The sequence below is a fragment of the Mus caroli genome, unplaced genomic scaffold (assembly GCF_978045245.1).
Source record: "Mus caroli unplaced genomic scaffold, Mus_caroli_1 scaffold_20, whole genome shotgun sequence".
NCBI classification, from domain to species: Eukaryota; Metazoa; Chordata; class Mammalia; order Rodentia; family Muridae; genus Mus; species Mus caroli.
This window is the reverse complement of record NW_028227275.1, coordinates 9,602,688-9,674,776: the sequence shown is the minus strand read 5'-3', so window position 1 is coordinate 9,674,776 and position 72,089 is coordinate 9,602,688.

Here is a 72,089-nt window from a genome sequence, read left to right as displayed (position 1 = left end):
ACCGTCTATACGCATGAGCAGATGTGAGAAATGCAGTTATTACCTAGAAAGAATAAGACAATATTAAAAATCAAGAGTACTCACTAAAATTAAGGCATTTCAGAGACATCAAAATTTCCTCACAATCTATCATCAGGCCATACAAGTTTTATTAATTTTATTTTGTTTCATTTTATTTTATTCTATTGTATTTCTTTTTAAATCTGTTTTACTACCCTAGCAGAGAAACTAGCTAGAAATTCAAACTTCCTTTAGAGCTTGAATACTGTGAAGTTGTGTGTGTGTGTGTGTGTGTGTGTGTGTGTGTGTGTATTTGTTTTTTTCTTGTTTCTGGCTACAGGAAATGATGCCCTGTTTGGAAGGGAGTTTCTGTCATTCACACCACCTTCTGATTGCTAGTAAATGGTCTCAGCTTTTTATTTTATTTTATTTTTCAATCACCAAACCCCTTGTTTTGTAGATAACTACACTGAGAAATCTAACAAACTTTTCTTTAGAATTCTGTGCTCAGTTTTCTCCTAAACTACCTATAAAGACAGACTACTGTTCTCATGGCAAATGGAATGCGTTCCAGATGTGAAAGCAGAGAGTTAGAGTTAGTATTATTATGTAATTTCATATAGTATGTGGCAAATATTTTTTATACTTCTCGGGACTCTTACTTCCAAAATAATGGTGATTGGGTTTTTTTTTTTGGATTATGATAAAAAAAAGAATTTTTCATCAATTCTGTATTTTCAAGCCCATCTGATACCATATACTTATTCTGAATGGCACATGCCCTATGCTACCCAAAATGTCACACTTTTTCCTTATATAGTATACACTTTTGCTAGAAATATACTTGGATTTCATTGGTATAATTATTGATTGATTTATATATGTAATCATATCATAATAATGCAAATACATTTAAAGATATAACTATATGTTTATTGATATATTTCACTGATATATTTTTATCAATCTCCAGCTATTATCCTTACCAATAAATAAATTACTAATTAACCTTGTATAAAGCTCACCATCACAAAGTATGTTTAATAATGAAGGTATTTCTGTTTTCTATCTAATCAGTCATTAGCAATGGGGCTGTGTATACCTGTTTTCACGAAGAGGATGAGTCTCTTTTATTTTGATTTTTCAGTCACCCTGAGCTATGGTTAGAAATACCATTTTATAAAGCACAGGATATATTGATGGACTATTATTGTGTGCAGACCTGTAGCTGGGAGCAGCTGGAGATCAAGGAGACATAGCACAGACTCAGCCTTGAGTGTCCTCCTCCAAGGCTGGTAGAAGTGACAGACATAAATGAGCAAAATTCAGCACTTGAGAGGATTGGGAGAAGATGCTGGCATGAGACTGAGACAAAGAGCCTGAAATGTTCATCATAAGGTGAAGATGGATATATATCAAAAGCTCTGTCATGCCATGACTTAAGCAACAATCAGTCTCTGTGACTCTGACATATTTTGATAAAACAAATGACTTTATCCTTGTGCATCAAAGTAGGTAGTCTCCAGGTGTCTTTAAAATATTTTTCTTATATAGGTTCTAAATATTGTTTTTCATAATGAAGATGCCTTTAACTTAATCGTTAGAAAACTTAAGTGTGTCACATAGAGTACAATTCGTAGACTTTAAGAACAAAATCTTGGAATGACAAGAGAGTTCAGTAGTTTTGATCATGTATTACTCTGTGAATGACTTGAGTTCATTTCCAAATAACCATGTTAGGCAGTTCAAGGTTATCTAATGGCCCTTTTCTGGCCTCTGTGGGCACCTGCTTTCTTTTGCATCTGTACATACACAGACATGCATGCAGACCAGACATAAGTCAATAATAAAGAGAAAACCTTAAGAAGAATCAAGTCTATAGAATCAATATGGCAAGCACAATACTTTTTGAAATATGTGCCAATGAATTTAGCCCTAACCATTTATGCAAATGAACAGTGGCAAGCATATACAGCAAGAAAAACCAGATAACCAAAATACTAAAGTATTGCACACTTTTTATGTTTGTCTTAATTACTTGTACAGAGAGAGGGGGAGGGGTAGAGAGAGGAGAGGGAGGAGAGGGGAAGAGGAGAGGGAAGAGAAGGAGAGGGAGGGGGAGGAGAGAGAGAGGGAGAGAGGGGTTGGTTGGTGGGAGAACGTTTCAGGAGAGTACCAATCAATGAAATATGATAGTAATGTTTTAAAATTCAGTCTACCCTATGAATTGATGGTTTTATCAATTAAATTGGTTAATGCTAGATTATTAAGAGTCAGGAGAAAAACAAAGGTAAAATTCTTAATTTTCAGACAAGAAAATTGGTATAAAATAATGGAATAAATCCTCTATCATTCTGTAGTAATCCTATGGGACCCGAATGTCTCAAAGACCTGACATTTGCACTTATCTAAAGAAATACTATGTTATTTCCCCTTCTGTGTAAGACTCAAGCACCCTCCCTTCAGCCTCCTTGTTATTTGGATTCTTTGGGTCTGTGGATTATAGAGTGGATATCCTGTATTTTATGGCTAACATCTACTTATAAGTGAGTACATACCTTGCATGTCCCTTTGGGTCTGGGTTACCTAACTCAGGATGATATTCTCAAGTTTCATTCATTTGCCTTTGACTTGCTATTCATGATGTTCTTGTTTTTAATAGCTGAGTAGTATTCCAATGGGTAAATGAACCACATGTTCTTTATCCATTCTGCAGTTGAAGGACATTTGGGTTGTTTCGAGTTTCTGGCTATTACTAATAAAGCTGCTATTTACATAGTGGAGCATGCATCCTTGTGGTATGGTGGAGCATCTATTGGGTATATACATAGGTCTTAAGATAGAACTATTTCCAGTTTTCTAAGAACCATCAGATTGATTTCCAGAGTGGTTGTACAAGTGCCCGATCCTACCAGCAGTAGAAGAGTGTTCCCCTTTATCCACATTCTTGCCAGTACATACTGTCACTTGAGTTTTTGATCTTAGCCATTCTGATGGGTATAAGGTGTAATCTCAGAGTTGCTTTGATTTGTATTCCCCTGATGACTAAGGACTTTGAACATTTAAATGTTTCTAGATGATTAGAGTCCTCTGTTGAAAATTCTCTGTTTAGCTCTGTATCCCATTTTTTAATTGGACTATTTACATTATTAGTATCCAATTTCTTGGGTTCTTTTTATATTTTGGTTATTAACCCTCTGTCAGATGTGGAGTTGTTGAAGATTATTTTGCATTTCTAAAGCTGTCATTTTATGGAGCGGATGAATTGGATGGGAGAGGCAATGGGGAGGAAATCGAGGCATGGTATCAGAAAAGCAGGGGAGAGAGAACATAATCTTATAGTGGGTGGGACATGGGGTATCTCTAGTATGTGGCAGAAACCTTGGATGTGGGGAGGCCACAGTGAATCTCTGAGGTGACTCTAGATGAGATTTCTATCAGTAGGGTATACAGACCCTGAAAGTGGCCACCTTCTATAACCATCCAGGACTCCCAGTGTACAGAGAAGAACACCAGTCTACCCATAAAAATCTTTTACCCCAAATGTCTCCTGTTTACATAGTTGTGTTGGGAAAATAATGGAACAGAGACTGAAAGAATGGCTAACAAATGACTAGACCAACTTAAAACTCATCCCATTGAAAAGAACCAATCCCTGACACTATAAACAATACTATGCTATGCTTGCAGAGAGGGCCTTACCATAACTGTCCTCTGAGAGGTCCACCTAGCAGTCCAAGGAAAATAGAAGTAGATACCCACAGCCAAACATTAGACAGATATCAGGAGTCTTGTGAAAATGGTGGAGGAAGAATTGAGGGACCCAAAGGGGATAGGGATGCCACCAGAAGACCAAGAAACTCAAGTACCCTGGACACTTGGGGTCTCCCATAGACTGAACCTTCTACCAAAGAACTGCATAGGCTCGACCTAAGCCTATCTATCAGATGTGCAGTTTTGCCTTTATGTTGCCTCCAACCACTGAAGCAGGGACTCTCCTGGAATCTGATGTCCATCCATGGAGCCCTTTACCTTAACTGAGCCATCTTTTCTGGGTGTAATGGGAAAGATGCATCTAATCCTGCAATGACTCCATGTACCAGGGTGCAGTGATACCCAGAGGGGAAATAGGGAGAGAAATGAAAGAGGGCCTTGTGAGGGGGAACCAGAGGAACCTGAGGCTATGACTGTGATGTAGAGTGTATAAATAAATTAATTAATAAAAAAGAAAGAAGTACTTTATATAAAGTTATGCTCTATAACTATTCTATCTGGCCTGGTCTACAAAGTGAGTTCCAGGACAGCCAGGGCTATACAGAGAAACCCTGTCTCGAAAAACAACAACAACAACAACAACAACAACAACCCCCCCCCAAAAAAAAACTATTCTATCTGTAAAATACAACACATACTTGGTAGGGATTTGGCTATGAACTCTGCAGCTCAATATTCTCTACTGTATATAGGAAAAAACTCAATTAAGTAGCATTTATTTCCCCCCTTCTTGTACTTGTGAGTTACTTAATCAGTATTCAAAGATGAGTTTGTGTTGAATTATTCACCCTTTCAACCAATGAACTAGATGGACAGATAGATGTTTCAGGAGTGTCTACAGTTCTGTAGCTGGGTTGTTTCTATTTTTCACCCACTTTATTGAGTAGCAAGTACACCGTCCCCTATGACCCTCCACATCTGAAGGTCTAGAACATGGAAATACATTGGGCTTCTTAAATTGCTAAATAATTCATGTATGGAGAATGGGGAAGAGCTGAAAGTCTGGCTTAATTTTGCTTCCTCACCAGTTTTTCAAGTAAAGCCAACTGTTTTCTGCCCAGGTCATGTTGGTTAATTAGAATTGAAAAGAATCTTTAGATGGTCACAACAGAATTGAATAGCTATATATAAATGATCCAAAAGGGCTTAATGATGTTATACCAAACAGATAGGAACATAATCTAGCAATAAGACTGAAAGCACAATAACAGGTTAATGACCTTGTATTTAACAATTTAATGGGGGTACAAACAGACATCAGATTGGAAGTAAATGAATGATAAAATATAAATGTATATCTTAGCCTTTTATAAATAAATTATTCTAATATTTAGTGCAATTAAATAGCTGTTTTTAATGTGATGCAATTGAACACACTACCTTGTTCAATGACTGGTTCATTCTTAAATGGGATACAAACAAAACCCATTAACTTAGATAATCTGGTAATGAATAAACTTCCACATGCAGCCACTGCCTCCCAGTGTGAGTGCCAATGGTTGAGTGTACTAAAAACTAATGAAAGAATGAGTTTTGTTGTTTCTTTGTTCTTGCTACCCACTAAGTAAGTGGAAAATGTAATATAAAACTATGATGGGAAAGGAAACTCAAGAATAGCATTTTGACTTGGTTTTCACTCTATAATGGTAATTTTGGCCATTTTTCAAGGAAAATGGTCTATCATCCAGGTTCTCATTCTGTCTTTGCCTTATTAGATGTCTGCTAACAGGAAATGCCATCCAGGAGTGCTTAGCTCTATTTGCTATATACTACTCCCAGGTTTAACTGGGACAGATGTTTCTTACTCAGGCTCCCATGTATCCTGCACATACTTGTCTCTCTTGTAACACAGCTTATAGCACATCTGTTACTTGCCCTTTGTTTGTGAGTGTCTGAGACCATGCAAATTACAGCATATATGTTCTCATATCTGGAATATTCTGAGTTTCATAAAACTAAATAGAGAACTTAAAATATGGAGGAAAGGATGTCAATTCACCTATTTTTTTTATCAATCATATAATGCTTTTATATATTATTCCCTGAATGAACTAGTTATGCTAGAATTACTAACAACAGAAATAATACAATTAACAGAATTCCTGATTACAAACCTTTACGGGATTACACCAGTCATGATGACGCACTCATATTCCAGCATGAGGATCACCTCATGGGCCATGCCAGTCTGGACTACATCGTAAGGTCCTGGAGAACCTATGGTACAAAGAGAGACTCAAAATCAATAATAATAATAGTAACATTAATGATAATAATAATAGCAAAAACTTAGTAAATAAGGAATGTAATGTTTAAAAAAAAATTAAAAAGAAAATGACTTGCCAGGTATTGCAGTGAGTTAAATTACTCTGTACTAGAATGTAAGAGACAATATCCATCAAATTCACTGATTTTACTCTCACTTATGCAAAAATTAAGAAAAACATCTCTATCTCTCTATAGTCAAATAATGGACCAATTTTGAGTATATGTCAATCAAGAGCATATTCTTATCATAGTCTTTCAAAAGAATAAATGTTGGGAATACAAATTCAAGAATGAAAGCAATCACAAGATGTATTATAGGAAGAGAAGCTCTTTTTTTTTCAAGACTGGGATGACTTTCTGAGACCAAGAACAGAAGCTGGGAACAGAATGAGAAAGGTAAGCACTGTTATACACATGCATATAACCGAGCAAGAAGCAGGAACTTCATAAACCGAGATTTAAATGGATGAAAACCTGGAAAAAAAAAGAGTAGAGAGCTTTAACACTAGGTTCTTGATACCTGAGAATCCTAGATGGACAATAATTTATACCAGATTATCCCATATCTCAGCTTCAAAGAACAGACCCTGGTTCTTCAAGGAAGGAAAAGACAGGCTGCCACTTCCCCTGTATCATCATCTCTGGACTTGTTTTTAAGGGTTACAACAGATTTTCAGGGAGGTTTTGCATTTGTTTACGAAGAAAAAAAAAAAGCATTCTCTCCATATGGGCCTTGTTGAACAGATGGTACTTTGTGCTAATAACATAAAATGTATCCTAGACATAATAGCTTCACACATTCATTTTAAAACAATGGTTACTGTCCAGCCTCTCTTCTTCCTCTCCAGAACCTACAGTAGTTGCATTTTTAAACAACTTAGTGACAATGCAAAGTTTGCTTGTTTTTAAGTTTTATGTGTTTATTTACCTCCAAAATGGCTTATACGTGAATATATTCGATCACATGATGAATATCTTCTCATTCTGTGCTTGAAAAAAATGAGAAAAGAAGTACTATTTATATTTACCAGAAGATTATATGTTATATAGTGATCCCTGACTCAGTATTAATATTTACAGCAATACAGTTTAAGTAACTTTAAAAATAAACTTTATTAAGAAAGAAAGGAATGAAGAAAAAAGAAAGAAATTAAGGAACAGAACACACAAACAAAAAACAAAACAAAGGAAGAAGAAAAGAAACAAAGAAAAGCAACTTCAAAAATCTATTCATAAATATATTCACTATATTCAAGTAACATTGGTAGTAATAAGGTGGTCATTGCATTCCTATATTGATGATAATATAGCTGTTAAAATGATTATATTTTTGTGTTTAATTCCACAGGGTTCATATTAAATTAACATTTTAGTATATATTAAATTGTATATATCACTTGATAATTACCATTAACTCTAATGATTTACTTTTATTCTTAATTGTATGTGTGGGTATGTGAACATGGTTTCAAATGACTTGAAGGGGTCATAAGACAAGGTAATATTCCCAGGAGCTGAAATTACAAATCATGAGCCACCTGATACAGGTGTTAGTAGCAGAACTCAGGACCTCTGGGAGAATAGTGCATGCTCTTAACCATTGAGCCATCTCTTCAGCACCTATTTTTAAAACATAAACTGAAATTAAATCTACTTTGAGCATTCATCTTACCCTCATTACAATATATAAAATGAAAAAGCAAAGAACAACAAATACTGGGGAGGATGTATGGATGGGGTGTGAACTGGTACAGACATTCTGGGGATCTATTCACTATAGTCATAAAATAAAAACCTCAATGTTCATCAACTGATAAATAAAGGAAACATGGTGTGATACATATATACAATGGAATTTAATTTAGGTAAAAGAAAACTGATATTGCAAGGCAAATGGGTAGAGCTGGAAAATATTATACAAACAAATTAACACATATTACAGGAAACAAATACTCCATGTTTTCTGTCCAAATTAGATCTTCAAATCTTCAGATTCATATGCTCCATTTGGGGTCCTGGTAGAAGCTAGGGAATAAAAGGACTATATGGGAAGGGACTAAGAGCTTAAGACCTTAAGTAGGGATAGTGTCAGGTATTATGATAGAATAAAAGAGAATAATGTATTTTTTTAATTAGGGATGGTTAAGAGGGAGTAGTTTTGAAAGAAAAGTAAAAGATAACAACAATTCAGATGTTTGGAAAAACGATATGGATACCTACTCTTTATAACTTTCCTAAATATAGGTATGACAAAAAATCAGAGTTTAATTACTTATGGGGCAGTCTCTCCAAGTAGCCATGATATCAAACAAAAGACCATCACAAGTCTTGGGAAATCCGACTTTTAGTCCTTGACTATAAGGGCCACAGATATCTATCAAACAATACTGGCTATCATCACTGCTCTTGGTTGCCCACCAAGACTTGATTAAAGAGCCAACTTCTGTAGACAATACACACTTTGTTCACAAGACATGGAGCAACCACAATGGTTCTTGTAGGCTTCCTTCTGTCTACCTAATTTCCATAGAGTTAGAGTGTGCTTTGAAGGCTGCTAGGGGGAGAAAAGCCATCAACACTCTTACCCAATTATGAACCCAGTGGTCAACAAGAATTACCAACTGAGTAGGACATATCCATTGAAGCAATAGTGGCATAAATGTTATGAGACTGAATAATAGCTCTTTAATTAGACTTCAAGCACACTCTACAGAAGGGCAATTCCTGTCTTGGTACTTTGAACTTCACTAATCACCAGTAGCTTAAGGACTAGAGTTCCTAGAAGATAACCTACTGCTATTATTTTGCTAAATGGGCACTGTCTACAACTGCCATCTAAGTACGTATGCTTATGTCCATAGCATAGAGTTGTTCAGTTCTCCCAAATCTCCTCATCAGAGACACTTCCTTTTTGCAGCTAATATAGAGACTCACAACTAGTCAAAATACAGAGAATAAATGGCTGTGGATTGCTCAGCCTTAAATGAGAGATCTATACTACATCCTCTCCCCTTCATAGCTCAGGCAACTTCTTGGAGGAGGGGATAGAGAGATACTAAGAGCCAAGAATCAGGGAGGTCCACTGGAAAAATGTATGAGGTACCATTTCCAGCTGAGAGACTATTGTTCATTAATGGTTTGGGGGCAGGGGAACGAGGGACAGTTGCCTTCAGAGGTGTAGTGCAAGGTTGGTTACCTGCCTATGCTTCAGTGGATGCCATTATACTTATGTATGAGTAGAAAGCATCAATTGTACTCAGTGGGTTCAAAAAAATATAAAATGAGCAATAAAGAAAGCATAAAGTTAGGAGGGCTAGGATGTAGATATAATCTAAATATGATACATGAAATGACAAAGTAGTATATTTTAATACTAATGGAGAAAGAGGTCATGGGTATGGGAAGAAGAGGAAAAATGGAAGCAGTTGAGGAGGGAAAGAATGGGAATGACCTAGATGCAGTACCCATTGTACGAAGTTCTACCTCTCCTCCCCTCAAAATAAACAAGAACCTAAAATTGAGATAATATTCAAAAATATGGAAAATTTAAAAATTATAAGTTTAGAGGATTTGAAACTTTTTCTAAATCTTCTTCTCTCATATATTACATCCTGAAAGAAATTTCTTCTCACTTTACTTGTTCCAGTCCCTTTCCCTTTCCCTGAGATCCATTCTTCATCCATTTACCTTTAGCAAAAAAATAGGCCTTCTAGGGATATCATCTAAACATGGCATACCAAGTTACAACAAGTCCAGGCACATAATCTCATATCGAGGCTGGAAGATAAAACTCAGTATATATATATATATATATATATATATATATATATATATATATATATATAATTATATAATACATACATATCCATACATATATCTAGAGGACCTAGCTTAAACCCATTCAGGCTCCCTGATTTTTGCTTCAGTCTCAGTGAGCCACATTGAGCCTTGCTTAGTAGATTATGTGAGATGCATTCTTTTGGTATCTTCCATCCTTCTGGCTCCTACAATTCTTCCTCCCCCTGATCCCTAATATTTGGCTGTGGTTTTCCTCACCATTTCCCATCATTTTCTGGATGAAGCCTCTGTGATAATGATTGGGCTAGACTCGGGTCTATTAGTCTAACAGAATATCATTAGAAATCATTTCATTGACTTTGGAGGTGGTTCTTAGATCTCTGGGCTATCTAGCCTATGGTTTTTGTCCATGGACCATTTCTTGTTTAAAAAAAATATATCAAAAAGGTTTAATTATATATCTAATAGTACTTTTTTTTACCATAACTCTCCACATTTCCAGAATTTTTAATAATATATACTATACATTAAAAATTGTCCCAGTATTACATTAATATATGCATATCATGACTACAGTAGACTCTATCTTGAACACAGCAGTTTCCAAGCATACACTTCCTACTTTAGAAAAATTCCATATTTATCAACTTTCAAACAAGCAAACAAACAAAACCAACTCCTTCTGTAAGATTGAAGAAAACTACTGTCAATCAACTTATGAGTTAACAAGTTATGGAGACCAAAGAGAGGAAACAAATTCTTCAGCTGGCTAACAGGAGGAGACAACTTTTGTAGAAATCATAAGTAGATCTACTCAACCTTCACTAAGACCCTCCTCTTTTCTTCAGGGGTGCACAGTAAGATGAGGCTCTCCTGAGCAGCTAGGGAGTGAAGCTCATTTGTGTTCATTGATCAATCTCACTGGAGAGAGAGAGAGAGAGAGAGAGAGAGAGAGAGAGAGAGAGAGAGAGAGCAGTTTGCATACTGATACCACAGAAGTAAATAGCAAACAAACACCTCAAATTATCCCATACATGAACAAGAGTTCTCTGAATAAGATTCAGTATTACCAAACAAATTGAGTTGAAGCAGGCAAACAGATCCTAAGAAACAGTGCCCACTATCTATTTTTTTTTCAAGAAAACTGGTATGACTCTGACATATGAAAGCTTCTAATATATGCTAAAAATCCACTTGAAATTTCTGATCTGTGATTTGCACTTACAGAAATGATGTGCCGCTTTAATCTATTGTCATTATTCTTTAAATTATTATAATTTTCATATTCTATCTGCCATTTAATTATATGATTATGAGGAAACACCTTTGTCTTTATTAGGTCTTTGCAAAGTCAGTTGAACCTATTCAGTGTAATGGCTGTCTTCTGAATCCTCATAATGAGATCGGAGTTCTCTCCTTCAAATGTAAGTTAATGTACTAACTCCTGATACATAAGGCAGTAACCTTATTTCAAAACAGGACATTGGTAAACACTATGAGATTAATGTGACATTATTAGGATGCACCAGTATGAATAGAGTTTGAAGTTAAGTTTGGTGTTCACAGACACAGGGAGAAAACCCTGTGGATATGGAGGCAAAAGCTGAAAGAGCAACTTTGCTTGCCAAGGAGAACCAAGAATTAACTCCATGAAAGCTATGTGGATATCCAGCTACTTTCCAGTTGGGTTTAAAGCTGGTTTCACAAGCAGAACAGGCATGGTACTATTACAGGGCCAAAACTTCACAGGTGGCTGAGTCCAGGGCCAAGGGTAACAACTTACCTGATTATTCTGCTAAAGGAACATAGCAATGAATGGCACATTAGTTCTTATACCAATAGGTTAGTTTAACCAATAGGTTAAAGCATCTATGAACCCTCAGCAGGAAAAGTGCATTTTTGTACTAGATGATGATATACCAAAAACAACCTATGTGTGGAAAATAAGAAACCATGGAGTGCTCAACTCTCAGTATATCACAGCTTCTCTTCCAAGAACTTGCAGAAAGATAGAAAGAGCTGGAGCTAGCTGGGCATGGTGGCGCAGGCCTTTAATCCCAGCACTCGGCAGGCAGATTTCTGAGTTCGAGGCCAGCCTGGTCTACAAAGAGTTCCAGGACAGCCAGGGCTATACAGAGAAACCCTGTCTTGAACCCCCCCCCCAAAAAAAAAAGAGCTGAAGCTAGCACACTTGTATTCATGAGCCTGCAGAAGCTGTGACTATCTGTACAAGATGTGTACAAGATCAAGGCACCAAAGGACCCGCATGGACTAAGGAGAGGCTCATGAAATATAACCCCTATCTAAAATACTATTGGCAATGATGGCTACTAGAGAAAATAGTCCATTTTCTTCAGTGGTTTGCAAGGATAGCTTCCTTACATATTCTAGTAGATGAGCCCATAGTCATGTGCACTTTAAGTCAACTAAGTGGTTTTCAGAGAAATAAAGACACAAAAAGAGACAGAAAAATACAATTGGGATGGAATTGGAAAAGAATATCAAAGCACATTACTATATGTTTATGAATATTAAACAAAGTATCTTTTTAAGAGAAAGGGATCAGGAGAGTCTTGGGACAATTTCTTCCTCACTTACCTCAACATGATTCCATCTACAACAATGATGATCAAGTTCCTTTCTCCTAATGCTATATAAACCCATTAGTTACTGACTCATTATTAAGTCCACCATTGAAACCTGATCCACTCCTTAGATAATCAGAAAAAAAAAAACTTATTTAAAATAGTTCTCCGAGTTGAAGTCATTGGAAACATACAATACAAATCAGCAGATGATATTTTTGAGAGCAATCTCTACTAAAGCTTATATGACATCTCCACTCAGGAGTCTTCCTATAAGCTCCATCCAGGTGAAGTGGATAAATACACTGGATATAATGCCCAGTCTACTCTCTCTTATAGCATTGTAAATGTGTAAAGAATGCAAATATCTCTTACTATTTAATTTTCATATGCAAAAATACATACTAATTTTGTTAGAGGATATATGTTTTGTTTTTCTTTGATTTTCTTTTTTTCCAGGACCCATAGGCTCTGGGAGCTCTCCAGTTGTCTCTTATACAAAGATTTTACAGCATCTGTTTACTTGCTTGCTAATACCTGTGATGTCAATGACTGGCTGATTTGAGTAATGGGAGCATCTGGCTTTGGGAAGGATCAGTAGAGTTAGTGCTTGAGAATATATCTCAATTTGTCAGTCTCATTCTAACCCCTTCCTCATCCTTGGCCATAGGAAATGAGCTTGCCTCTAAGTGAATGATGAAATCAATAGCTATTTCAGGCACCACTGTTTTAGTTAACAAGATATTTCATTAAATTGAGGTGGTAGATGGAGATGTTTTCCGTTCCAATGAATTATAAATGACCTCCTTAAAGACAACAAGATGCACCTTCTGAAGCCACAGATCAGCTAGCCAAAGCTGCTTTGTCTGCAGCCACAGACATTCTGATATAGCAGACAGCCAAATATGGTTTTCTTAATCCAGGCTGTAATCTAATTCAATTAAAAATTTACCATGCTGAGCTTAAATGATGAAGGCAGCTCTCTGCAGGTGGTAGAGCCTGTCCTTGGAACTACTGCAGAAGAATCTCAACTCCATTTCATCATCCAGGGAAAATTCAAAGTAGGACACGAATTAAACAAAGCCAACTAAAATATGGGGCTTACCATATGTCTTAGATGAAGGCATTGAAATCAACACTACTGATTCAAATAAATTATTTGGCAATACCTCCAGTTTGGAACGTCATTCTGTATCTAGCTCTGATATGAGCATACATATTACTGAAACCTCAGCGCCATTATCTGGTGGAATTGGAAGTTGTAAACATCTACCTTCTGGATTTTTGTGTCAATGAATCTATCCAAGTTGCAGAGTGATAACCTGGTGCCAAACGACTCCTCAATATGAATTCCAGAATTTAAGTCCAATTGTGTCTGAATCAAAACTTACAGTCTCATCCATGGTCTAGTAGGTCTTTCATCAGAATGGTTTAAGGTAAAGAGGGGATATTGCCCAAGGATCTCCTTTCCTTCATTAGCAGTGACAAACTTGACATGGGCACAAACAGAATTAGCATCTAACTTCAGTGATATATACAGTAAAAAAATCTTCTTGAGGGTGTACTTTTAGATTATATATATTTATAAGATAGATTATATCTATCTATAAGATTATATACATACTGTTACAGGCCAGGCCAAGACAGAACATTACTGAGTGACCCATTGGCGGGTAAGATATGTAGAATGGGAAAAAGTTCAGCTTTCATGGCATTTAATAATTTGTCACACAGGAGAATATATTTGTAGACGCGCTAATTTTTTTTCCTAGAAAGGAAAAATGAACACAATGAATCTTATAATAAGTTAAGATCTGATATAGATATACTAGTGGGGTACATACATAGCATTTTGTTGAGAAAAGCATGGTTTAAGAAGAGAATCAGCATTCCAACTCAATTTTTCACAGAGTTAGAAAGAGCAATTTGAAAATTTATCTGAAATAACAAAAAAACAAGGATAGCAAAAACTCTTCTCAACAATAAAAGTACCTCGGGGGAAATCAACATCACTGGCCTCAAGCTGTACTACAGAGCAATTGTGAAAAAAACTGCATGGTACTGGTACAGTGACAGACAGTAGGTAAATGGAATAGAATTGAAGACCCAGAAATGAACCCACACACCTATGGTCACTTGATCTTTGACAAAGGAGCTAAAACCATCCAGTGGGGGGAAAAAAGACAGCATTTTCAACAAATGGTGCTGGCACAACTGGCAGTTATCATGTAGAAGAATGTAAACTGGTCCATTCTTATCTCCTTGTACAAAGCTCAAGTCTAAGTGAATCAAAGAACTCCACATAAAACCAGAGGCACTGAAACTTATAGAGGAGAAAGTGGGAAAGAGTCTTGAAGTTATGGGCATAGGAGAAAAATTCCTGAGCAGAACAGCAATGGCTTGTGCTGTAAGATAAAGAATCAATAAATGAGACCTCATAAAATTGAAAAGCTTCTGTAAAGCAAGGACACTGTCAAAAAGACAAAAAGGCAAACAACAGATAGGGAAAAAATCTTTACCAAACCTAAATCTGATAGTGGGCTAATATTCAATATGTACAAAGAACTCCAGAATTTAGACTCCAAAAACTAAATAACTCTGTTTAAAAATGGGGTGCAAAGCTAAACAAAGAATTCTCAACTGAGGAATACCAAAAGGCTGGGAAGCACCTAATAAAAGGTTCAACATCCTTAATCATCAGGGAAATGCAAATCAAAATAACCCTGAGATTCTACCTCACACCAATCAAAATGGCTAAGATCAAAAACTCAAGTGACAGCAGATGCTGGTGAGAATGTGAAGAAAGAGGAACACTCCTCCATTGCTAGTGGGATTGCAAGTTGGTAAAACCACTCTGGAAATCAGTTTGGATGTTCTTCAGAAAATTGGACATAACGCAATCAAGGATCCTGCAATACCATTTCTGGGTATCTACCCAGAAGATGCTCCAACATGTAATAAAGACACATGCTCCACTATGTTCATAGCAGCCTTATTTATAATAGCCAGAAGCTGGAAAGAACCCAGATATCCCTCAACAGAGGAATGGATAAAGAAAACGTGGTACATTTACACAATGAATTACTATTCAGCTATTAAAAACAATGAATTTATGAAATTCTTAGGCAAATGCATGGATCTGGAGGCTATCATCCTGAGTGAGGTAACCCAATCACAAAAGAACACACATGACATGCACTCACTGATAAATGGATATTAGCTCAGAAGCTCAGAATATCCAAAAAACAATTTGCAAAACACATGAAACTCAAGAAGAAGGAAGACCAAATTGTGGATACATCAGTCCTTCTTAGAAGAGGAACAAAATCCCCTTGGAAGGAGTTACAGAGACAAAGTGTGCAGCAGAGATTATAGGAACAACCATCCAGAGACGACCCCACCTGTGGACTCATCCCATAATCAACCACCAAATCCAGACACTACTGAGGATGTCAACAAGTGCTGACAGGAGCCTGATAAAGCTGTGTCCTGAGAGGCTCTGCCAGTGCCTGACAAGTACAGAAGTGGATGCTCACAGCCACCCATTGGACAGAGCACAGGGTCCCCAAAGAAGGAGCTAGAGAAAGTACCCAAGGAACTGAAGGGGTTTTTTGCCCCATAGGAGGATCAGTACTATGAACTAACCAGTACCCCCTAGAGCTCCCTGGGATTAAACCACCAATCAAAGAAAACACATGTGACTCATGGCTGTAGCTGCATATGTAGCAGAGAATGGCCTAGTCGGTCATCAATGGGAGTAGAAACCCTTGGTCCTGTGAAGGTTCTATGCCCCAGTACAGGGGACTGCCAGGGCCTGGAAGTCAGAGTGGGTGGGTTGGAGAGCAGTGGGAGGAGAGAGAGGATAGGGGATTTTCAGAGGGGAAACTAGGAAAGGGGATAACATTTGAAATGTAAAGAAAGGAAATATCTAATATAAAATGAAAGAGAGAGAGAGAGAGAGAGAGAGAGAGAGAGAGAGAGAGAATACAACAGATACATTTTGTTCTGCTTAACCAATCATGAAGATTTGCTCTCCAATTGTGCATTAAACAGATTGTGAATAAATTCAACTGAATGTGTGCCCAGTTTTATCCTTAGTTCATGTTTTCTGGGAGCAGATTAGAGTGTTGTTTGTTCTTATAGAGATGCCTTTGAATAGGGGTTTATTTGTGTTTACCACATAAATAAGAATGGTACAAATAACTAAAAATCAAAATCACAGGTCACATAGTCCTGTCTTCTGATTTTAGCAATGTTATTTGTTTCATAATCAACTCATAAATATCATATATTTCTCCCATTGTCACTACTAAATTGTTCACAGGGCCTGTCCTTGTTACCTGTGAAAGGTTCTCCTTGATATAAGCAGAAGACAATAGAAAGGTATTGTGGAAGAAAATTCAAGTAACTCCTGTTCATATAACTTTACAATTTAAGAAAATTACAATTACAATGGAAGAAAAGCTTTTCCTATGTAGAGAAGTTGGAGAAATGGGATTTTTGTTTACTGGGAAATGTAATCAGTGTTGCAAATTAAGCGTCTGCCTTTTGTCCCTAGCAAGAATATTTCTTGCTTAAGAATATTGTCTGCAGGCTGCAGAGATGGCTCAGAGGTTAAGAGCACCTACTGCTTTACCAAAGGTCCTGAGTGTAAGGAGCCGTCCTCACATTCGCCATTATAAGATGGCACTGACACCTGTGTTCTAAGTAGTAAACAAACCATCTGCACATGCGCTGGGGTAGTTTCCCACCCCATGTGCTCTGCCTTTCCCGTGATGACAACTCTGGCTGATGGGCTGCAGCCAATCAGGGAGTGACACTCCGAGGCGGAGGACAGTCCTCCATAAAAGGGAGGGGGCTCCGCCATCTGTCGCTCTCTCTCTGGCTCCTTTCTCCACTGGCTCCTGATGGGGTAAGCAATAAAGTTTGTACTGCAGAAGATTCTTGTTGCCCTGAGCGTGTTCTTACCAGGGGGACACACAAAAGCGCGGGCAATAAATGGTGCCGGAACCCGCGAGCTACTGCATCACGGAGAAGGAGCGGTTAATGAAGTGTTCCCGGAAACAGACTGTTGAGAAGGACCCGGTGTAGGTTCAGAACTCATCAGCTGGGGAACTGTGGTTAATGAAGTTTTCCCGGAAACAGACTGTTGAGAAGGACCCGGTGTAGGTTCAGAACTCTTCAGCTGTGGGACGGCGTGTTACAGCTTTACAAGGTATGTCTGGTCTTGAACTTTCTCTAGTGTTAAAAGCCTTTTTGTTTCTTTTCATATGTCAACAAGTAGTTAAGATGGGGTGGAGAATTCTGAACGAAATTCAAGACAGTCTATCAGAAGTAAAGCGGGGAGAGAGAGCAGAAAAAAAGAGGAAACATGGTGCGCCAAATAAGTATACAGGCCTTTCCACGGGTCTTGAACCCGAGGAAAAGTTAATGTCAGGGAAGAATACCTGGGGAGAGATTGGAAGGAAAGAGGAGAAAAGAGATGAGTTTAAGGAGCCAGTTCTTAATAGCTGTGAATCAGATGAAGAAATTAGCCCTTCTGAGGAAACAGACTTGGAGGAGGAAGCAGCTTGTTATGAGAGAGAAATGCGAGCTTATAGGTCAAGAAAAAAGCCAAAAGCGACTGGCAAAGGCCAGCTTGCTGCTTGGCCTCAGGGCAGTCAGCTTCAGGGTCTTAGTGCACCTCCGCCCTATGCGGAGCCCCCGCCCTGCGTAGTGCGTCAGCCCTGCGCAGAGAGGCAGTGCGCAGACTCGTTCATTCCAAGAGAGGAACAAAGGAAGATGCAACAGGCATTTCCGGTCTTTGAAGGAGCCGAGGGTGGGCGTGTTCACGCTCCGGTAGACTATACACAGATTAAAGAGCTTGCCGAATCGGTCCGTAAATATGGAGCCAATGCTAATTTTACCTTGGTGCAGTTAGACAGGCTTGCTGGCATGGCACTAACTCCTGCCGACTGGCAAATGATTGCAAAAGCCGCTCTCCCCAGTATGGGCAAATATATGGAATGGAGAGCACTATGGCAAGAGGCTGCACAAACTCAGGCCCGAGCAAATGCTGCCGCTTTGACTCCAGAGCAGAGAGATTGGACCTTTGACCTGTTAACGGGTCAGGGAGCTTATACCGCTGATCAAACAAATTATCACTGGGGAGCTTATGCCCAAATTTCCTCCGCGGCTATTAAGGCCTGGAAGGCGCTCTCCCGAACAGGTGAAGCCACTGGACAATTAACCAAGATCATCCAGGGACCCCAGGAGTCCTTCTCAGACTTTGTGGCCAGAATGACAGAGGCAGCAGAGCGTATTTTTGGAGATTCAGAGCAAGCCGCACCTCTGATAGAACAGCTCATTTATGAGCAAGCCACACAGGAGTGTCGAACGGCCATAGCCCCAAGAAAGAATAAAGGCTTACAGGATTGGCTCAGGGTTTGTCGAGAGCTCGGGGGACCTCTCACCAATGCAGGCTTAGCGGCTGCCATCCTCCAATCCCAAAAACGCTTCATAGGCAGAAATGATTGGAGGACATGTTTTAACTGTGGGAGGCCTGGGCATTTTAAGAAAGATTGTAGAGCTCCAGACAAAAAAGGGGGGACCCTCACTCTTTGCTCTAAGTGTGGCAAGGGCTATCATAGAGCCAACCAGTGTCGCTCTGTGAGGGATATAAAGGGCAGATTCCTTCCCCCACCTGATAATCAATCAGCTGATGTGTCAAAAAAACGGGCTATCGGGCCCTCGGTCCCAGGGCCCTCAAAGATATGGGAACCGGTTTGTCAGGACCCAGGAAGCAGTCAGAGAGGCGACCCAGGAAGACCCACAAGGGTGGACCTGCGCGCCACCTCCGATTTCCTACTAATGCCTCAAATGAGTATTCAGCCGGTGCCGGTGGAGCCTATACCATCTTTGCCCCCTGGAACCATGGGCCTTATTCTCGGCCGGGGTTCACTCACCTTGCAGGGCTTAGTAGTCCACCCTGGAGTTATGGATTGTCAACATTCCCCTGAAATACAGGTCCTGTGTTCAAGCCCTAAGGGCGTTTTTTCTATTAGTAAAGGAGATAGGATAGCTCAGCTGCTACTCCTCCCTGATAATACCAGGGAGAAATCTGCAGGACCTGAGACAAAGAAAATGGGCTCCTCTGAAAATGATTCTGCCTATTTGGCTGTATCTTTGAATGATAGACCTAAGCCCCGCCTTAAGATCAGCGGAAAAGAGTTTGAAGGCATCCTTGATACCGGAGCAGATAAAAGTATAATCTCTACACATTGGTGGCCCAAAGCATGGCCCACCACAGAGTCATCTCATTCATTACAGGGCCTAGGATATCAATCATGTCCCACTATAAGCTCTGTTGCCTTGACATGGGAATCTTCCGAGGGGCAGCGAGGGAAATTCATACCTTATGTGCTCCCACTCCCGGTTAACCTCTGGGGGAGGGATATTATGCAGCATTTGGGCCTTGTTTTGTCCAATGAGAATGCCCCGTCGGGAGGGTGTTCGGTTAAAGTAAGAAATATCATGGCAAAGATGGGTTATAAAGAGGGAAAAGGGTTAGGAAATGAACAATTAAAACTGGGCCATATTGAACCATCTACCTCACCTTGGAATACTCCAATTTTTGTAATTAAGAAAAAGTCAGGAAAGTGGAGACTGCTCCATGACCTCAGAGCCATTAATGAGCAAATGAACTTATTTGGCCCCGTACAGAGAGGTCTCCCTGTACTTTCCGCCTTACCACGTGGCTGGAATCTAATTATTATAGATATTAAAGATTGTTTCTTTTCTATACCTTTGTGTCCAAGGGATAGGCCCAGATTTGCCTTTACCATCCCCTCTATTAATCACATGGAACCTGATAAGAGGTATCAATGGAAGGTCTTACCACAGGGAATGTCCAATAGTCCTACAATGTGCCAACTTTATGTGCAGGAAGCTCTTTTGCCAGTGAGGGAACAATTCCCCTCTTTAATTTTGCTTCTTTACATGGATGACATCCTTCTATGCCATAAAAACCTTACCATACTACAAAAGGCATATCCTTTTCTACTTAAGACTTTAAGTCAGTGGGGTTTACAGATAGCCACAGAAAAGGTCCAAATTTCTGATACAGGACAATTTTTGGGCTCTGTGGTGTCCCCAAATAAAATTGTGCCCCAAAAGGTAGAGATAAGAAGAGATCACCTCCATACCTTAAATGATTTTCAAAAGCTGTTAGGGGATATTAACTGGCTCAGACCTTTTTTGAAGATTCCTTCCGCTGAGTTAAGGCCTTTGTTTGATATTTTAGAAGGAGATTCTCATATCTCCTCCCCTAGGGCTCTTACTCTAGCTGCTAGCCAGGCCTTACAAAAGGTGGAAGATGCCTTACAGAATGCACAATTACAACGTATTGAGGATTCGCAGCCTTTTAGTTTATGTGTCTTTAAGACAGCACAATTGCCAACCGCAGTTTTGTGGCAGAATGGGCCATTGTTGTGGATCCATCCAAATGTATCTCCAACTAAAATAATAAATTGGTATCCTGATGCAATTGCACAGCTCGCCCTTAAAGGCCTAAAAGCAGCGATCACCCATTTTGGACGAAATCCCTATCTTTTAATTGTACCTTATACCGCTGCACGGGTTCAGACCTTGGCAGCCACATCTAATGATTGGGCAGTTTTAGTTACCTCCTTTTCAGGACAAATAGATAACCATTATCCAAAACATCCAATTTTACAGTTCGCCCAAAATCAATCTGTTGTGTTTCCACAAATAACAGTAAGAAACCCACTTAAAAATGGGGTTGTGGTATATACTGATGGATCAAAAACTGGCATAGGTGCCTATGTGGCTAATGGTAAAGTAGTATCCAAACAATATAATGAAAATTCACCTCAAGTGGTAAAATGTTTAGTGGTTTTAGAAGTTTTAAAAACCTTTTTAGAACCCCTCAATTTTTTAGAAGTGGCTGGAGTGATTAAGCCTTCCAGTAAAGTTGCCAATATTTTTCAGCAGATACAATTAGTTTTGTTATCTAGAAGATTTCCTGTTTATATTACTCATGTTAGAGCCCATTCAGGCCTACCTGGCCCCATGGCTCTGGGGAATGATTTGGCAGATAAAGCCACTAAAGTGGTGGCTGCTGCCCTAACATCCCCGATAGAGGCTGCAAGAAATTTTCATAACAATTTTCATGTGACGGCTGAAACATTACGCCGCCGTTTCTCCTTGACGAGAAAAGAAGCCCGTGACATTGTTACTCAATGTCAAAGCTGCTGTGAGTTCTTGCCAGTTCCTCATGTGGGAATTAACCCACGCGGTATTCGACCTCTACAGGTCTGGCAAATGGATGTTACACATGTTTCTTCCTTTGGAAAACTTCAATATCTCCATGTGTCCATTGACACATGCTCTGGCATCATGTTTGCCTCTCCTTTAACCGGAGAAAAGGCCTCACATGTGATTCAACATTGCCTTGAGGCATGGAGTGCTTGGGGAAAACCCAAACTCCTTAAGACTGATAATGGACCAGCTTATACATCTCAAAAATTCCAACAGTTCTGCCGTCAGATGGATGTGACCCACCTGACTGGACTTCCATCTAATAAAACAGAAAGGGGGAGTCGAGGAGGCTCTACCCCGAGTACCAAGAGTGTCTGTGTCTACAGCACTCTTTACACTCAATTTTTTAAAAATCTTGATTCTCATGGCCATACCGCGGCTGAACGACATTGTTCAGAGCCAGATAGGCCCAAAGAGATGGTTAAATGGAAAGATGTTTTAAATAACAAATGGAAAGGCCCGGATCCTATTTTGATAAGATCCAGGGAAGCTGTTTGTGTTTTTCCACAGAATGAAGACAACCCATTTTGGATACCAGAAAGACTCACCCGAAAAATCCAGACTGACCAAGGGAATACTGATGTCCCTCGTCTTGGTGATGTCCAGTGCGATAACAACAAAGGGAGAGCAGCGTTGGGAGATACAGAATTGGACGGCTAAATTTGAACAGACCCTTCAAAAATTGAGACTTGCCCCACGCACTTGGACCTGTCCCTGACCTAAGGACTATCTTTTCAACATTTTCTTTCTTTAAAGAATGGGTGGGGGTGGAATTATTTGGAGCTGTTCTTTGCTGTGGATTAGTGTTGCTTCTTTGATTGGTCTGTAAGCTTAAGGCCCAAATTAGGAGAGACATGGTGGTTATTTCCCAGGCGCTTGCAGCACTAGAACATGGTGCTTCCCCTGATATATGGTTATCTATGCTTAAGCAATAGGTCGCTGGCCACTCAGCTCTTGCACCCCACGAGGCTAGTCTCATTGCACGGGATAGAGTGAGTGTGCTTCAGCAGCCCGAGAGAGTTGCACGGCTAAGCACTGCAGTAGAAGGGCTCTGTGGCATTTATGAGCCTATTCTAGGGAGACATGTCATCTTTCAAGAAGGTTGAGTGCCCAAATGTCCTTCCCCCAGGAAAAACGACACGGGACCAGACCAGGACCCCTCCGGGTGATGAGCCTGGGAGGAGGTTTTGTGTACGGCTCCTTTACCTGCACACTGGGGATTTGACCTCTATCTCCACTCTCATTATTATGGGTGGCCTATTGCTCTTAAATAAAAGAAAAGGGGGAGATGTAAGGAGCCGTCCTCACATTCGCCATTATAAGATGGCACTGACACCTGTGTTCTAAGTAGTAAACAAACCATCTGCACATGCGCTGGGGTAGTTTCCCACCCCATGTGCTCTGCCTTTCCCGTGATGACAACTCTGGCTGATGGGCTGCAGCCAATCAGGGAGTGACACTCCGAGGCGGAGGACAGTCCTCCATAAAAGGGAGGGGGCTCCGCCATCTGTCGCTCTCTCTCTGGCTCCTTTCTCCACTGGCTCCTGATGGGGTAAGCAATAAAGTTTGTACTGCAGAAGATTCTTGTTGCCCTGAGCGTGTTCTTACCAGGGGGACACACAAAAGCGCGGGCAATACCTGAGTTCAGTTCCAAGCAACCACATGGCAGCTCACAACCATCTGTATTGTGATCCAATGCCCTCCTCTGGTGTGTCTGAGAACAGCTGCAGTGTAATCATATATCTAAAATAAATAAATCTTAAAATCTATATCTATAGATAGATAGATAGATAGATAGATAGATAGATCATCTGTAGAAACACATGTAAAAGTGTCTGCATGGCATCATGTTTTGGTTCCTTGTGCTGGCTTTTATTCAGTATTTATAACTATGGATATTGATAATAAAATAAAGACATCTGAACTAAAATACAATGTTAGTAATTAAATGACTTTGTGCTAGTGAGATGGCTGAGCAGGTAAATGTGCTTGCCATCAAATGTGACAACCTGAGTTCAACACCAGAAGCCACATGGCAGCATGAGAAAACCTGTGCCTGCATGCTGTCCTTTGGTCACAACACACATGCAATGTATGTACTAATCACAATCAACACTTGCGAGCATAAACACACAAAAAAAATGATCTCAAAATAATAATTGGAAATACTGTTTATAATTATGAATTTTGAAATGACCTTGAATATTTCAGGTCATTTTCAGGTTAAAAAAATTTTTGGTCAAGGTAATTTTTGTGTGGTAAAACTTGGGTACTTATAAGGAATATGTAACTGGCTTATATTTATTTAAGGGTTTATCTTACACCTGCCATCTTCCTTCTGAGCCCAGCGGAGGCTGGTAAGGGCTCCAGAGTGCTCTCCATGCTGCAGGACCTCGGGATCACCTTAGGATCACGGGTGAGTGGAATGGTACATCAGCTCCAAAGAATCTTGGAGGGTCTTGTGCCATCAGGAACAGGGACAAAGTACCCCACCTGACCAGAGGCTGGGATCCATTCAGGTCGGGGCCTGCCCCACCATCTTCTGTGTGAACATGGCCGAGGGAATCTAGAACACCAGAGGACTCTGCAGCCACAGGACCCCTAGCACACCCGAGACTTCCTGATCACCTGAGAGTACATGGGCAATAGAAACAATAGAGCTTCTTGGTCAGGGTCCTGTCAGGCCTTCATCCTCAGTCAGGAGACAGAGCTGAGACCCAGACAATTGGGCACATTCCTTGCCAGAGGAGAGTCAGCCTACAGGAATGGTTCTAACCCCAGAACTCAGGAGGTGGATCAGAGCTCCCAACTGCTGGACACCTGCCCTGCAAGAGGAGAGCTTGCCTTCAGAGAGTACTCTGACCACTGGAACTCGGGTGAGAGTTGAACTCCAGGAGTACTGACAGAGGCTAACAGAATCACAGGAGGATCAAGCTCCAACCATGAGACAGCTTGAACATTAACACCAGAGATTTCCAGATTGGGAAAGGCAAACATAAGAATCTTAATAACAGAAACCAAGAAAACTGGGCATCATCAGAACCCAGTACAGCCAGCACAACAACTCCTGGATACCACAATACACCAGAAAAGCAAGACTCAGATTTAAAATCATATCTCATGAAGGTGGTAGAAGATTTTAAGAAGGGCATTAATAACTCACTTAAAGAAATACAGAACACTGCTAAACAAGTAGAAGCCCTTAAAGAGGAAGCACAAAAATCCCTCAAGGGATTACAGGAGAGTACTGCTAAACAAGTAGAAGCCCTTAAAGAGGAAACAAAAAAATCACTCAAGGAATTACAGAAAAACACAGCTAAACAGGTAGAAGTCCTTAAGGAACTACAGTCAAACACTGCTAAACAGGTAGAAGAAACAGAAAAATCCCTTAAAGAATTACAGGAAAACACAACCAAACAGGCAATGGAATTGAACAAAACCATCCAAGATCTAAAAATGGAAGTAGAAACAATGAAGAAAACCCAAAGGGAGACAACTCTGGAGATAGGAACTCTAGGAAGGAAATCAGGAACCATAGATGTGAGCATTAGCAACAGAATACAAGAGATGGAAGAGAGAATCTCAGCTGCAGAAGGTTCCATAGGGAACATGGACACAACAATCAAAGAAATGCAAAATGCAAAAAGATCCTAACTGAAAGCATCCAGGAAATCCAGGACACAATGAGAAGACCAAGTCTACGGATAATAGGAGTAGATGAGAATGAAGATTTTTCAACTCAAAGGGCCAGCAAATATCTTCAACAAAATTATAGAAGAAAACTTCCCAAACCTAAAGAAAGAGATGTCCATGAACATACAAAAAGCCTACAGAACTCCAAATAGACTGGACCAGAAAAGAAATTCCTCCCAACACATAATAATCAGAACCAAAAAACATGCACTAAATATAGACAGAATATTAAAAGCAGAAAGGGAAAAGGGTCAAGTAACATATAAAGGCAGGCCTATTAGAATTACTCCACCAGAGACTATGGAAGCTAGAAGATCCTGGACAGATGTTATGCAGACCCTAAGAGAACACAAATGCCAGCCCAGGCTACTATACACAACAAAACTCTCAATTACCATAGATGGAGAAAACAAAGTATTCCATGATAAAACCAAATTAACACAATATCTTTCCACGAATCCAGCCCTTCAAAGGATAATAAAGGGAAAACACCAACACAAAGATGGAAACTACACCTTAGAAAAAGCAAGAAAGTAATCCTTCAACAAAACTAAAAGATGTCAGCCACAGGAACAGATTCTCAACATTAACAACAAAAATGACAAGAAGCAACAATTACTTTTCTTTAATTTCTCTTAACATCAATGGATTCAATTCCCCAATAAAAAGAGGTAGACTAATAGACTGGCTACACAAGCAGGACCCATCATTTTGTTGCTTACAGGAAACCCACCTCAGGGATAAAGAAAGACAGCACCTCAGAGTAAAAGTCTGGAAAAGAATTTTCCAAGCAAATTGTCCAAAGAAACAAGCTGAAGTAGCCATTCTAATATCGAATAAAATTGACTTCCAACCCAAAATTTTCAAAAAAGATAAGGATGGACACTTCATACTCATCAAAGGTAAAATCTAACAAGTTGAATTCTCAGTTCTAAGTATCTATGCTCCAAATGCAAGGACAGCCACATTCATTAAAGAAACTTTAGTAAAGTTCAAAGCACACATTGCACCTCACACAATAACAGTGGGAGACTTCAGCATCCCACTTTCACCAATGGACAGATCCTGAAAACAGAAACTAAACAGAGACACATGTACACTAACAGAAGTTATGAAACAAATGGATCTAACAGATACCTACAGAACATTTTATCCTAAAACAAAAGGATATACCTTCTTCTCAGCACTTCATGGTACCTCCTCCAAATTTGACCATACAATTGGTCACAAAACAGTGCTCATAAGATACAAAATATTGAAATTATCCCATGCATCCTATCAGATCACCACGGACTAAGGCTGATCTTCAATAACAGAATAAATAATAGAAAGCCAACATTCATGTGGAAACTGAACAACACTCTACTCATGATACCTTGGTCAAGGAAGAAATAAAGAAAGAAATTAAAGACTTTTTAGAGTTTAATGAAAATTAAGTCACAACATACCCAAACTTATGGGACACAATGAAAGCAATCCTAAGAGGACAACTCAGCCTTGAGTGCCTCCAAAAAGAAACTAGAGAGAGCATACACTAGCAGTCTGACAGCACAATTAGAAGCTCGAGAACCAAAGGAAGCAAATTCACCCAAAAGGAGTAGACGGCAGGAAATAATAAAACTTAGGGCTGAAATCAATCAAGTAGAAACAAAAAGAACTATTTAAAGAATCAACCAAACCAGAAGCAGGTTCTTTGAGAAAATGAACAAGATAGATAAACCCTTAGCCAGACTCACTAGAGGGCACAGGGACAGTATCCTAATTAACAAAATCAGAAATGAAAAGGAGACATAACTCCTGAACCTGAGGAAATTCAAAACACCATCAGATCCTTCTACAAAAGGCTATACTCAACGAAACTGGAAAACCTGGATGAAATGGACAACTTCCTAGACAGATTTCAGGTACCAAAATTAAATCAGGATCAGATTAACGATATATACAGTCCCATTTCCCCTAAAGTAATAGAAGCAGTCATTAATAGTCTCCCAACCAATAAAAAGCCCAGAACCAGATGGGTTTAGTGCAGAGTTCTATCAGACCTTCAAAGAAGACCTAATTCCAACTCTCCTAAAACTATTCCAGAAAATAGAAACAGAAGTTACTCTACCCAATTCATTCTATGACACCACAATTTTTCTGATACCTAAACTACACAAAGATCCAACAAAGAAAGAGAATTTCAGACCAATTTCCCTTACGAATATTGATGCAAAAATACTCAATAAAATCCTTCAAAAGGATCATCCATCATGATCAAGTAGGCTACATCCCAGGGATGCAGGGATGTTTTAATATATGGAAATCCCTCAACATAATCCACTATATAAACAAACTCAAAGACAAGATCATCTCATTAGATGCTGAGAAAGCATTTGACAAAATTCAACACCCATTCATAATAAAAGCCATGGAAAGATCAGGAATTCAAGGCCCATAACAAAACATAATAAAAGCAATGTACAGCAAACCAATAGCCAACATCAAAGTAAATGGAGAGAAGTGGGAAGTAATCCCACTAAAATCAGAGACTAGACAAGGATGCGCACTTTCTCCCTACCTATACAATATAGTACTTGAATTCCTAGCCAGAGCAATTCGACGACAAAAGGAGATCAAGGTGATAAAAATTGGAAAGGAAGAAGTCAAAATATCACTTTTTGCAGATGATATCATAGTATAAGTGACCCTAAAAATTCCACCAGAGAACTCCTAAGCCTGATAAACAGCTTCAGCGCAGTAGCTGGATATAAAATTAACTCAAAAAAATCAGTGGCCTTTCTCTACACAAAGGATGAACAGGATGAGAAAGAAATTAGTGAAACAACATCCTTCACAATAGTCACAATAAATATAAAATACCTTGGTGTGACTCTAACTAAGAAAGTGAAAGATCTGTATGACAAGAACTTCAAGTCTCTGAAGAAAGAATTTGAAGAAGATCTCTGAAGATGGAAAGATCACCCATGCTCGTGGATTGGCAGGATTAATATAGTAAAAATGGCTATCCTGCTGAAATTAATCTACAGATTCAATGCTATCTCCATCAAAATTACAACTCAATTCTTCACTGAGTTAGAAAGGGCAATTTGCAAATTCATCTGGAATAACAAAAAAACTAGGATAGCAAAAACTACTCTCAACAATAAAAGAACCTCTGGGAGAATGACGATGCCTGAACTCATGCTCTACTACAGAGCAATTGTGATAAAAACTGCGTGGTACTGGTACAGCGACAGACAGATAGATCAATGGAATAGAATTGAAGTCCCAGAAATGAACCCACACACCTAAGGTATCTTGATCTTTGACAAGGCAGCTAAAACCATCCAGGGGAAAAAAAGACCTGGTTTTCAACAAATGGTGCTGGCACAACTGGCAGTTATCATGTAGAAGAATGTGAATTGATCCATTCTTATCTCCTTGTACAAAGCTCAAGTCTAAGTGGATCAAAGAACTCCATATAAAACCAGAGACACTGAAATTTATAGAGGAGAAAGTGGGGGGAACCCTCGAAGATATGGGCACAGAGGAAAAATTCCTAAACAGAACAGCAATGGCCTGTGCTGTAAGATCAAGAATCGACAGATGGGACTTCATATAATTGCAAGGCTTCTGTGGGGCAAAAGACACTGTCAATAAGACAAAAATGCCACCAACAGATTGGGAAAGAATTATTACCAATCCTAAATCTGACAGGGGACTAATATCCAATATATACAAAGAGCTCAAGAAACTGAATTCCAGAAATTCAAATAACCCCATTTAAAAATGGGGATAGAGCTAAACAAAGAATTCTCACCTGAGGAATACCGAATGGCTGAGAAGCACCTGAAAAAATGTTCAGCATCCTTAATCATCAGGGAAATGCAAATCAAAACAACCCTGAGATTCCATCTCACACCAGTCAGAATGGCTAAGATAAAAAAATCAGGTGACAGCGGATGCTGGCGAGGCTGTGGAGAAAGAGGAACACTCCTCCATTGTTGGTGGGATTGCAAGCTTGTACAAGCACTCTGGAAATCAGTCTGGCGGTTCCTCAGAAAATTGGACATAGTACTACAGGTAGATGCAGCAATACCTCTCTTGGGCATATACCCAGAAGATGTACCAACTTGTAATAAGAACACATGCTCCACTATGTTCATAGCAGCCTTATTTATAATAGCCAGAAGCTGAAAAGAACCCAGATGTCCCTCAATAGAGGAATGGATACAGAAAATGTGGTATATTTACACAATGGAATACTACTCAGCTATTAAAAACAATGAATTTATGAAATTCTTGGGCAAATGGATGTATCTGGAGGATATCATACTGAGTAAGGTAACCCAATCACAAAAGAAGCCACTTGATATGCACTCAATGATAAGTGGATATTAGCCCAGAAACCTAGAACACCCAAGATACAACTTCCAAAACACAAGAAAATCAAGAAGGAAGACCAATGCATGGATACTTCATTCCTCTCTAGAATAGGGAATAAAATACCCATGGAAGGAATTGCAGAGACAAAGTTTGGAGCTAAGATGAAAGGATGAACCAGCCAGAGACATCCCCACCTGGGGTCCATCCCATAATCAGCCACCATAAGCAGACACTATTGCATATGCCAGCAAGATTTTGCTGAAAGGATGCTAATATAGCTGTCTCGTTTGAGGCTTTGCCAGTGCCTGGCAAATACAGAAGTGGATGCTCACAGTCATCTATTGGATGGAACACAGGGCTTCCAATGGAGAAGGTAGAGAAAGTACTCAAGAGCTGAAAAGGCCTGCAACCCTACAAGTGGAACAACAATATGAACTAATCAGTACCCCCAGAGCTCATGTCTCTAGCTGCATATGCAGCAGAAGATGGCCTAATCGGCCATCATTGGGAAGAGAGGCCCCTTGGTCTAGCAAACTTTATATGCCCAAGTACAGGGGATGCCAGGTCCAAGAAGTGGGTGTGAATGAGTAGAGGATCAGGGTGTGGGGAGGGTATAGGGGAGTTTTGGGATAGAAATTGAAATGTAAATGAAGAAAATATCTAATAAAAAAATTTAAAAGAGTTTATCTTACTATACACAATAGACCTGAAGTGAGGGAAAACATGTTACAGATTTTTGTTAAAGAAAAAAATTCTATTTAATATAAAATGTCAATAGGACCAATTACATCTCCTTGTGTATAATGGAAGATAGTTTGCACTTCGGGTTTATATTTAACATAATGGCTGGTAATATGTCACCCTATGACTGAAACAGAAGCACAGAGGCAGATTGACACAAAAATGTAGTCCATGCTCGTCATCCAAATGGTTGGCTAGCAAATGAGGAAATGTTGATGTATCTACATTGCAGAGTACATAATTCAAAATGGCATTAAAAGCCTTGGCTGATTTCATGTACACCAGAGTAAAGTTTCCTAATAAGTTTATGTGTCTGAGCCTGTTAAGCACTCCTGCTGAAACCTTTCTCCTTACTTCCCTCAGAGCACAGTTAATCCTCAGGCTTGGCAGATGCTCTGTCCCCCGGTCTTTTTGGATGTTAAATCTTTCAGGTAGAGACATTAAATTTGACTTACTGTGCAATCAGTGGAAGACTGAAGCTCTGAGTTGCAGTTGTACAGAAGGTGACATACTAACCTCTTTGTGGAATTTTACAGTAGAAAATGTTTAGCCACAGGGTCTTACATATGGATTAGAAATGGCTGAGAAATTTTCTGCACCTGCTTTAACTTCAGGAATTCAACTTCTACAACAGCAAATTGACACAAACCTTGTCACAAATTTAGAACACTTCTGGGACACTTTGTTTCTTTACCTCACTTTGTGGTAGGAGTAGAAACAACACATTCTCACAATCAGCTCAACCCACTTACAAGGCAAGTGGACAACTGCCCTAAAAGGTACAAACTTTGTGTTTGGACATCTCAGGAGACTGGATTTAAAGCCATCAGCAAGGGTGCCTTGTGCAACCTTATATAAGGGAATGTGCTAGTCTTATTGTAACTGGGTATGCCATTGTGCTGTGAAGAGACGCCATGACCACAACCACTCTTATAAAGGAAAACAGTAATTGTGTCTGGATTACAGTTCAGAGTATAGTGGCATCTAGTCAGACAAAGAACTGGGGGAGCTGAGAGTTCTACATCTTTATCTGCAGGCAGCAGAAGGAGACTGTGTGTCACATTGGGTATAGCTTGAGGTAGGAAATCTCAATGCCTACCCCTATAGTGACATGCTTTCTCCAACAAGGCCACACCTACTCCAACAAGGCTACACCTAAGAATGCCACTCCCTATGTGCCAAGCATTCAAACACGTGAGTCTATGGGGCTATACTTATTCAAACCACTACAGCCATCTATGGTTGCTATCTCTGGGAGGCTGACTCTTTTCTGAAGGAACAAAGGATGAAGAGTAGATCTAGGAGAGAAAGAAGGGGTTGGCTGAGAGGAGTAGAGGGAGGTAAAACTGTCATGAGGATATAATATATGACAGAAGAATGAAGAAAAACAGAAAACTCAGAGGCAAAAAAGACAAAACAAACAACTAAAACCTCCAGCTTCTAAAATGTAGAACAGGAACTTGTTCAGTCTTAGAGTTTGTAGCTTCTCCCTGGACTGAATAAGTCAGTTAGCTTTCCTTGTAACAACCCCTGTTATAGGACCAAGGACATCCAAACTCTTGGGCACAAAAAATTTGAATGATGTGAACTGAATAATCAAAAGTATGTTTTCCATTCAACTGATATTTCCAAACAGTAAATACACATAAAACACAGGTGAAGGCAAAAGAGATTTTGCTTTTGGGAAATAATATTTGACTGAATGATCCTAGAATAGTAACTGGCGCAAAATAGATAGTCTAGAGCAGCACACCCTCCCTTTGTCCTCATAGAATATACTCCATTTGCTTCCCACCTAGGAGGTTGCCATTGAGTGCAGTGATGGATATGGTGGGAAATATAGTCAAGGGAAGCAGGAGCTGGAGGCTGGATGAATGACTGATTTTCTTCCACAGAAGACTAAGGTCAAGAAGTGCTACACCCCGGTCGAGTCAACAGGACAAGCTGAGAGGCTTAAAAGTCACTCATGAGGCAAAAGAGTTTCAAAGAAGCTCTCCTCGTGGAGTCTAGAGTTCCCTAACCATACAGTAATTTCTCATTCCCATGTTCCATTCCCGCATTAGTCTAGTGTATGGATCCACGTGCTCTCTTTCAGTATTTTCCTATTATAAGTGCCTTTTAAAATTGAATTCTGACATGGCCTAAGCCTTCCACCAGTGTTCCAACAGTCCTAGAAATGTCCTTGAGCAAGATCATGGGGTTAGAATTCAGCAAGATTGTAAAAGCTAAGTCACTCCCTTACACAGAAATTTACCATCACTAAGGAAGAAGGAAGTTTCAGACCAAAGGAGAAACCAGAATAGGTACTATAGCAGAGTTACACCCATACACACATATTTACAATGGCCTAAGGGGAAGGTGGACTATACAAGAGACTAAAATAGGAACTATGGCAAGGACCCGAAGCCCTTGACCCTGGCTTCTAAGAACAGTGGAGCTTCTAAGGTGGAGCCCTTGTTGATCCCAGCTGTTATCAATGAATTTTATCCCAGGTGGTTCCCGTTAGACCTTTTGTGTTTGCATTCCTCTGTTTTATGTAAGATTCTGGTTACCTCAATTGAACCTTGCGAATATGTCACCCAACTTCCTTATTGTCCTCTGCATAAAAACTCTGATGCTCGAGTTGCAAAATTACACTCAGATTCCACACACGAACTCTCCTGTGTGTGTCTGTTTGTCACTCATTCATCCACGCTTTGCCCACCCGCATCGAGAGACCCCGTTCCACGCAGACACAGGGACCCAGAGGGTCTGCTGCAAAGAAGTACCTTAATTCCCTCCTCAACAGTGGAATAACTACCAACAAACACAAGAAGGTAACATGGCTTTCCTGGTGTGCTAGGGCAAAGCCTCTTTGAGTTCCTGTTACTTGAATCTAGCACTTGCAACTAGCTGATCATGACTCAAACATTTTATTTAATGCTATGTTTTTCACATAGACAACAGTGAGCTGATCGGTCCAGCTATGTTGTTCTACTCTCATTATTAAGTCCCTGTGTATAGAGCAAAGTAACATTCTGGCACACAGTAGTGTTTTCCATTGTTTGTATGTTTTCTTGTTTAGGTGAGATAGAAGCCAAAGTCAAGATTAAACTCTGGCAAATATATATGAAAAATAAATGATAGCTGGTAATGAATTGAAATTAAAATTTAATTGTACTGGGCCATGGGACACTCCATTTATGTGGTGAAAACATTATTTATAAGTGTCTTTGTAAACTTGTTCATCGATGAAATGGACATAAGTGGTACATAAAATAAAGGAGATAGCTGTCACATTGGGTGTGTTCTATTCAATTATGTTAGGGTCCGAATAGAAAAAGCATAAGTGGGAGACATAACAACAGATCCTGAAGAAATCCAAAACACCATCAGATCCTTCTACAAAAGGCTATACTCAACAAAACTTGAAAACCTGGACGAAATGTACAAATTTTTGGACAGATACCAGGTGCCAAAATTAAATCAGGATCAAGTTAACGAGCTAAACAGTCCCATATCCCCTAAATAAATAGAAGCAGTCATTAATAGTCTCTCAGACAAAAAAAAGCCCAGGACCAGATAGGTTTAGTGCAGAGTTCTACCAGACCTTCAAAGAAGATCTAATTCCAGTTCTGGACAAACTATTCCACAAAATAGAAGTAGAAGGAACTCTACCCATCTCACTCTATGAAGCCACAATTACTCTGATACCTAAACCACAGAAAGATCCAACAAAGATAGAGAACTTCAGATCAATTTCCCTTATGAATATTGATGCAAAAATACTAAATAAAATTCTCGCTAACCGAATCCAAGAACACATTAAAGCAATCATCCATCCTGACCAAGTAGGTTTTATTCTAGGGATGCAGGGATGGTTTAATATACGGAAATCCATCAATGTAATCCATTATATAAACAAACTCAAAGACAAAAATCACATGATCATCTCGTTAGATGCAGAAAAAGCATTCAACAAGATCCAACACCCATTCATGATAAAAGACTTGGAAAGGTCAAGAATTCAAGGCCCATACCTAAACAAGATAAAAGCAATCTACAGCAAACTAGTAGCCAACATCAAAATAAATGGTGAGAAGCTTGAAGCAATCCCACTAAAATCAGGGACTAGATAAGGCTGTCCACTCTCCCCATACCTATTCAACATTGTACTTGAAGTCCTAGCCAGAGCAATTTGACAACAAAAGGAGATCAAGGGGATACAAATTGGAAAAGATGAAGTCAAAATATCACTTTTTGCAGATGATATGATAGTATATATGTGACCCTAAAAATCCCACCAGAGAACTCCTAAACCTGATAAACAGCTTTGGTGAAGTAGCTGGATATAAAATTAACTCAAACAAGTCAATGGCCTTTCTCTACACAAGGAATAAACAGGCTGAGAAAGAAATTAGGGAAACAACACCCTTCTCAATAGTCACAAATAATATAAAATATCTTGGCGTGACTCTAACTAAGGAAGTGAAAGATCTGTATAATAAAAACTTCAAGTCTCTGAGGAAAGAAATAAAAGAAGATCTCAGAAGATGGAAAGATCTCCCATGCTCATGAATTGGCAGGATCAACATTGTAAAAATGGCTATCTTGCCAAAAGCAATCTACAGATTCAATGCAATCCCCAACAAAATTCCAACTCAATTCTTCAACGAATTAGAAAGAGCAATCTGCAAATTCATCTGGAATAACAAAAAACCTAGGATAGCAAAAACTCTTCTCAAGGATAAAAGAACCTCTGGAGGAATCACCATGCCTGACCTAAATCTGTACTACAGAGCAATTGTGATAAAAACTGCATGGTACTGGTATAACGACAGACAAGTAGACCAATGGAACAGAATTGAAGACCCTGAGATCAACCCACATACATACCTATGGTCACTTGATCTTTGACAAGGGAGCAAAAACCATCCAGTGGAAAAAAGACAGCATTTTCAACAAATGGTGCTGGCACAACTGGCAGTTATCATGTAGAAGAATGCGAATTGATCCATTCCGATCTCCTTGTACCAAGGTCAAATCTAAGTAGATTAAGGAACTCCACATAAAACCAGAGACACTGAAACTTATAGAGGAGAAAGTAGGGAAAAGCCTCGAAGATATGGGTACAGGGGAAAAATTCCTGAATAGAACAGCAAAGGCTTGTGCTGTAAGATCGATAATCGATAAATGGGACCTCATAAAGTTGCAAAGCTTCTGCAAGGCAAAAGACACCGACAATAAGACAAAAAGAACACCAACAGATTGGGAAAGGATCTTTACCTATCCTAAATCAGATAGGGGACTAACATCCAATATATATAAGGAACTCAAGAAGGTGGACTCCAGAAAATCAAATAACCCCGTTAAAAAATGGGGCTCAGAACTGAACAAAGAATTCTCACCTGAGGAATACCGAATGGCAGAGAAGCACCTGAAAAAATGTTCAACATCCCTAATCATCAGGGAAATGCAAATCAAAACAACCCTGAGATTCCACCTCACACCAGTCAGAATGGCTAAGATCAAAAATTCAGGTGACAGCAGATGCTGGTGAGGATGTGGAGAAAGAGGAACACTCCTCCATTGTTGGTGGGATTGCAAGCTTGTACAACCACTCTGGAAATCCGTCTGGCGGTTCCTTAGAAAATTGGACATAGTACTACTGGAGGATCCAGCAATACCTCTCCTGGGCATATATATAGAAGATGTTCATAGCAGCCTTATTTATAATAGCCAGAAGCTGGAAAGAACCCAGATGCCCCTCAACAGAGGAATGGATACAGAAATTATGGTACATTTACACAATGGAGTACTACTCAGCTATTAAAAAGAATGAATTTATGAAATTCATAGCCAAATGGATGGATCATCCTGAGTGAGGTAACACAATCACAAAGGAACTCACACAATATGTACTCACTGATAAGTGGATATTAGCCCAAAACTTAGGATACCCAAGATATAAGATACAGTTTGCTAAACACATGAAACTCAAGAAGAATGAAGACTGAAGTGTGGACCCTATGCCCCTCCTTAGAATTGGGAACAGAACACCCATGGAAGGAGTTACAGAGACAAAGTTTGGAGCTGTGATGAATGGATGGACCATCTAGAGACTGCCATATCCAGAGATCCATCCCATGATCAGCATCCAAACGTTGACACCATTGCATTCACTAGCAAGATTTTGCTGAAAGGACCCAGATATAGTTGTCTCTTGTGAGACTATGACAGGGCCTGGCAAACACAGAAGTGGATGCTCACAGTCAGCTAGTGAATGGATCACAGGGCCCCCAATGGAGGAGCTGGAGAAAGTACCGAAGGAGCTGAAGGGATCCGCAACCCTATGGGTGGAACAACATTATGAACTAATCAGTACCCCGGAGCTCTTGACTCTAGCTGCATATGTATCAAAAGATGGCCTAGTCGGCCATCACTGGAAAGAGAGGCCCATTGGACATGCAATCTTTATATGCCCCAGTACAGGGGAACGCCAGGGCTAAAAAAAAATGGGAATGGGTGGGTAGGGAAGTAGGGGGGATTTTATGGGGGACTTTTGGGATAGAATTGGAAATGTAATTGAGGAAAAGATTTAATAATAAAAAAAAGCATAAGTAAGTAAGAGCTATAGCTGTGCCCACTACTGTCTTCCAGTGGGGGCATTGATCTCCTGACTTTGTACTTAGACAAATATCTGTATCCACTATGTTTCTCTACACAGACTATCTGCTTCCTTGTTTTTCAGACTATTTAGTTGAGACTGGAGCCCTGCCATGGCTCTCCTGTGTCCAGGCTTTCCTTTCATGTTATCACAGGAACAAATGTCCTCATTGTCTCTGATAAACACTGAATACAGCACACATTCTTTTCAGTCCATGTCTTTAGGTTGGCATCTTCTGCTCTCTCTACTCGGACTTCTATTCACAATCCAAACACCTCCAAGGTTGTGCTGTATTATCCTCTGAACTTTGTAAGCAGTGTAGGGCACTGCCTTGAAAACTGAGGAACACCCAGTATGTTCACCACTGGAAGAGCTGAGGAAGAGGAACACACCTTTTGGAATTTTCTGTGACATTTTCCTTAGTTTTGATGAATTTACCAATTTTAAAGTGTGTCTAATACATAAAGATAAACAAAAGCAGTACAATAATTCATAATTTATTTTTTACAATATAAAAATGATTGTAGCTCATTGGATGGTAATAGAAAAATATAAACTAAAATGATAAAAACATAAATATTTTAAAAAGAATTTAGCATTCATTTGTAGGGAAAGGATAAGAAATAAGCATATATTGAAAATTGTAAATTATTTAGCATTTGAACTTACAAAGAAATTTTGACTTTACTCAGATTTGCTAAACAGCACTTTAAAATCGGTAAAAGCTACTAAACTCAGTAATGCGTAATTATATTTTGAATGGTTTGGAGTTAGAGGCAAAAAGATCATTTCATGGCTACTCTTGAATATACAGTGAGTTTAAGACCAGCATAGAATTCATAAGACATATACCAAATAGATTCTATTATCATTATTTCTCTAGCAAAAACAATATACATCCAAGAATTAGCCAAAATATCTTATCTTTTTAAGGAAAATATATTATGCAATCTAAAAATCACTAAAGAACTGAGAAGACAGCTACAAAATGGGAGAAATAATATGTCCAGAAATAGAGACTTCCAAGAGAACAGTGTATCGAAGCAGAAGTTCTCTCCACTGCCTGAAGAAAATCCCAGGGAGAGCATAATACTACACAAATAGAGTATGATGTTATGGGGAACCTGGGGAGTCTGTAGTGTTGTGGACTAATGTCCTTATCAGTAAATCAAGTGTCCCATTCACCCACAAAAAAGGAAGCTCCAACCACACACAACAGGCAGTTGATGATTTTATGAGCATTGATTTGGCTCAGACTTGTCCACATACAGTGTTCCTGCTGCTGTAGAGGCATCTGCAAAGGTTGGTTATGTTAGAAAATGCTGGGAAGGAAAGGGGCCTTCCTACGGCATATGTTCCACGGAGCCATGATCATCAGTTGACTACACATGAAGGTTCAGCTGCATGCTTAGCATGATGTGACAGTGCTGTGAAGTGCCTGGGATCCATGGTGGCTAATATTGTAGGTGCTGGAGGCTACCTGGGCTCTGGCATGAGCAACCATGTCAGTTACTGAGGCCCTTGAAATACACTGCCTTCTTGTGCCATCGGGAATAATAGTCCTTTTAAATGGAATTCATGTCCACCATAAAGCTTGTTATGTGAGGTAGTCACGTTCTCAATAGCAACTGGTAAACTTACTATTTCTTTTTGTTCTCTTAGGATTGTTTTATACAAGAAAGCTCCATGAAATAGAGTCAATAATGAAATAAAATAGTGTCTAATCCACTCTACTCCCTGGTGGTATCAGTACTCGCTCCTTGATATCTACCCCATTCTGAATTCTTGAATGAAACACACACACACACACACACACAAACACACAAACACACAGCCTTTTATTTAATTTGCCTTAAACAGCTCAATGGCTAGACCACTCACAAACTTCCACATTGCTAACACCTCTACTCCAATACTCATGAATTATTACTTCCTAAAATCTATATTCCATCTTTACTACCCTGGACCAAGACCTGCAGCCCTCCTGGGCCCTGATCCCAGACTGTTACACGTTGGCAGTCTGTCTGTCTTTCTGTGCTTCACTTCTCAGGCCTGGACCTTCTGACTCTCCAAGCAATGGCAATTCACCTTCTTCCTCAGTCTCTTGCCCATGAATCCTAAAGTGCCAACCTGCCCAGCCATTGGCCAGCAGCAACTTTATTTACCATTAAACACAACTGGGTTCAGGGACCCTTAGTGTCTTACAGGTAGATGTGCAGGTTCCCCTGTAATTTTGAGAGCCAAATTAGCATAAGTAGAATTAGAACCAACCCACAAGAGCCAAAGCTTTCCTTCCACTGCTATGCTGACCAACTCCTTCTCTGATTCTCCAAGCCTATTTGAGTTTTACATGGAAGTTGCTTTCATATTTGAACTTCTTTAAATACTAACCTTTAAGTGATATCAAGAAAACTGTTTAGTCACAGTAAGATGCTTTTCCATACTCTGAAATAAAATAGAACAAAAATTAAACGTGTTTAAAGGCATACCCAAACATCCATTTTCCCAGAGTTAAAAGAGAGGAACACTATTATTTAGTAAGCAACCAAGTTCCTTGCATGATCAGGTTTCTCTCTGTTCTTTACACAGTAACAAAGAAATAGAATCAACTAGAGTACCACAGCCAGAAGGGTGGAGAAAGAAAATAATGGAAGTCTGTTCAGCTATAAAGAAAGACAAAAGAAATTTGCAGGAAAATAGATGGAGTTGGAAAATATATAAACCAAAGCAACCCAGGCACAGAAAGACAAATATGTGCATTTTCCCAGCCTGTAGCTATTATGCACATCCAGGAGGAACAAATAGAGTAAAGGCCAGAGAGGGGGACCAGAAATCTGACCAAAAAAAAAAAAAAAAGTAAGGCTTTCAGGGAATTTTAACTACTGTCAAATTCAATGTGCTGTTGCTCTAATAAGGTCATATTATACAAAGAGAGAAATGGTGTATTTTTGTAGAAAACAGAACCTCTTTGTTGTCAGACTGGAGTTGATGAATAAAACATTAATTCCAAAGAGGTTTTGAAAACAAGTGAAAAACATCCACTCACTAATTTTCTTTTACTCGTTAAACTAATTCCGTCAAAAAATGGTATCATGTTTTAAGTTAAAACCTCCCTCGTTATGTATCATTCACTGTACAAAAAAAAAAAAAAAAAGAAAAGAAAAGAAAAGAAACTTCACATTGGAAATTTTTAAACCATTGAACCATCTCTCCAGTCCTACATATCAAAATTGTAAAAGCAACACATGTTTTCAAGGAGTTGTGCAATATCTTAAGCTATTATTAAGTAACGTTAGACATAGCTTTAATCAGAAACATTTGGAACATTTACCATGTGATTATATACAGAATCTGTGCTTATAAATAAGTGACACTTCTTTGAAAAATAATGTCAAGTCCATTGCTACCAAACGCTCTGCACTATACCTAACCAAAAAAGGAAGTCCAACAAATGCTATCTCATGCCAGATACACCAAGAACTCTGTCATTGCTCATTCCACAGGACTGGAAGCTTCATCAGTCCCAATAAGTCAAAGGAAGTCTGGAGAACCTCTGTCTTTCGATAGATATTAGAAGTAGTGAGAAGCTCTTTGGAAGAAAATGATGCCCCCAATGGACTCCTTTAATGTCAATAAAGAGATCACCAGCAATAGCAACAGGATAGAGTACACACCAGCTGGAATGTTGGCCACATAAACACAACCACCAATAACATTTATCCCGAGGTTTTGTCCCCGCCGGCAAGAACACACTCGGGACAACCGGAATCTTCTGCAGCAAAAGCTTTATTGTATCTTCAGGAGGGAAGACCCCGACCCCGGAAAATGGGGTCGCTTATATAGCCCTCAGCCATGGCGTTTCAGCACCTGATATGGCATGTCAGCTCCTGATTTGTTGCTCGCCCATCACCCCACTACTAAGCCCTGAGAATGGGCAGTGACTAAGAGTGAGTTCACTCTCGCACCTGAGTACAAGGCTTGTTTACTAGTTAGGCACAGCGGAGGCCAGTGCCATCTTATAATGGTGATTGCTCTTGGCACGCATGGCTCTCCACAGCGATTGCTCACGGCACGGCTCTCCACAAACATTCCTCATTCCACATCCATTTGTCTGGAGTGTGACCAGAATGTGATACTCAGCTTTAGAGTGGGTCTCCCCCCAAAAAATAATATACAATCAATGCAGTTCCCTATAGCCTGCAAGCCATCAGTTTTATGAATAAATTCTCTCAATGGGATTCTCTTCCCAGTAGGTTGTTTTCAGTTGACAGCTCAAACTAGACCTATGAAGGAATACTAATGTGGTTTTAATGTAAAAATTCCCTAAATTGCCAAATGAATCATAATCTCACATTTAACAGTGCCATTATCCTGGACAAGAATTTCTGTGGAATTCATATAATAGACTTTGACCTCCTACAGAGGACCTGACCTAATTGTAAATATTGTCACTAGTACTTCTATTATAAAGGGTGCTCACATTGTCTGTCACAGAAGATTCCCAAACAGGAGATGAGACCTGAGTTCTCCCCACAATCCTATTCCCGCCTTCATCTTCTCATCATTACCACATAAGTGGCCTAGTGCACTATACTTTTTCTCTACTTAAATACCATGACCCATCTGACTAGACAATAATTAAAACTGACATTACCAAGGAAAGTAGAGTAAGGAGGGATCTTATTTTCTTTTCATGAGATGCTTGGTTTCAGTTTCTTTTTCCTAACTTGTACCTTTTGCCAAAGTACAATAAAGAACACCTTAAACCTCATATGAATCCTTTCAAATCTCTGTAGGATGTTCTGCCCAAGTCTTGCCATTTCCTAACAGCTGATGCTGAATATTTTCCTGAGCCACAATATGCATCTTTTGGAGATCTTGATAGAGATAAACAGAAATAACGTTAATTAAGTGGGCTCCATTCTCCTCTACAGTTTTGTGCTGAGCAGTTCATTGGAATCTAAAGTAGTTCAAAGCCTTACTTTATGTTTTCTTATTAGCTGTTTTCATGTTTGATGTATGATGGTAGAGTAAATATAAGCTTAAAGATCAGGGAAAATTGTTTATATGAATCAGAGGACCACATAGTAAAAGACTCAGTACCTTCCTTGCTTTTGATTAATTCAGGTTCCATCATCATTTTCTTAGATAACCACTTAACAGTATATTCAATGACCTATCATTTAAGTAACAGTGTCATATAAATAACTTGATACATGAGTAATATTTTTGAATGTGTGATGTATTTATCTATAACTTTATTGGCAAAATATGGGAGAATGTTAAACAGCTTTAATATAAGGTATTGTAGATGACCCTGTCGAGTTGAACAAGTCTCATTCTCAGTGTTGATCTCATTGTCCAAAAGTGTACAACCCTGAATCTACATATGCAGTTTCCTTCATCAAGTGCAGGGATCACCTTTTGGGCATTATCTAAAACATAAAGGTACCTTACGAAACAAAGGTAAGGAAACCACTCCTTTAAAAAAATCAATGAGCAAATATTTAAAGTATGAATCAATTGTTCCTGGAAATTACACATGCCCAGTGAAACATAAAAACTGGAAAGTAATTACACTTCCTATGTGGTTGGACAGTTACAACAATCGTCTTCTGTAACGACTGTTTTTAATTTAGCACCCACTACTCTGAACTTTCTAACAGATGTAGTAAAAGTCAGAAGAGAAGACATAGGAATACTATTCTTTTTGTGGAGGACAGAATCCCTCCAGACTCACCATGGGAAAATAAATATCCCATTGATTCCAGGTGACAAAACAATTAACATCATCAATTTCTTTTCATGTTGATCATATTGAGTTGACCTAATTTTCTTTTTTGACCTGTTCGTTGCTGTTCTTCTAAATCAGGTGTTTTAATTCTTCTAGTTCATCCAGATTTTCATCAGAGAGCAGGTTGTCATCAACAGGAGGAGCGTCAATGGATTCATTTTCCTGTTCGGCCTTTCCTCTGTCCTTGTCCAAATCACAGCTTCCATCATTTTCTGCCCAATCGCCAGAAGCTTTACTTAATGTATTCTCATCTGTATCGGAAGCATGTGTGCTGAATATTATCTTTCAACACCAGCTCCATTGATACTTGTCTCTTCTTCATCTCTTAGTCTCTTAGGATGTACATATATATATATATATATATATATATATATATATATATATATACACACACACATATATATGCATATATATATACATATACATATACACACATATATGTATATACATATATATGTATATACACATATATATGAATGTGTACATATATATGTGCATATATATGCATATATGTATGTATATATATATATATATATATATACCCATAGCTTCACCACCTGTTCCCTGAATCTCAATTTTCTTTTAAAAAATATTGCCTGTCATGAACATGTGTCCTTATATTTTATTAAGAAATTTATACAATGAAGCTTATATAAGATTTATGTAAAAATCTCTTCCATTAAGTAACATATTTTGCTATTAGAGCCAAGAGATTAATAATAAGTTATTCAACCAGTCCACTTTGGAAGGACACTTGATAAGATGGTGAATCTTAGAGTTCATTTGATTGGATCTGGAAACAACCAAGATGAATACATTTAAGACAGGAATATTCTATGGGGGTATTTCCTTGAAGGAAAATATTTAGAAAACCACAACTTCTAAAAATATTCAGTTGTATATGGAAAACATATATTAGCTTAAATAATATATACTAATTACCCAACAGAATAAATAATAATTATAATTTATTGACTTGGTTCCAAATCATAACACTGTGTTGTAAAACCCCCTTTCGGGGACCCCCACTCTAGTCTCGGGAGATAGAGGGCACCCAAAGAAACACAAGAATCCTTCTTGCTGTAAGCACATGAGGCAGTTTAATAGCGGAGCTCCAGGCCAAAACATATCTCACAAAGGAGACAGTGGAATCGACTCCAAAGCTTGAAGGCTAGGGGTTTTTATGGGGTAAAGGGCTTAGGGGTGTGGAATTCAGCATAGTGACACACTATTGACTTATTCAAACATCAGCAGAAAATTTATATGTACATGCAGATCAGGGTGTCAGAGTTCTGTGAGTTGGATGTTTATCAATGCTAGCAGAGTATCTGGTCAATTTGACTCAGTTCAGATAGCCCTGTTATGTCCTCACATTCCTCTTTAACTTTATGGTCAAGCTGTTCCCAGGAATGTTTTAATTACGGGGCATGCCCAGGTTTGTTTTACTTTGTTCTCAGACCCAGGCAGCCTCTAGGCTCACAAACAACCAGCGATTTCTGAGTACTTTATATGACTTACAGGTCTTGAAATTTCATCTTTCTTTCAGTGTCATTTCACCATATGTACACATTGAATACAGTTTGGGTTATCTTATATGCATAACTGAGGTGAGAATAATGTCTCTACCAGGACTTGTGATGAAAATGGTACAGGAGAAGGCTTAATTGGTGGACTGTGTAGATGCCAAGTGTGATAACTCATCTCGGTTGCCAAATTGACTGGATCTTGATTTAACTAAGAGAAAAGCTTCTTGGCATAAATATGATGCTTTAATTTCTCCTTTTATTGAAAATGTATCCTTTTCTCCTAGTGTAATGTGTCTGCATCATGGTTTCTCCTTCCTTTGATTTTCCAAGATCTCCCTTACCTCCCTTCCTTCCCAGATCTAGTCTGTCCTGTCTCTCATTAGAAAACAAACAGGCTTCAAAGTGATAATAATAAAATAAAATACACTAAGATAAAACAAAAACCACCACATCAAAACAAACAGGAGCAAAAGAGCCCAAGAAAAGGCATATATATATATATATATATATATCCACCCATTTACACACTCAAAAATCCCATAAAAACACTACACAGGAAACCATAATATATACTTTGACATTAGCTGACACAAATACATACACACACAGACACAGAGGGAGGGAGAGAGAGAGAAAGAGAGGGAAAGGGAGAGGGAGAGGGAGAGGGAGAGGGAGAGGGAGAGGGAGAGGGAGAGGGAGAGGGAGAGGGAGAGGGAGAGGGAGAGGGAGAGGGAGAGGGAGAGAGAGAGATAGGCCAGTCATGAGAAGTCTCCTGTCAAGTGGTTGTTCAGAGTAGTCTGATTGATACTATTCTTAAAAAATACACTTACATACTATACTAGATATCACAGTTATCAAACACTCTGGTTTCAACTACTTATATAGAACATTTATTATAATTTGAATTCTAACACTAAGAATAGTCTAATTCAGACTGTCCATCCAGAAGCAAGTTGTGCTCTATCCTACCAGTTGAGGGAACAAGACATGACTACCTAGTGAAAAGGAGTAACTGTAAGGTAATCCACAACACAGACATATTTCAAAGTAAGTATGCTAAATTAAAGAATCCTTACAAAGAGAACACATACTATTTTCTGAAAACATATAAAATTATTTTACAATATCAGTAATCAAGTCAACGATTTCTGGAGGGTCTGAGAATATGGAAAGTGAATGTATTAAATGGTATTATTAATGCATTGGGGAAAAATGGGTATATATAATACATTCCTGACAGCAATTGTTTCTGTCATCTATACATAGAACAGAGTATATCTAAATATATACCATAAGTATATCTATTTTATTGCATACCACTTATTTTTAAATAAGACATCAATGGTGATTTTGTTCAAAATTACAAATGATGAAAGAATTCATTAACTTAAAACTGTAGCATACAAAACAGTGCATCTCTAATCTTTGTATAATCAAAATTCTATGATGTTTGGTATTCTGCACAATAGTGGAATTTTGTAGGAGACAAAAAATGCACCAAAGGTGAGATTTACAGATTTATCTATTCTTCCCAGCTCAGACTGAAAATTAAGACTCACTGAGAACCAAATAGAAATTCAGCATCCTTTACAAATATAATAATAATTTGGCTTCACTTGGAAGCAAGTTGGGATATCATCTACCGCATCCCTCAGCCAGTGGGAATAATCCTTTCCGCATATTATAAATATACTAATGCTTCACTCTACAACATCTAGCTTCTTACAAGTACTCCATTGTATGTGACAAATGTAGTTGAGTTTCATATATGTTCTGATGTTTATAGAGAACTAATCCAGATACATGACATCAGGTTCCCCAGAATGAAGTATTACTATGGTTCCATGTAATACATCCAGTTGTTACAGGAAACTAACTTCTGCCTGATGATGAAAAGAGAAATTCATCTTTGCAAGAAGAGGTCAAATACAAGTGCAAAAGAGAACACCTCAGGCCTTGTCAAGTGGAACAGAGTTCAGAAATTCAGTCTAAATCTTAAGTCTTTTCCAAAAATCCAAGGGAAGAATAGCCAGTACTATGGATAGAGTCGATATGGTAAAAAGCTAAGTTTGAGAAAGCTGCCATTTCCTAGGCACACGTATCCCAGGCACAGAATAGACACAGCTAATGCAACTAATGAGCTGTGGCCACCAAAGGCCCAACAACATATGAGCCTCATTAAAAGTTGGTTTTGACAAAACTACTTAGTATAATCCCCTTCCCTTCCAATGTGGGAAATGTTGTGTCTACTATATGGTCTGTGATTTAGTTCTCCACCTAACTTAATGCAATAGACATTACTATAACTAGTAGTGCATGAGAAAATGGGATAGAAACAGCAAGCCCACATTCCCAGATTAAGACTATGCAATTTTATGGATTCAATGTAGAAAAGTCAAATTATTAAATATTCATATTTAGCTGCTACATTATAGTGACTCCTCTAACTTTTTGTGACATCTTTGGCTGTAGAGAGCAAACTATGGCAAATCACTAGCCCAAGAATTATAGTCCTTTCTGTACATTATTTTTATAAATGAAGCTATGTTTACTCTATGAAACAAGACATTATTAGATCTCATAAGTAGCAATTACTAGCTTTCTTTTTTCACTAGAGTTTAATAATCATTAGTAATTAAGGAGTAAGGTTTCCTTAAGTAATGTGTTAAGTTTGGACTGATAAAAAAAAAAAAAAACCACTGTACACAAAATTACTATTATTTTCCTGTATCTTTTATTTAAAAAGAAGTATGCAATAGAAAGAAAAGTATTCAAGTTGGAAGAAGTGAAAACTTCCAACCATTTTAAAATCAGAAGTGTCTAATACAATTATATTAAATTGAATTTAGTTTGTCTACATCACAAGACTCTTAACTTTGAAAATAAGCATAGTGGTGTTTGTGATGTTGTAATGACTATTTTTAATGTAAAATATTATTTCCAGGTACAAAAATGTTTCTTTAATTTTATTATGGATTATTCCACTACATTTTAAGGAAATCAAAGTTTGATAAATTATTGAGTGTATGCTACATATGACTTAAATCTAGCACCCCCTACATGAAAAGTAAATTTTACTCAACTAAATGTATTATTGACAAATGTCTCATGTCTTTATGATTTATCATGACAATTTGGAGTGGCCTAGAACAGCATGGTGTCAGGACTGGTTTGCATTCAATACTTCTACTACATACTGAGGAAGCAGTAGAAAACATAATTCATTTCTATGAGGAAGGCAAGAAAAAAAAACGGATTTGCTTAAAATTGAAAGTATGTGGCTCAAACGATGGAGGCTAAAGCAAGAGCAAGAGAGAAACATAAAATTCACCCAAATCTACAATCATGAAAATTACCTTTGATTGCCGAAGAAAGAAGATGCATCATTGGAGCTAAGTGAGCTTATTAAACCATAACACAATGTGCTTTCTTACATGATAAACTTTAAGAGGCCACTGTTGGTTTTGAATTACCGTTCATAACCACAGTATTACCCAGGCTTTAAATGTGCCCTCACATAGGAACCTACAAGCCTAAAAGTTTGTAGTTATTTAGCTCAGCCACCCTTTCAAGGGACACTTAGAATATTTAGAAGGAATTTTTTTCAAGTCAGAAAGATTACCCCATGTGTGGACAGTTCCTAACCAAACTCCCCATACAATTTTAATATATGTACTCTCAAGCAATAATGTTTGTCTATTGTTTACTTCTTTCCATGATGGAACATGAAAGTCTAAGAGTCAAATCACCTTACATACACAGGCTCTGTGTGATTGAAATTATTTATTTTAACAGCTGTGTCAAGTACCAGGCATGAAAGAGATACAGTGATAAAATATTAAAATGTGTAGCCAAACAATGACCTGCATAATGACGGTAGTTGATATACAAATATGGATGGAAAAATATTAAGGAAGGCCCCACCCCCAGATTACAAATTAGAGACAATTAAAGGCTACTAAGAGAGGAAGAATTAGTCTTCTCCAAGGATAAATCACTTGATAAGTTATCCAACCCCAAGTGGTTAGCCCTGAAATCATATACATGTGATCAACACTGAATGGATTTAGCAGCTTATGATGTAGCAACAGTAATTAAAGAAGAGATCGAGAAGCTGAAAAGGGTGATTTCTTTCCATTTTATTTATTAAGCATGGTTTCTGTCTGATTCCAGAGCAAACCAGTTGGCTAAGTCTAGTTAGTATGCTTGTTCTGGAGATACTTGCCTCAGCCTCCAGACTGGAAGTAATATTGGTACTTACTTATCTTGCCTTTCTTTGCTTCACATAAGTTATAGGGATACAAATGCCAATTATCACATTTACTAGGCAAGCAATTTATCCATTGAGCCATTTCTCCAGCCATAAGAGCCTGATACATTCAAATGGATTAACATAAAATGAGCATCAGTGAATTGTTCATTTAGCCCCTTCTGCCCCTTCTGCCCAGTCCTTTCTTTTGGGGCAGACTGATAGCTGGTCTGCTCCCAGGAGGACATCATATCCTGACCCATTCTAGACAGTCCTCTGCACTCAGAGCAGCTGGCACCACATCCTGAGCCATCCCAGAAGATTCTCTGCACTCAGAGCAGCCAGGCAACTGACACCACAGCCTGAGGCATCCCAGGAGATCTGCTGCACACAGGGCAACTGAGCAACCAGCTTGTCTGCTTCCCTGAAGACACCACAGCTTAAAGGCATCCTAGGAGCTCCTCTGTACACAGGGCAACTGTGCAACAAACACCACAGTTTGAAAACCTCCCCAGAGAAGCATGCATGGCAAATGGCCTGACAGACAGAAAGCCTCCTTGAAGTTCTACTGCACACAGGGAAACAGAAACCATAGTCTGTAGGGCCTTTGGAGGACATCTTCACACAGGCCAACAGCTTGAGTGCTTCTCTGAAGACTCAATAATTTCAAGGACTCTCATGAGATCTACTGCAGCCAGGGCAACAGATTAGCAGCTTCTCTGCCCCTCTGAAGAACCCCAGTTGCAAGGCCCTGCAGGTGGTCTGCTACAGGAAGTGCTGCAGGCCTAACAGGAGACCTGAAGCAATCCAGAGACAAAAGAAGCAGACCATACAGAGTCACCCAGACAAGCAAGCACCAGGGATAACCAGATGGTGAGAGGCAAACGCACAACCCTAAGGAACAGAAGCCAATATATGTGGGCATCATCAGAACCCAGTTCTCCCACCACAGCAAGTCATGAATACTACACACCTAAAAACCAGGAAGGTGACCTAAAATCCTATCTCAAGAAGATAATAGAGTCCTTTGAGGAGAATATAAATAACTCACTGAAAGAAATACAGGACAATACAATCAAAACAGTGAAGGAATTGAATAAAGAAGTCCAAGAACTAAAAGTAGAAGTAAAAACAATAAAGAAAACACAAACACAGGCAAACCTGGAAATGGAAAACCTAAAAAAGAGGTCAGGAATTACAGATTAAATATCACCAACAGAATGCAAGAGATAGAAGAGAGAATCTCAGGTATAGAAGATACCATAGAAGCGATTGATACAACTGTCAAAGAAAATTCAAAGTGGAAAAACCCCAACCCCAAAGCACCCAGGAACTTTAGGACACAATGAAAAGACCAAATCTATGAATAATCTGAATAGAGGAGAATGAAGATTCCCAGCTCAAAGGACCTGAAAATCTCTTCAACAAAATCATAGAAGAAAACTTCCCCAACTTAAAGAAAGAGATGGGCATAAAGGTACAAGGAGCTTATAGGACACCAAATACATGGGAACTGAAAAATAAAATCCTCTAGTCACATAATAATCAAAACACTGAATGCACAGAACAAAGAAAGAATATTAAAAGATTCAAGGGAAAAGTAACATACAAAGGTAGCCCTATCAGAATTACACCAGACTTCTCCACAGAGACTATGAAAGCCAGAAGATCCTAGTCAGAGGTCATGCATACTCTAAGAGAACGCAAATGTCAGTCAAGGCTACTGTAACCAGCAAAACTCTCAATCAACATAGATGGAGAAAACAAAATATTCCAGGACAAAACCAAATTCAAACAGTATCTATCTACAAATTCAGTCCTACAGAGGATCCTAGAAGAAAAACTCCAACACAAGGAAACTACCTGTTGCTGGAAATATGAAAAATGAAGGAACTAGCATGTTCCCTCACTCCTGCCAGCAACACCCTGCCTCAGCAGCCTGCCAGACCTCTTAGTATCTTATGGAGATTCTCTGAACTGGAGCTCCTGAAACCTCTCCACTCAGCTCACTAAGTTCCCATATGTTACGATGCCAACCCTGTACTTCAACCTTGCCTATGTGGTACACGTCAGGCAAGCCCATGCCTTTCTCTCTAGAACACAGATGACCCACAGTGTGAAGGGAAACACAACACAAACTTAGTTCAGAAATGACAGTGACTCGATTGCTAGGTGCAGAAACTAAAATCTTAATCTTGTAAGCCTTATTAAATCTAAATCCTCCAGTGGTGAATACTTACGGATCCATCATTGAAACTGGGAGACACTCTTAGCTATATCTTGTCCTCATGCCTTCCCTGTACAAAAGAACCTAATTCTCTCCTGCTTCATCTATTCTTCTCTCCAACGCAGAAGTCCCTCCTACCCTCCTACTTGCCTGGTGATTGGCTCTCTTATTCACTAGGTGATTGGTTCACAAGAAAAGCATGAGACCCATCCACAACAGGCACCTAATCCAAAGAAAATACAAAATATTAAGCATATCACAACAAAGCCAAAAGGAGAGAACCACAAGTACACAAAGCCACCTACAAAAACAAACATACCAGGAAGCAGCAGTCATCTGTCTTTAATATCTCTCAATATTAATGGACTCAAGTCACCTATAAAAAAGACATAAGCAAACAGACTGGATACACAAACAAGATCCAGCATTTTGCTGTATTGAGAAACACATCTCAATAACAAAGACAGAAATATCTCAGAGTAAAAGGATTTAAAAAGGTCTTCCAAGCAAATGGTACCAGGAAACAAGCTGGAGTTGCCATTCTAATATTCAGTAAAATAGACTCTCAAGCAAAAGTTATCAGTCATGATGAGGAAGGACACATCATATTCATCAAAGGGAAAAATCCACCAAGAGAAAGTCACAAAGAACCCTCAAAGGATACAAGAAGACTGAAAAAATTCCATGCATCCTATTGGATCACCATGGACTAAGGCTGGTCTTCAATAACAGCAAAAACAATAGAAAGCCCACATAAGCATGGAAACTGAACAACTCTCTATTCAGTGATAACTTGGTCAGGAAAGAAAAAGAAATTAAAGACTTCCTAGAATGTAATGAAAATGCTGATGCATCATGCCCAAATTTATTGGCCAGAACGAATGCAGTACTAAGAGGGAAATTCATAGCACTAAGTGCCCTGGTAAAAAAAAAAACTGCAGAGATCTTAAACTAAGAACTTAACAGCACACCTGGGAGCTCTAGAACAAAATGAAGCAATCACACCAAAGAGGAGTCAAAGGCAGGAAATAGTCAAACTCAGGGCTGAAATCAACCAAATAGAAACAAAAAGAATAAAACAAAGAATCAATAAAACCAAAAGCAGTTTCTTTGAGAGAATCAAAAAGATAGATAAATCCCTAGTCAAACTAACTAAAGGGTCCAGAGGCAATATCCAAATTAACAAAATCAGAAATAAAAAGGGAGATATAATAACAGAAACAAAAGGAAATTCAAAAAGTCATCAGATCCTACTATAAAAGCCTATACTAAAAAAAAAACCAACAAAAATAAAAACAAAACAACAACATAAAAACAAAACAGAAAATCTAGATGAAATGGAAGGTTTTCCTAGACAAATGATGCAAGCCAAAGTTAAATCAAGAGCACGTAAACTATCTAAACAGGCTCATATCTCACAAGGAAATAGAAGAAGTAATTAAACACCTCCCAACCGAAAAAAGCCCAGGGTCAGATGGATTTAGTACAGAATTCTACCAGACTTTCAAAGAAGACCTGATACCATTATTCCTCAAACTATTCCATAAAAGAGAACCAGAGGGAACACTACCTAACTTGTCCTATGAAGCAATAATTACTCTGATACCTAAAGCACACAAGGACCCAACCAAAAAAGAATACTTCAGACTAATATTGCTTATGGTTATCAACTCAATAAAATTCTTGCAAACTGAATGAATCAAAGAACACATCAAAGCTATCATTCAACATAATCAAGTAGGCTTCATCCCAGGGTTTCATGGTCGGTTCAATATAAGAAAATCCATTCACATAATGTACCATATAAACAAACTCAAAGGAAAAATCACATGATCATCTCCTTAGAAGTAGAAACAGCATTTGACAAAATACAACAGCCCTTCATGTTAAAAGTATTTGAGATATCAGGAATTGAAGGCCCATACCTAAACATAATAAAAGCAATTTACAGCAAACCAACAGCCAATATCAAATTAAATGGAGACATACTTAAAGCAATCCCACTAAAATAGGGGGCCAGACAAGGATGACCCCTATCTATTCAATATAATACTCAAAGTGCTAGCTAGAACAATAAGAAAACAAAAAGAGATCAAGGTGATACAAATTTCCCAAGATGAAATAAAGGTATTACTATTTTCAGTGATATAATTACATATATAAGGGACCCCCAAAAATTCTACCAGAGAACTTCTGCAGCTGAAAAACAACTTCAGCAAAGTGGCAGGATATAAAATTAGCTCAAATAAATCAGTAGCTTTCCTTTATACAAATGATAAACAGTCTGAGAAAGAAATTAGGGAAACAACTCTCTTCACAATAGCCAAAAATAATATGAAATACCTTGAGGTAACTTTAACCAAACAAGTGAAAGACCTGTGTGACAATAACTTCAAGTCTTGCAAGGAAGAAATCGAAGATCTCAGAAAATGGAGAAAACTCCCATGCTCATGGAAAGGCAGAAATAATACAGTAAAACTGGCCATCCTTCCAAAGGCAATCTACAGATTCAGTGCAATCCCCATCAAAATCACAATACAATTGTTCAATGAAATGGAAAGAGAAATTCTGAAATTCACCTGAAAAGGCAAAAATCCCAGAATAGGGAAAGCAATTCTAAAAATAAAAGAATCATCATCCCTGACCTCAAGTTTTACTACAGAGCAATAGTAATAAAAACTATAGCATGGTATTGATACAGAGACATACACATTCAATGGAATAGAATTGAAGACCCAGAAATAAAAACTACACACTTACTGACAATTGATATTTGACAAAGGCACCAAAAATATACAATGGAGAAAAGAAAGCATCTTCAATAAATGGTGCTGGTCTAACTGGCTGTCTATATGCAGAAAAATAAAAATACACCCATATTTGTCACCTTAAACAAAGCTCAAGTCTAAGTGAATCAAGGATCTCAACATAAAACCAGATAAACTGATTCTAATAGAACAGAAAGTAGGAAAGAGTCTTGAATTCATTGGCACAGGGGGGGAAATTTCATTAATAGAGCACCAAAGGCTCATGCTATAAGATCAAGAATTGATAAGTGGGACTTCATGAAATTGAAAAGCTTCCATAAGCCAAAAGACATGGTCAAATAGACAAATCGGCAGCCTGCAGATAGGAAAAAAATCTTCACTAACCCCACATCCAATAGAGGGGTACTATCCAGGATATGTATGTGTGTGTGTGTGTGTGTGTGTGTGTGTGTGTGTATGCATATGTATAGATAGATAGATGTAGATATAAATAGATATAGATGTAGATATAAAATTCAAGAAGCTAGCCTCCAAAAAAAAACCCCAAACAACCCAGTCAAAAACTGGGTATAGAACTAAACAGAGAATTCACAACAGAGGAATCTCGAATGGCCAAGAAGCACCTAAAATGCTGTTCAAAGTTCTTAGTGATCAGGGAAATGGAAATCAAAATGAGCCTGAGATTTCACCTTACCCCAATGAGAATGGCTAAGAACAAAACCTCAGGTGACAGCGTATGTTAGCAAGAATGTGGAGAAAAAGGAACACTCATCCATTGCTGGTGAAATTGCAAATTGGTACAACTACTATGGAAATTAATATGGAGGTTCCTCAGAAAATTGGAAATAGATCTACCTGAAAACCCAGTAATACCACCATTGGGAATATATTAAATGATGCCCCATCATGCCACATTGGCATATCTTCTATATTTTCATATTATCCTTATTTATGATATCCAGAAGCTGGAAACAACCTAGATGCTCCATGACTGAAGAGTGAATACATAAATGTAGTTCATTTGCACAATGGAATACTACCCAGTTATTAAGAACGAGGACAACCTGAGTTTTGTAGGTAAATGAATGGTACTAGAAAATATCATCTTGAGTGAGGTAACTCAGATCCAAAAGAACATGCATGATATGTACTCACTAGTAAGTGGATATTAACCCCCTCCCCCCAAAAAGTACAGAATACCCAAGATACAGTCCTCAGAACTCAAAAGTGTCACCAAGCTGAAGGGCCCAAGTGAGGACTCCTCAGTCTCACTTGTGAGGGAAAAGGAAGCAATCACAAGTGGGGAGGGAGGGACCTGGAAGGTAAACAGGGGAACCTGATCTGGTATTAGGTGGGGGAAAAGCACTGAAACCCTGAGGGCCTACAGAAAGATGGGAACAGGTAACCTCAGGAGGTAGGAGGTTGGGGGGAACCTCCATAATGCACCAGAGACCTGGGAGGTGAGAGACTCTCAGGACTCAAAGGATACTATATGAAATGCCCTACAATGGGGAGAAAGAACTTATAGAGGCCACCTCCAGCAGAAAGACAGGACATCAAGTCTGGGATGCAGTTGCTATTCCACAGTCAAAACTCTGACTCATAATTGTTCTTCTTTGAAATAACTGCAGGGATGGGGATGGAGAGGAGCCTGAGGAAAAGAAGATCTAGAGATAGACCCTAAATGGGATCCAGCTCAAGCGGAGGTCCCAAGGCCTGACATTGTCACTGAGGCTATGGAGTACTCACAAAAAGGGACCTATCATGACTGCCCTCCAGAAGACCCAACAAGCAACTGACAGAGTCAGATGCCGGTATTTGCACCCAACCAATGGACAGAAGTTGCCGACTCCTGTGGTTGAATTAGGAAAAGTCTGGAAGAAGCTGAAGAGGAGGGCAACCCTGAAAGAGTACCACCAGTCTCAACTAACCTGGACCCCAGAGATCTCTCAAACACTGGACCACCAACCAGGCAGCATACACCAGCTGATATGAGGCCTCAACACATATACAGCAGAGAACTGCCGAGTCTGGGTTTAGTCAGAGAAGATGCACCTAACCCTCAAGAGACTGGAGGCCCCAGGGAGTTTAGAGGTCTGGTTGGGTGTTGTGTGGGGGTGGGGACATCCTCTTGGAGACAGGGGATGGAGAAGGTGCTGAAAGGACCCAGATATAGCTGTCTCTTGTGAGACAATGCCGGGGCCTAGCAAACACAAAAGTGGATGCTCACAGTCAGCTATTGGATGGATCACAGGGCCCCCAATGAAGGAGCTAGAGAAAGTACCCAAGGAGCTAAAGGGACCTGCAACCCTATAGGTGGAACAACATTATGAACTAACCAGTACCCCAGAGCTCTTGACTCTAGGTGCATATGAATCATAAGCTGCATATGATGGTCCTAGTCGGCCATCACTGGAAAGAGAGGCCCATTGGACTTGCAAACTTTATATGCCCCAGTACAGGGGAACGCCAGGGCCAAAAAGTGGGAGTGGGTGGGTAGGGGAGTGGGGGGGGGAGTGTATTGGGGACTTTTTGGCTAGCATTGGAAATGTAAATGAGGAAAATACCTAATAATAATAATTAAAAAAATGAAATTATACTTTAAAAACAAAACCCCCAATTTTCAATTTCTGCAAGATACTTTATTGTAAATAGCTAACCAAAGAACTATATTTTAAATTGAGCAATATTCATTATTTGGCTATGGATTGCATTTACAAATAAGGTTATTTTCTGGACAGCTTCAATAATCCACACATAGATAAACATCAGTGCTTCCAGATTTCCCAATGGAAAGAAATATGGATTCAGGGAAATAGATTGTACCCTATAATCCCTGGGATGGCTAATCTCTGGTAGACCAGCTCTCCCAGACTTATCTTAATAAAGTGCCGAGTACTTGCAGAAGCATGTGAACTGTTTGATAGGACTTCATTTGAGATGACAAATGTATAACAGCCTAGCATAGCATCAATGCCCAGTTCAGATGTCAGCACATCTGGGGTTAATACAGAAGATTTAAATGGTACAATGGACAACCCCTTCTTACTCTCAGTAATTACATCCCTCACATGATACTCGTTCCTCATTTTTGCCTCCTGTGCTCTTCAGTTACTGCCCAGTGATAGATGAATGGCTGGTAGCATCTATGGACATAAACTGATTCATATGTTTTAACTTAAGTAATCACAATTATTTAGAGAATTGATTTTGGATGAAACAAAAAAAGAATCCGATAATTTATGTCATCAATGAACACAGAGAGAGAATAAACATGATCTACTATTCACTTTCTGATTCACTGGCTGTGGTCCTTTGTGGTTAGCGTTATGTCACTAACTTAATAAAAGATGTTAATAAAATACGGGATTTTTATTAATAAGTTAATCTTTTCTTATATTTTTAGTACACAGGGGCAAGGGTCATTTTGATTGATTATTCTGCTTTATTTTGAACAGAAAATGTCTAACTTTTGGGGCATAGACCCCCATATTAAAATTTCTATGGTTTATGTGTTAGCTGTGTGTGACAGCTCTTCTGCAATTCCAGCCTAGTAAAGTGAAGATATGGTATACTCAGAGCAAGCTGACTAATAAGATTATCCATCTTGGCAAGGTCTGTCTTAGACTAAAACCCTACCTCAAAGAATATGAGGTCAGCATGATTGCAGATGATTCTTCCATGATAACCCTGAGTCTCTACATGATAATGTTTGAATGATCCACAGATACATGTGCGTCCACATCCATGAGAATAGACATAAGAGCCTATGTAGACAAAAACATATAGATGAATAGAAGAAAAATTCATATGATATAATTTCTTGTGCCTTGAAGTTATTTTTAGTGTGTGTTTATAGGTAAGTATATGAGGTTGTCTATAATATACTTTAAAACTTGAAGCACTTGAAGAAAAATTATATAAATTAGAAGTAATCATAATAACTTTTAGAAACTATGAATGAGGCAATGTGGAAACATTCTTAAAATATAAATTTCACTTATGTGTTGGTCAAAACAGATTGTATGTGAAATTATTAGCATGAGGGTTGAAAAAGAGAACATGCTACAGATTTACTGAGAACGGATAAGAAAATGAGAGAATATCAAAAATATATGTACATAGAAAATGTAAAAGGTACAAAAACTGGAAATTTAATTGAACGGGCTCACACTCTGGAAATCAATCGGGCAGTTTTCAGAAAATTGGCAATGGTTCTACCTCAAGACCTAGGTATACCACCCCTGGTCATATACCCAAAAGATACTTCACCCAAAAGATACCACAGGGGCATGTGCTGGACTATGTTCAGAGCAACTTTATACATAATAATCAGAAACTGGAAACAACCCAGATGTCCCTCAACTAAAGGATGGATAGAGAAATCATGGTACATCTACACAATCAAATACTACTCAGCTATTAAAAACAAGAATATCATGAATGGCAAGTGAAAGGCAAATAGATGAAACTTGAGAACATCATCCTGAGGGACATAATTCAGACCTAAAAGGACATGCATGGCACGTGTACTCACTTATACACAGCTATTAGCTATAAAGTACAGGTAACCATACTCTAATCCCCAGAACTAAGAAACCAAATAAAAGGGAAGGTGCATGGGAGGACAGTTGAATCTTTCTCAGAAGGGAAAATAAAATAGATATCAAAGAGAGAGATGGAGGGAAGGAACTGCATGGGAGAGGGGGTTGGAGGGGAGTTGGTCAGGAGGTCAGGTATAGGGAGAACAGGGTAGAGAATGAATGGAAATCAGAGGTGGGACATTACAGGGCTATAACTCTAGGATGTCCCAGAGACCTGAGATTGGGGAGGTCCTATTGTATCTGTGCGTGTGACTCTAGCTGAAACTCCTAACATTAGGGGATGTGGGTCCTGAAATAGAAACTTCCTGTAGCCAAGCAGGAGAGAGGGTACTGGGTGGAGATGAGAAGGGGCTGATATTGAGATGTAAAGTGAATAAATAAATAAATTAATTAATTAATAAAAAGAAAACTACCAATCTCCCAAATATCCCCCACAAAATAATAATAATAAATAAATAAAAACTATAACAAAAGCTGGACTGGATCTGGAAAAATAGTGTTCAAAGATTCTGGCTCTTTTGCAAAGGACCCAAGTTTGACTTCCAAAATGCACATAGCGGCACCTCTTTGGGCAACTTGCACATATGGTACACAGACATATAGGCAGGCAAAAATCTTCATGCACATAAAATAAACATTAGAAATGTATGAACTAGGTATGTATAACCAAATATTTACAAAATATGGAAAATAGCATTTTTCTCACAACTCAAGTAGACTTTAAAGAATTTAAAAATACAGAATTACCTGTTTTATAGAATTTAATAATGTTAGGATGTAAATTCTCCTAAGTTTGATATAAACATTTTGATATAGTAATCATCAAAATCCCACCAACATTTGTTTAGATGTTTAAAAGGAAGTAGCTTTTAAAAATAAATTTTATGGAAACAAAGAATCTAGTATAGCCAGCAAGACCATGCCAGGAGCACTGGCGTGTGTGTTGTTCATAAATCATAAATAAATAAATGATTAAATATTGTAAGTAGTTAGTTCATGTGGAATCTGAATATTTAACTCCTCTTCTTCCACGGTTGTCATTAGTGATAACCTGGTGAGGAAACCAAATGAGCATGGGACTGGATGCGAAGACAGCCATGACAGACTATAGAAGTTCAGACTATACAGTTCTATAATGCGCTGCAACTAGACATTATTTGCTACTGTTACCATCCTCTCTGTAGCTCTCATGGGCAGTGATGGACAGGGATGGGTGCATATTCCTCTCTTTCTCGCTGTTTAAGACAATCTCCTCTTCGGTTAATAAGATTCAGTGTTGTAAAGCTATAAAGCTCTGCAGATAAAAGGTGGGACCAATTACAAAAAGTACCCATCCCCTCGGTGAGTTCTAAAACTGCATCTCCATGCATTATTAGCAGCTAATGGTGCATTTCACGGTCTCCAATTTTGCTGTGCTAATGGCTTCCTTCAGGGACAATTCAGGCAATTAGAAAGAAGCACAATACAGAATAATTTCACTCTCACACATCATTTGAATCAGGAGGAAAACAGCATTGTCATTGGGAGACTGGAGAGAATAGAACTATCACAGAGAATCTTTAATTACGTATCTACATGAACACATACACATACAGACACTTAAGTGTGCATGCTTAGTATTTTCCTTATGTGTGTCAGGTCTTATGTTCTGAAGATAAGTTAAGTCATAGTTCTTTTCATTACTATTTACATCTCACACATAGTCAAAAGCACTAGGATGCTGAATTATTGCTTGATTTTCAGAATGCTCAATAAAGGTGTTTGAATGTAGGAGTAGAAAGACAGACTCAAATCCAAGCCTTAGCTCCTAGATAAATGCTTCTTAAATTTTCTTATATTTGACAACACCACTACAGATTTTTGGTACAATTCAATTTTAGGAACATGACACAGAACGGAAAACAAAACAAAACAAAACACAATACAACACAACAGTCCCAGTGTCTAAAATGTATTAATGGCCACAGTCAACAAATGGGATTATAGGCTTTTTAAAGTAGGGTTTTTAAAACATATACAGAAAAATGCAATGAATTATTAGCAAAAATAATAATGAATTATCATATTTTCTCATTTCTACAGCTTTCACCTTGCCTATCGCTTGAAGGACTCTGTAAACATTGCTATGTATTATTTCAAAATAATTTATATCAGCCACTTGTTCCCATTAACTATGCTGTCACATTTGGCATTGGGTAGTTAAGGAAGGTGCTTTTGTGCTCATCGTATGTTTTAGACCCTAGAAGACTTTTATGTCATGACCAGAAAACAGTGTTGTGGAATTTGACATGGGTACTCTAAACAGTGGTTGTAAAAGTTATAGAGGCTTGACAGAATCATAAATTTGAACACTTTCTAATGCTAGTGAATTATAGTATTATATATTGTATTATTTAGACATACACACATGCACACACAAATGTATCCATACACATAAACACCACATACACACCGAGAATATGAAGTTTTCAAGTAGAGGAGAAAATGACAAACTGTACCATCATAGGTATTTAGTATTTTATTTGGGTGCTAAGTGACTTAAAAGACTATAACAATTTGAAATTCAATATTATTTATATTAGGGTTTACCTCACATAGCTCTGTAGATTTAAGATTCACTTTTGTCATGCAGAGTGATCCCTGGGGAGGGGGATGATGATATTTTAAAGTAAGATCACTATAATCAACTTGAAGCTGATTCTGTGTATAAACAGGCATCCATACACTCATAAGCACAGATAATTGAGACAGTGCTACCAGTGTGGGTGTGCTATAACAGTGTTTAGTTACCAAGGCAGAAACCTGGGCTTTGATGACTTTTTATTAGAAGCTAGAACATTTTTCTAAAATAGAAATTTTTATTTAAAATGCTCATTAGTCACTCTATTCCATAATGTAAAAAAAATCATCCAAGTGAGATTAGGAAAGAGATAAAGAATCTACACTTTCAATAAAAGCCATAATTATAATTTGCTGCTTTATTCTAGTATTTCTCTTGGTCAGGAGAAAGCACTGGTGCCAGTTAGGTATAGTCTTTAGCAGAATGAGATTGCCTTATCTAAACATAAGAGGAATTGTCTATATTTGGTGTGTGCATTCTTCTGTTTGCCAGCAACTCAAAGATAACAGTCAACCTTGGGGAAAAATTAATGACATACATAATTTATGTCTTGGCTTCCAAATCTCCAAATCTCAAGGTCTTTTAAATTTGATATGATGGCCCGGGTCAAAATGATCTAGTGCTGAGTACAAGTTTTATAGCTTTGGTCTCTTGGAAATTATGTGTTAAGAAATGTGTGTGTGTGTGTGTGTGTGTGTGTGAGAGAGAGAGAGAGAGAGAGAGAGAGAGAGAGAGAGAGAGAGAGAGAGAGAGAGAGAGAAAGAGAGATTGGGGTATTTTGCTGTGAAGACACATCATGGCGAAAACAACTCTTAGAAAGAAAAACCTTGAATTGGGGCTGGCTTACACTTTCAGAGGTTCAATACATCATTATCATGGGGGCAGCAGGACAACATCTACTCAGACATAGTGCTGGAGAAGGAGCAGAGAGTTCTACGTATTGATCTGAAGGCAGCAGAAGAAGACTGTTTTCCACAGGCAGCCAGAAAAAGACATAAATATTTCCACACTGTAGGAAGCTTGACTATAGAAATTTTCAAAGCCTTCTCCCAGTGATGCATTTCTCCAACAAGGCCACGCCTACTCCAACAAAGCCACATCTTCTATTAGTGCCCCTCGCTCCGAGCCAAACATTTGAACACATGAATCTACGGAGGCTAAAACTGTTCAAACTATCCCACTGATTTTGAAAAGAACAAAATACAAAAACGTATCTCTGTAATTGTATATAAAATGCAGAAACTTTTATACGCAATATAGCAAGAAGAGAAGCAAAATGTAAAGGAGTTAGGAAGTGGGGAAGCTGTGTACCAGGAAGAGACAGTGGTTGCCCTAGCATCTTTGAAAGCACTGCCCATTGACTTTGTGAAATCTTCTCTTGATCTTTCAGATGCGACCAAGCCTGCTTAGTCATTCAACAGGTTCTCCAGTGTAAGAGCGAGGATTAAAAAGAAATAGGACAGTTAGATAACATTGTAGCATGGTCCCAGTCAATTCTAAGACTGAAGGCAAATTTAATTTTCCCAACCTGCTTTTTATACCATTTTAATTACATGTAAGTATTAAGGATGAGCAGTACAATACGGAACTAACATGGGAGTAAGCAAAGTCCCGTGATTACTCCCAGGACAGTTGTTTAAAAGGGCTTGTCATAATGACCAAAATAGTTGAGACCACTTCCTTGTCTAAGCCCAAAAATCTTTCCTGAAGCCTACTTCTGTTGTTCCACCATAAGATTAAAATTCCTGCCTTACCCTACTTCTCTATTACAGCCTAAAGTTGGATTCTTGCAGAAACTTACTTCCTTATCATGCCCTAATGTCAGATTCCTGCTTGATCTTACATGCCTGTCATGGCCAATGTCAGATTCCTGCCTGAAGCCCATTTCCTTGTCCTTGGCCAATGTCAGACTCCTGACAAGTGGAACCCCAAAAGGCTTTCCACACAGATGGAATTCTTGGAAGGCACTGCATTTCAGGATGGCACTCTACTTTATTTTGTTGTTGATATTATTAAAGTAGTTGTATACTGAAAAGAAAAAATATAGGTCTATATTATTAAAGTTCTTTGAATATTTCCAAAATGTCTTTGAATATTTTATAATGAAATTGAGTATACACATCAGGAAACGATTTTCTTCAAAAAGAAAGGTCATATTTATAATTTTGAATGCAATATATCTCTGTTTTGGAAACAATATTTATTGATTTTTCTTATTATTTTGAGAATTTTATGCATATATGCAACGAATTATGACCATACCTATCTCGATTTTCATCCTTCGACAACTATATATCCCTCTAACATTTATTCACTGAATTCATATTTTGAAATAAATAATCCACTAAATCCAATTAGAGATATCCATCATTGGTGAGTGGGTACATCTACCTGCATATAGCAAATTTCCCAGAGGCCAAATTCACAATAAAAAAAATAATAAAAAAATTCCTCCTCCAACAACTACCCTTGGTTAGTGCTACAAAGAAGTTCAACTTCATTATTCTGTGAAATGAGAAGTTACTAGAAATATTTAGCTTTCTATATTAATAATAATTAGATTTAATGAAAATAGGTTTTGAAATGTATCTAAAGGTTTTACTTGTAAATGTCCACATTCAAGGTGGTTATAAAACCAGTTTTTGCAAAGTAGGTGCAATCATTTGTGATACTGCTTTGTTGCTGTTGCTGTTTATTTGTTTCTTTTATTTTTCAACTGTATGAAGGTTAAGAACTAATGGCTCACTAGTCTACATCAATGCAGAAAACTCACTACAGTAAAATCTGGTTTGGGTGGGAGGTGGGACTTGTTTAAATTTATTACCTATGAAGGCACAAAGACCTCAGTGCTTTTTGTCTGTTTTCTTTCTTTCTCTTTCCTTCCTTCCTTCCTTCCTTCCTTCCTTCCTTCCTTCCTTCCTTCCTTCCTTCCTTCCTTCCTTCCTTCTCTCTCTCTCTCTCTCTGTCTCTCCTCTTTCTTTCTGTCTTTTTCTTCTTTCTCTCTCCCTCTTTCTTTTTTTTACTTTGATCATATTCTTTTTTAAAATTTAATTCATTTTTACTTATTCACTTTACACCACACTCACTGCAACAGTCACCCACCTCCCACAATCCGATGCCAGTCCACTTCTCTTTTGGGCATGTGGGGTCCCCCATGAGTATCCCACCCCCCCCCCAAACCCTGGCACTTTATGTCTCTATAATGATATGCCAGACAACGCAGCCCAGTTAGAAAAAAACAAAAAATCCCACTACAGGCCTTTGGGAAAGCCCCTGCTCCAGTTGTTCAGGACCCATATAAAAACCAAGCTGCATATATGATACATATGTGTGGGGAGATGTAGGTTCAGTCTGTGTATGTTCCTTGGTTGGTGGTTCAGACTCTGAGAGTTCCAAAGGTCCAGGTTTTGAGGTTTCCTGTGGAATTCCTATCCCCTTCTGGACACACAATCCTTCCTCCTACTCTTCTATAAGAACCCCGAGCTCCATTTACTATTTGGTGTTGGGTATCTGTCTGAGTCAGCTGCTGGGAGGAGCCTCTCAGAGGACAACATGCTTCTGTCTGCAAATATAACAGAGAATCAGTAATAGTCCTAGAGATTGGTTCTTTCCCATAGGATGGGTATCAATTTGGACCAGTTATTCGTTGGCCATTCCCTCAGCCTCTGCTCCCCACCCCATGCCTGCATTACTTATAGACAGGATAAATTTTGGGTTGAAAGTTTTGTGGGTGGGTTAGTGTGTCTCTATCACTTCACTAGGGCTGCTGTCTGGATGCAGGAGGTGGCCTCTTCAGGGTCCATATCCCCAATGTAGTGATTCACAACTAAGGTCATATCCATTTATTCTTGGTTGCCTCCCTTGCCCCAGGCCATGTCTCATTCTGGAACTGCCCCCTCACCTTTTCAACCCCTCAGTTTCAGATTTCCATTTATTTTCATGGCTATTTAGCCATCTCTCATGCCCTTCCATATACTTGATCATGAATCCCCCATTCCCCTTCTCCATCCCCCTCCCATTTCCCACACTCCGATAGCCTCTTATAAATATTTTATTCCCCCTTCTAAGTGAAATTCAAGATTCCTTTCTTGAGATTCCTTTCTTGAATTTTCTTTCTTGTTTAGCTTCTTTGAGTCTGTGGAATGTAACACAGTGCTTGTATTTTATGGTTAATATCCACCTAATAAGTGAGTATATACCATGCATGTTCTTTTGGGACTGAGTTATCTCACCCAGAATGATATACTTAAGTCCCATCCACTTGCCTGCCAATCTTCGATGTGGCCTATCTACTCTCTTAAGCAATGGCCACTCTCTATTTCCCATTAAAGAATCAGAACCCACTCAACGCAGGTAACAGGCAATATCAAAGGGTTGTTTGAAGGCATGCAAGTACTTTCCTGCTTCAAATCAGAAATGCATCATTCTATACAGAATGTGGCAAATTATAAACAGCCTAAGGATACTGGAAAGAATCTCATCTCTGGAGAACATCATGTTCCCTCTGTAGGAGATAAAAATATGTTTTTGGAAATTCACCATACCTTCTACACATCAATACTCTCAAATATAAGGTTCAGCCACAAATCAACTTAACATTACACAGTGAGGTGGTTTGAATGAGAACACACTTAGTCAAAAAGGAATAGGAGGTGTGGTCTTGTTGGAGGAAGTGTGTAAGCTGGACTTTGAGATTTCAAAAGCCCCTGCCAGGCCAAGCCTCTGTCTGTCTCTGTCTCTGTCTCAGTCTCTGTCTCTGTCTCTGTCTCTCTCCGTCTCTCTGTCTCTGTCTCTGTCTCTCTCTGTCTCTCTGTCTCTGTCTCTGTCTCCGTCTCTCTCTGTCTCTGTCTCTGTCTCTGTCTCTCTCTCTCTCTCTCTCCCTCCTTCCCCCTCTCTCTTTCACTATCTCTCTTTCTCTCTGCATCTCTGCTTAGTGATCAGTGTGTAGCTCTCAGGTACTACTTCAGTGCCTTCTTGTATGCCAGTCAACTCCCTGCCATAATGATAATCTACTTAACTTCTGACACTATAAGGGAGACCCAAATTCAATGTTTTATTTTGCTTTTCTTTTAAGGGTTACCTTGGTCATGATGTCTCTTCATAACAATAGAACAATAACTAAGACACCCATGCATTCATAATGAAATCATGGGAAAATTCAAAATTCAAGATAATACAATGGAAAGATTAGACTTCTATCAAGATTACTTAAAAGCTATGATTGAGATAAGCTTTGTGACTATTTCTTATACAACTAATTACTGTTTGTAGTTCACTGTAGTAGTAACACAAGTAATAACCAAAAGCCAGAATAGAGAGATGAAAGCAAAATCTTAAGCAGTAAGGGGATTCTAGACTAAGCATTCTAACTTCTATCCAGAATATGCATACCTTTCAGTTTTATAATTATTTTAGACTATTCTGATTATAAATTATTTCAGGTGAATAGAGTAATTTGAACTAGTGCTATAGTTCAATGAGGTGAATAATTAGAGGGCTACTGAAGTCACAATTAATGACTATTATTAATAAGTTATTAGAAACAACTGAGAAACATGTTTTTATAAAAGAGGAGCAATGAATATAGCAAGAGACCTGGTAGGTTTTTGAAAGGCTTATAAATTACTGTGACACCATAAAATGCCAATGGCACCCTCATTGAATTAAAACTCTTTGAAAGAGGGGCACTTTCTACTCTTCATTGTATCCCAAACCTAGCACCAAACTTTACATGAAAAGTCACCTGTAAATGTCTGTATCCGTGACCCTCAGTTGAATTGATGATATTCTATATCCATTTTGATAAATTCACTGTAGTGAGCACCTTTAGCAGATAGTAGTGTAATAAATATCTCCACTCAAACTATGTCTTCATTTCTTCTGAATAAATTTACTGGTAAAAATGTTCCACCTTCTTCAACTTAATGAAGTGATATTGCATTGTAGAAACAAATGGAGCCAATATCCTCCATGCAATTTGATGGCAGTCTTATAAAACCACTGCTTACTCTTATATTCTTGGAATTATTTTCAAAAATTGAAGATATATATCTTGAAGAGGGAATTCTGCATGGTTGAGAAAACAAATTCCTTCAGTTACGATCTGAGAATCCTAGATCCAAACATCAGTAGGTGTCAGAAGATATTCTGTGAAACGGCTTTGGTGGAGTTGGGTCTAGATGTTGACAGATACTTATTCTATTTAAAGGAACATAAACATTCTGACAGACTGAACTTCTCAAAATTCAGAAAGAAGGGGGTTTAATCCCTGTTTCTGATTTTTTTGTCTAAGCTTTCCTCATGGAAATTCAAAAATACTAGATAAATTAATTTTTAATTAATTTTTTTTACACTCTGTATTTTATTTTCCCCATCCATCCTCTGACTGTTCCACATCCCATACCTACTCCCCACTCACCTGTCTCCATGTGGATGTCCCCACTCCCCATCCCACCTGACTGCTAATCTCTCTGGGGCCTCCAGTCTCTTGAGGGTTAGGTGTATCATCTCTGAATAATGTAGACCTGGAAGTCCTTTACTCTATGTATGTTGGGGGCCTCATATCAGCTGGTGTATGCTGTCTGTTTGGTGGTCCAGTGTTTGAGAGTTCTCAGGGGTCCAGATTAATTGAGACTGCTGGTCCTCCTAGAGGATCACCCTTCTCCTCAGCTTCTTTCAGTCTTTCCCTAATTCAACCACAGGGATCAGCAGCTCCTGTCCTTTGATTAGGTGCAAATATCTGCATCTGACTCTTTCAGCTGCTTGTTGGGTCTTTTGGAGGGCAGAAAATATTAGCATGAAAAAGATGGAAAGTTATTGATCTGCACACATGTATGGCCTCCCGGAGAGCATATAGAATGCAATTTTGCAAGACAGGGAAATGATAACAATTTTTTTTTTAATGCAAGGCAAATGAGTGAGCCAATGAGACCATCTTCAAAAGTTTGAAAATTTTTTAAAGTTGTCTAAAGCTTACCAAAATGCTTCCTATCTCAGGGCTCCTCATATGCTCCCCACTCTTCTCAAGTCTGGAAGATTTGCAATAACTCTTCTCCCTCTATGGCCCTCCTCGCAGACACTAAGATAGGATTTTGTTTAAGAGAAATATATCACCTAATTCCCTCTCTGAATGTTAATCTCCAGGAAGCAGTCAAAAGAACAGAAGACACTGAAGTTAGGTCAAAGTTAGTTGCTGACCATTTATACATGAAAATAACAGCTGGTTGAATGATGACCATGCAAAAAGGAAAGGACATGGATCTAAAAGGGCATATGCAAGTTATACCTACCTATAGAAGTTATTGCTGACTCATGAAAGAGTGAAGCTACTCTTAAAGCATGTGGCTAAGCATGGCCAAGGAATATTAAGAACCCAGAGAATGTAAGTGGGAGATATCCCTTATTAAAACTGAGTTAGAGAATACTTACAAAACAAAAAGATATTAGCAATTAACATCAATGGTTTATTTGTCAGTACTCAAAGCATTGCATACTTCTGATTCATTGTAGTAGAAGCTTAGATATTGTCCACTCAAAGTGGATATCAGATGTTCTTAGAGCTTCTAACACCAGAACACTTATAAGCATAGGAATGATTGGAATGGCCTTTGCTGACTACTGGATATGACATAGCTTTAAAGTATAATTAAACCTGTTAATTTTGCTATTTGACAAGTGGCATGGGTAAATAGTGTTATAATTGTATTATGTGTTATAATACTTATTAATATATCTTTAAAATCTGACTTGCTGGATGTTTCAATATGCCCTGAAGATCAATATGTGACCATATCCAATCTCTAACAGTCAATCCTCTAGCCTCACATTACCAAATGTTGAAAATAATCTCAGAAGTCAACTATTGCCTGGTTTTCAGATTATATCAGTGTACTTTAGTGTTTTCAACACAAGACCATCCATCATGATGTTCTCTAATTGAATATCCATGCTATGAGATCCTCAAGCATATGTTGAGTTAACACAGAGATAATAAACTCAAACTTTACTTAAAAGATCACAGGCAAAAAGAAACCATTTTGATGACTTTTATTTTTTAAAAAGGATATTTATATTGTTTCTTGTTAGAAAAAAATGATTGAAGATTGATGATAAGTTTGATAGAACACAAAAATGAGATGATTAAATAAAGGGCTTTTATGGACAGTTTATAAGAATAAGATATATAGTACAAATAACCACTTGATTTTTAACATTTACTTACATAATATCTGTGTTTTGGGGATTATTAACTAGAATATTAGCTAGAAGGAGACAGATTAAACATAGCAATGTTAGATTTAATCACTGATCATTACAAAAATCAGATTATGATTATTCAGGGCAACATTAAAATAGACCCATTAATATATAGCAGAGTCATTAAATATATGTGAAAGAACATTAAGATCAATAATGAAAGACAAAGGATGAGACAATCAGCAAAGAGGAAGAAACCAGGCCTCTGGTGACACAGAAGCCAAGGATGATGTGCTTGCTATGTGGAGAAATGCCTGCATTAAGCATTGCTCAGCACTGGAGAAGACTTTCCTGATGATCATGCAAGCCATAGCACACGGAAGGGTTAAAGTGATGCTATAAATCACCAGGAATAGATGGGATGTGTAGTCAAACGTTTTAAAGATCAAGTTAGATGGGGTAAGAGTTAAAATGTTCATCAAAGTGGAAGTTTTAGTAACCATGAAAAGGGTAATTTTAGAAACTTGATAGTGAGGAATATTCATGGACAAAAAGATAAAGAAAGATAGTCTAGGGCAGTGAGGCAGGAGTGGGTGAGTAGGTGGAGGAGCACCCTCATAGAGGCAAAGAAGGGGGGGGGAAGGGTGATGGGATGGAGGTCTGTTGAGGGAAAACTGGGAAGGGTGATATCATTAGAAATGCAAATGAATAAAATGATTAATTTAAAGAACTCAGAAACCTAGAAACCACATATAAACCAAAGATTATAGTCAGGGCTAAAATGAGGAATGTTGAAAGGGTAGGGAGATGTGAAAGTGTGGGGAACAAAGCTCCTCACTCTTTAGAACTGACTTTGAAATACTGGAAAAGGTAAAAGGGTTTTTGGAGCCAAGTTGATAGATGCACAGATGTAGACAAGATGAGCATCTCAATATAAGCCGGTGTGATGCAAGCTGGGATAAACAATGATACTTAAATACATAAGATCACTGAGATAATGCAGACCCAACTATCTGAAGGCCTAAGCATCAGAGAACAATATAAGTTCTTGAGCACTTAATAAAATTGAAGAAAATGTTAAAATATGACTGATCTCATAAGTGAGAGTAACCCAATAAACTAAAACAATAATTATGAGCATCACTGATTACCACCATACTTAAATGCAAATTAATACTGTTGAAAGTTTACTAAATAGGCAAGATTCCATTCTAGTGCTGGTTACAATGAATCAAGAATTGTTTTAAATATTTTCTACATTCTGACTTGATCATCACATAATCCTATGAGATAAAAATTACTGCTTCCTTTTACAAACTGTAGCTGTGGCATAGAAAGCTAAGAGAATCTTTCAGGTCATTGCTGGGAAGGAGATGTTGAGCCCAATGGAAGCATGCCCTCAGTTAGCACTGGATAGTATGCTATGGAGACCTTAGTTCCTGAGGGTTTTTTTTTTCCAGCTTAATTAAAAAAGCAAATTTATTTAATAAAAGAAAAGAAAGAAAAGTAGTAGTCATGGTGTACAGATAATTCTAAACACATGAAGGAGAAGAGAATAAGCTGACATACAAGCTGTTGGTACAAACACAGAAGTGTGTTCATTTAGTTGTATATTGGTATATTTATGTGTATGCATTTTTCCACATCAGGCACTAGAGAAATGCAAATAAAGACCTCATTGACATTCCATCGCACACCATTCTTTTCTTATGAAAACAACTAAGCTACTGTTTCTGTTTTTTAAATCAACGCACGCAGCAATCACACTATAAGAGAGTCTGTGCCCAGGAGACAAAGTATAAAAGTGAAAAATCTCCATGGGCTTCCAGAGACTGAGAATCTGTATTTCACAAGTGTATATTTTAGTGCTGTGAACCTGCACAGTGTCATTTGGAATATTTTGTCCTTTTCCTCTAGAGCAAGAATTTAGCACCTTGGGGATGTTAAAGTTCTCAATGTCTTTTGAACCTATGATGCTATTGATCTGGCATGAGCTCCTATCCCAAGGACAATAAAGCTTATCAACCTGACAAGGAACTATCCATTAATTTCTATTCTCAGGAGAATTGGGCATGAAATGGAAACAGAATTCATTGGAGCATGAATAGATGCATTGTAGAATGTGGGATTTTGTATCTAGTATCAACTAGGTATACGTTGATAAAAATTAGAACATAAATATATGACCTAAGGTAAGCTTGAAAATCTCTTTGTTTCATATCAGTATTTGTTGTAATAAAAAAAAGCATACAAGATACTTAGAACAATGTATAGAATGTAGTTGAAGTACACTACAGTAGTTAAGGTTTAGTTGTTTTTTTTTTAAAGATTTATTTATTTATTTTATGTAAGTTCACTGTAGCTGTCTTCAGACACTCCAGAAGAGGGCGCCAGATCTCGTTACGGATGGTTGTGAGCCACCATGTGGTTGCTGGGATTTGAACTCTGGACCTTCAGAAGAGCAGTCGGGTGCTCTTACCCACTGAGCCATCTCACCAGCCCAAGGTTTAGTTTTTAAACGATAAATTTGGAAATTTATTTTTTTTAAATTTTAGGTTATTTTATTTAATTATATTTCAAACATTATTCTCCTTCCCAGTTTCCTCTGCTCAAATCCCCTAGCCCATCCCCTACCTCTGCCTCTATGAGGCTGTGTACCCACCCATCCACTCCCACCTCACTGCCCTGTCATCTCCTATGCTGAGGCATCAAGCCTCCACAGAACCAAGGGCCTCCCTCCCATTGATACCAGATAAGGCAATCTTCTGCTACATATGCAGATATAGCTGTGGGTCCCTCCCTGTGTAGTCTTTGGCTGGTGGTTTAGTCCCTGAGAGTTTGGGGGTTTCTAGTTAATTGGTATTTTTGTTCTTCCTATGGGTGACAATCCCCTTAAGCTCACTCCATCCTTCCC